We start from the raw sequence: 72,089 nt of genomic DNA on the forward strand, positions 1-72,089 counted from the left end.
CTGCCGATAGCGGTTGAGGGACCAGCACCAGAGGCCGAGGGGTTGTCAGCCGCAACCGTCTTGAGGTTGCCCCTGCCTCGGCCCATCTCGAGAGCCCTCGCACGGAAGGTAGCAATTAGGGAACTTCTTTGCTCATTATATCTGCATCAAGAAAAGAAAGCACGTAAGCCAAAAACCAGAAGACCGACCGAGACAAAAGACAATGCCAACATACTTGAAAGGTCGTCCATCGTTGAGACAACTTGTAAACGGCTAACAACTTTCGTGTAAGGAGCCTTCGAGGGAGATTATCAAAAAGAGAATAAATCTCTTGCCCCTCGGCACTCGGAGCCGAACAGGTCTCCATTCCTTAAACCGAGTAGGATTCCTAGTCCAGTACATAGGAAACCTAGACTGACTAGCTTCATCAAAAAAGAACCTCGTGTCCTCGGGCTCAATAAGAATCTTGAAGAATTTACGTTTGAAATTTTTATATGAGGTGGTGAAAGGGCTAAAAAGAATATTACCCGACCGACTGATAAGGGAATGGCAACTAATGGGTTCTATCGAGTGAGAGGTATAGTAGCTTAGAAAAGTAGAAGGAGTTGGAGACAAACAAAACACATTGCATATGAGATGGAAGGTTTGAAAGGAAGCACAGGTATTTGGGTGGAACTAAGAGGGGGCCACATTAAGCTCCCGAAGGACGTCCATCGTAAAATTATCAAAAGGAAGGATAACGTATAAATCAGAAAAAAGACAAAAGTACAAGAAAAGGATGGGACCCACTGAAGAGACCAACCCACACATATGGTATCGATCCGTCGGCAATGGTCAACGGCTAGAATACCATCGCTGGCATCCGACTTCAAAATAGGATACTTCCCCAAGAAAGAAGAAATGGAAGTCCCATTCAAAAAGACAGAAGTAAACTCAGTCACCTTAGGGTCTACCCAGTCAAGCCCCAAAACGGGGGATGACTGTTCAGGGGGACCCGACCGGTCGGTAGCACCTTCTGGATCACCCCCTTGACGACATTCTCCAGAGGGGGCAATATCTGAATTGCCCCGATCAACAAGGGCTCAATCGTGGAGGAGCCGAGAGAAGAAGATGAGGACAAGGAGAAGAGGAAGAAGAAGATGAAAAAGAAGGCAGGGAGGAAATGACTAATCTTTCGGGACGTAAGGTAAGCAACACATCAAGACAATTGAGGGTTTTGGATGTCAGAGCAAGTAAGAGCAGGAATTTAACACTGTAAGGAACCACTATTTATAGTCTTTAAAGGGCTCAAAAGATGAAACGTCACTTTCATTAATGCATGTCACGTCACGCGTTCGACACCGTCAACATCACGTCAAACCTTGGGAAGTCCAACCATCACAATGATCTCGGACAAAGACTCTTCAAATTAACCAGACAAGTGTACTGGTAGGGTCCGTACAACCGAGTCTGACCTTATGACTCAACACCCGGTCCAAGCCGACCAACACCACAAAGACCATTGCACCTAAGCAAGATTAGGCTAATCAACGTTCAAGAGCTAGGTAATGATGGAGGAGGGCCAAGCACATCCCACCATGAAAGCCAAGACCCAAAGCTAGACCATGATGAGCGTCTAGACTCAAGGAAGGAGCGTCTAGGACGTGAAGAGGGGAGGCTACACATGGAGCATCTAGGGGGAGGCCTAGACCATCGAGGCCCAACTACAAGATCAATGGCTAAGCACATTCACGCCCAATTGAATGAAGCCACGAATGGAAGAGAGAAAGCCTTGTACATGTTACATGGAGGCCCATTAGGGGTGCTTAGTAATTAGAGTAGTGTAGAAAGCATAATTGAGTGAACATTCTAGAATCTCTTTTGTTTTGGCCGGTCATGAGCACATGTGCCATGTGCTTGGTGATTTGCATTTCATTTGGCTTTCATTTCATTAGATATTAGCTTAGCTTCTACGGCCATTTAGCTTATAAATAGGAAGGCCTACACCTTGTATTTCCAAGTTTATTGTGAGTATAGTTATGCTGCCATTTTGTGCCAAGCTTTGCTTCTCCCTAGAACTCTAGGCTCTAAACTTCACATCCTTCACCTCTCCTTGGGCTGGCCGAACCTCCCAATATTCATACTACCATGCACCTTCAAGATCAACATCACTCTTAGGAGGATCTTGCACACACACATCCATAGCTTCCGCACCATCTCTTACATGATTCAAGAAGACCTTCATGAAATTTGCCATCATTTGGTATCATGAGCTTGGGTTCTTCAAGATGAGTTGCTTTTGGTCTTTTCATTTCTAGTTCTTCTTTATTTCATGTTGTTCATCTTATTTCCATAATTTTCTTGCTGTTTTTTGCATTTTAATTTGTTTTGGTGTGCTATTTGGAAGATCCAACCAGTGCACTTTTGTTCAATTGATCTTGAACAATTTCTTGTGCAAATTGTGATAGGATTCCATACACCTTTGAGTTGCTGTTTTCTTTTAGGCTTTTGAGTCTTTATTGCACTTTTAATTTGGTTCATATTATGCTTTTGAGTCTTTAATTTCTGAATCCATATATGTTTTGTCAAGTCATGTTCATCCACAATGTCAACAATTCTTAGTAGTCCTTTATTTGGCTTGATTGTTTCTTGATTTTGGGTATCTTTAATTGCTTTGAATCTGCTGTTCTTTGATCTTTTGGTGCCTTTTTAATTTTAGTTTGAGTTCCTATTTGTGTTTAGATCCTACACAAATTCTATTTCACAAATTCCATTGTGTTTAAATTTTGGTATCTTGCTGTTTTTTGTTTCCAGTTTCCAGAATCCCTTGTTTCACATTTTCTGTGCTGGCTGTTTTGTTCCAGAAAAATATTTTCACTCATAGGAAAATTTTGATGCTCTGGAATATGCAAGTTTGAAGTGTTATAGAAAGGAAAAAAAAAAATTAGTTCAAAAGAATCAACAGAAAAAAAATGATAAATCATTTAAAATCAGTGTGCAAATCTGAGGCGCTACAGCTGGCGTAACTGAACACCAAAATTGCAAAATTTATTAAAAAAAATTGGTGCATGCGTTTTGAGTGATTCCAAAGCCAGATTTTAGCTAAGATCTTGAATATCTTGCATATCAAACTTCAGAATCATATCTTAAGAACACAGCTCAGCATAAATTGGGGAAAAACACGTTTCTGGCCCACAACATTTTCCAGTGGTGCTGTTTTTTTAATTTGGTCATCTAATTCTAGTGCTATTCTTAGGATTCTTTTGTGTGCCTACCTTTATTTTGGTACCTTTTATTTGCTTTCTTAATATTTCTTGGACCTCTTTCTAGTTGTCATAATCTAACTCCTTTTGGTGGTACTGTTTTATTCAATTAAATTGTTTCTTGCTTTTGTTCTTTGACCTCTAATTTGGTGCTGGAATTTATTTCTCCTTTGGTGCTTAATTGAATGGAAACTTGACTTGGGTAAGGTCTAGTCTTTTGATAGGTGCTGGAATTGGAGAATTAAAACCTTCATTCTAAGGGGAAACAAAGCCAAGGCCGAAACAAGCTTTCTTGAAAACACTACAAACACTTGGAGGAGGGCCAACAAGCAAAGACAACAAGGAAGTGCATTTAGCAAAAAGAGGATCAACAAAGGGAGTTTTCTTAATTTCCTTGCAACTTAATTTGTGTTAATTACCTCTTAATTACGATTTAGACGGTGAGTGTGTCTTCAAGGGCTCAAAGTGTCCAAGAAGCCTCACCTAGGGCCGACTAGTATAGAATTCTTAATTAGCAATTGTTAATTGTTTGTAATTGTCTTTTCTTTTGCTTAGTTAGTGACGCTTTGCATGATTATTTTGTTAAGTTTGTGATAAACCGTCTAGCTTTGTTGATTAGTTAGCATACATTGTTTTCTTGCATTGAAAAAAAAGTTTTGATTTCTCAACTTAATTGTGTTCTAAGTAGTTTACTAAGAGGAAGTTTTGTGTGAAGACATTGAGGGATAGTTTTTGGCTAAGGCAAAGGCTTGGTACTTAAGTAGTCCTTTGTGACTCACCTCCCTTACCTGGAAAACTACCTTCTTTGACTTTCCTAAATTTCCTTAAGGTAAAACACTTATATACACAAAAACTTTAGTCTATTGAAAGTGAAGTCAAATCTATAAAATCTCTTTTAAAAGAAGTTTCACAAGCTGTACAAATGATTTCTTTTAGACAATTGGAGAATGAGAATAAAATCAATGAATTGGCTAAAGCCCAAGAGGAGAAATCCCAAAAATCACAAAAATCAAAGAAAACTCATACTCATGCATCTAGGAGTAATGAGTCTCTAGGGGAGGGAAGCCTTAGAATTAATGACTATTACCAACCACCCCCTAGAAGGAATAGGCAAAGGGAGCAAGAGGGGCCAAGGGAAACTAGAGTAGACCTACCTCATTTTCATGGTAAGGAAAATGTAGAAATCTATCTAGATTGGGAGATGAAGGTAGAACAACTCTTTGCTTGCCATAGGGTAAGTGAGGAACGTAAGGTACCCTTAGCCGCCCTTAGCTTCCAAGGGAACGCCATGTATTGGTGGACCTCTCTCGAAAGAGAAAGGCGTCTTCATAGGGAACCTCCCATTACATATTGGAATGACCTTAGGGGAGCCCTAAGACGCCGACACATACCTTCCTACTACCATAGGGAGTTGATGGACAAGCTCCAAAGACTCCAACAAAAAAACATGAGTGTGGAAGAGTATAGACAAAAAATGGAGCTCTACATGATGAGAGCATCCATTAGAGAAGAGGAGGATACCACAATAGCTAGGTTCCTTAGTGGCCTATCACTTGAGATAAGAGATAGAGTGGAGCTCTTACCTTACCAAGACTTGAATGACTTGGTTCAACTTTGCATTAAAGTTGAACAACAAATCTTACGCAAAATGTCAAGTCAAAAGGTGAGCCCTTACTCTAACTTTTATCCCAAGAAAGAGTTTAGAAGGGAGGGTAGTACATCAAAAGAAAAACCAAAAGAACCTACCAAACCTTTTACCAAAGAAACCTCCACCCCACCCATCCGAGCTAGAGATGTTAAGTGTTTCAAGTGCTATGGTAGAGGGCATGTGCAAGCACAATGTCCAAACCAAAGGACTTTGTTTCTTAAAGGTGTAGATGAATACACTAGTGGCGAGGATGAGCCTAGTGAGAGAGAGGAGGGGGGAGAGGATGAGAGGGTAGCTCCACTAGAGGGAGAATTGCTTATGACTAGGAGAACCCTCAACAATCACCCTAGCACATCCATTGAAACACAAAGATAGAACATATTTCATACAAGATGCAATGTTTTAGAAAACATATGCTCTCTCATTGTGGATAGTGGATCTAGTTGCAATTGTTGTAGTGCTAGGATGGTGGAGAAGCTTAGCTACAAGTAGTTCCTCGCCCAAAACCTTATAAACTTCAATGGCTTAATGAAAATGGGGAACTACATGTAGACAAGCAAGTGGAAATCAAGTTTTTCATAGGGAACTACAAAGATAAGGTTTTATGTGATGTAGTACCTATGGAAGCTTGTCATATCTTATTAGGGAGACCATGGCAATTTGATAAGAAAACCTTGCATGATGGTCTCACTAACGAGATTTCCTTCACCCACAAGTATAAAAAGTTTGTAGTTAGTCCTTTACCACATTCTCAAGTGGTAAAAGACCAAATACAAATGAAGCAAAAGAGGATGAGGAAAACAAAAAAAAAGAGCGCTAGAAAAAGAGAAAATCCTTAAGGATAGGAAGGCGTGGGAGAATAGTGTTCCTTCCCACAAGGTTGGTCAACAAGAAAAGCCTCTTGAAAACGTTTTTGAAAATTTGCTTCTTGTTGAACAACCAAGCCTTATCTTTTGTAAAGGAGCACTTACATGCACTGCCACAAGTAGTGAACTTATGAATTTACCTCCTCAAATAGAAAACCTTTAAGTGAATTTGAAGATCTATTCTCTAATGAGGGTCCCATTGGGCTTCCTCCCCTTAGAGGTACAAAACATCAAATTGACTTCATTCCGGGGGCAAGCCTACCAAATAGGCCTGCTTATAGAACCAACCCCGAGGAGACAAAGGAGATAGAATCACAAGTTCAAGACTTGTTGGAGAAGGGTTGGGTTCAAAAGAGCCTAAGCCCTTGTGTTGTACCTGTCTTGTTGGTGCCCAAAAAGGATGGAAAATGGCGCATGTGTTGTGATTGTCGAGCAATCAACAACATCACCATCAAGTATAGGCATCCAATCCCAAGGCTTGACGATATGCTTGATGAATTACATGGGTCAACTCTATTCTCCAAAATTGACCTTAAAAGTGGATATCACCAAATTCGAATCAAGGAGGGTGATGAGTGGAAAACCGCTTTTAAGACCAAATTTGGATTATATGAGTTGTTGGTGATGCCCTTTGGGCTTACTAATGCCCCAAGTACATTCATGAGGCTTATGAATCACACCTTGAGAGATTGTATAGGTAAATATGTAGTAGTTTATTTTGATGATATCTTAGTGTATAGTAAATCCCTAGAAGACCATCTAAGTCACCTTAGGGAAGTTCTTCTAGTGCTTAGGAAAAATATTCTTTTTGCAAATAGGGATAGTGTACCTTTTGTGTAGATAGTGTAGTTTTCTTAGGTTTCATAGTAAACAAAAAGGGGGTGCATGTAGATCCCGAGAAAATCAAAGCCATTCGCGAGTGGCCCACTCCACAAAATGTAAGTGATGTAAGAAGTTTTCATGGGTTAGCTAGCTTCTATAGAAGGTTTGTGCCTAATTTTTCTAGTCTAGCTTCTCCTTTGAGTGAACTTGTTAAAAAAGATGTTGCATTTTGTTGGAATGAAAAGCATGAGCAAGCCTTCCAAAGGCTAAAAGCTCAACTCACCAATGCACCAATTCTATCTCTCCCAAATTTTTCCAAAACTTTTGAGATAGAGTGTGATGCATCGGGGGTAGGCATAGGTGCGGTATTGTTGCAAGGCGGACACCCCATTGCTTATTTTAGTGAAAAACTCCATGGTGCCACCCTCAACTACCCCACCTATGACAAAGAGCTCTATGCTCTTGTGCGAGCCCTAAAGACTTGGGAACACTACCTTGTGTTCAAAGAATTTGTCATCCATAGTGATCACGAGTCTTTAAAATATTTGAAGGGCCAACACAAGCTCAACAAGAGACATGCTAAATGGATGAAATTTCTTGAACAATTTCCTTATGTAATCAAATACAAGAAAGGAAGCACCAATATAGTGGCCGATGCTCTTTCAAGACAGCATACACTCTTTTCAAAATTGGGTGCCCAAATTCTTGGATTTGACCACATAAGAGAGCTTTACCAAGAAGATCAAGAACTCTCATCCATCTATGCCCAATGTCTACATAGAGCGCAAGGAGGTTACTATGTGTCCGAGGGATATCTTTTTAAAGAGGGAAAACTTTGCATTTCCCAAGAACACATAGGAAACTCCTTGTCAAAGAATCACATGAGGGGGGACTCATGGGCCATTTTGGAGTTGATAAGACTCTAGACCTTTTAAAAGCAAAATTTTGTTGGCCACACATGAGGAAAGATGTCCAAAGACATTGTTCTAGATGCATCTCATGTTTAAAAGCAAAGTCTAGAACAATGCCTCATGGACTCTACACCCCTTTGCCGATTGCAAATGCTCCTTGGGAAGACATTAGCATGGATTTCATTTTAGGACTTCCTAGGACTGCAAGAGGCCATGACTCTATCTTTGTGGTAGTGGACCGTTTTAGCAAAATGTCCCATTTTATTCCATGCCACAAGGTAGATGATGCTCAAAATATTTCTAGACTTTTCTTTAGAGAAGTGGTGAGACTTCATGGCCTCCCTAGGAGTATAGTATCCGATAGAGATCCCAAGTTTATCAGTCACTTTTGGAAAACTCTTTGGGGCAAACTTGGAACAAGACTACAATTTTCAACTTCTTGTCATCCTCAAACGGATGGTCAAACCAAAGTAGTCAATAGATCTCTTGGGACTATGCTTAGGGCTATCATGAAGGGCAACCATAAATCTTGGGATGAGTATCTTCCACACATTGAATTTGCTTACAATCGAGTAGTTCACAAGACTACTAATGCTTCTCCTTTTGAAGTAGTATATGGTTTTAATCCTCTCACATCCATGGATTTGATACCTCTTCCTAATCCACAAGATTTTGTGCATAAGGAAGGAGTAATCAAAGCCGACTTTGTAAAGAAAATGCATGAGAAGATTAAACTCCAAATACAACAACAAAATGAGAAGTACACAAAATAGAACAATAAAGGGAAGAAAGAAATATTTTTTTAGGAAGGAGACTTAGTTTGGCTTCACCTTCGCAAAGATAGATTTCCAACTCAAAGGAAGTCCAAACTAAGTCCCCGAGGTGATGGACCCTTTCAAGTCCTCAAGCGATTCAATAACAATGCATATAAATTGGACCTACCTCTTGAATATGGAGTTCATGACACTTTTAATGTAATTGATCTTTCTCCATTTGTAGGTACCAATGACGATGACGAGCTGGATTTGAGGACAAATCCTTTCCAAGGGGGAGGGGATGATGGAGGAGGGCCAAGCACATCCCACCATGAAAGCCAAGACCCAAAGCTAGACCATGATGAGCGTCTAGACTCAAGGAAGGAGCGTCTAGGACGTGAAGAGGGGAGGCTACACATGGAGCGTCTAGGGGGAGGCCTAGACCGTCTAGGCCCAATTACAAGATCAATGGCCAAGCACATTCACGCCTAATTGAATGAAACCACGGATGGAAGAGAGAAAGCCTTGTACATGTTACATGGAGGCCCATTAGGGGTGCTTAGTAATTAGAGTAGTGTAGAAAGCATAATTGAGTGAACATTCTAGAATCTCTTTTGTTTTGGCCGGTCATGAGCACATGTGCCATGTGCTAGGTGATTTGCATTTCATTTGGCTTTCATTTCATTAGATATTAGCTTAGCTTCTACGGCCATTTAGCTTATAAATAGGAAAGCCTACACCTTGTATTTCCAAGTTTATTGTGAGTAAAGTTATGCTGCCATTTTGTGCCAAGCTTTGCTTCTCCCTAGAACTCTAGGCTCTAAACTTCACATCCTTCACCTCTCCTTGGGCTAGCCGAACCTCCCAATATTCATACATACCATGCACCTTCAAGATCAACATCACTCTTAAGAGGATCTTGCACACACACATCCATAGCTTCCGCACCATCTCTTACATGATTCAAGAAGACCTTCATGAAATTTGCCATCATGTAATACACTTCTAAACATGATCCAACTCTATAATCTGATCCAATAAGAAAATGTCCATAATAACTATATAAAAAGGTACAAAATCCAAGAACTAGGTACATCATTATATAATGCTTAGAGTACCAAGTGTCGAATACTCAATTCTAACTTTAGCATCGGAATGCCTTTTTGCAGGTACCATCCAAGTCTGAATTTTGCAGAGACCGAGAGGCAAATTTAGAGGAAGAGAGAAAAAAACTTGATTGGAGAGGAATAGAATTAATGACCAACCGAATGAGAAGGTAGAGGAACAACTTGAATCGTTCTTAGTTCCAACCCTGTTCGAGAACGCTTCCAAATTCCACAATCCACAAGGTTTTTTTATGTAAAATATAAAAAAAAAAAATCAATTTGTGTCGAAGACATTCATGCTTTACAAAATGTGTGGAAACTTTTTTATAAAAATAACTTTTATATTGTAAAAAATAACTTCCTAATTACACAATCCAAAAGTTTTTTTTCCATACAAAAATAACTTTTTGATTGTATAATCTAAAACATTTCTTCATGAAAAAAATACTTTTTTAGTTATACAATTCAAAAATTTTATTCCAAAAAATACTTCCAAATTGCACAATCATAATGGGGATTTCCATATTTATATAGAGGTACTAAAAAGTATGTGGATACAAAAAGAGGTGCAAAACGAAAGTAGGTGAGTGCAAAAGAAAATCCCATCGGGGTTGTTGTAAAGGCATTTCATTGCAATAACACATTATCATGCAATAATCATAATTTGATTTCTCATTTTTAATCTAAATTTTATAACTTCAGAAATGAAAAAATAAAACTAAACCACAAGACAACTAAAATGTTACAGTTTATAAAAAATAAGTAAAATATTCCAGGATCACATTCAAACCCTAACGTAGTTTGCATGGGCAAACAAGATTGCAAGGGTGGGTATCATGAAGTAACTACAAATAATGAATTTTACAAAACTTGTCTATTGACAGCATAAAATTTGGGATTTATGAACAAGGAACAAATAATTTAACAGACAAAACAGCTCTATGAATAACTCAATGGAATCGTACTTCAAGTGAGCTTACGCCATAGTCCTCCCTTGGATGCTGTTAAGCACTTCACTCGCCGGAAAACGAAACCAACCTTTGGAGGTCTTCCGTCAACAAGTGAATTTTCATATATCTCTTTGCAGTCTTGAATCACCTTTTCAACAAAAGTAACATATGTCAATTTACAAAATCAATCATTTCTCCACCCTTCATGAGATCATTTTACTTTATGAAACTTCGATTAATCTGTTTTGGACTCTTAGAAGTTGGAACTAACTGATTCCCCATAAAGATTCTCATATAAATTGAGTCCACTAAGTTGTGGCTAGATTTTACCACACATAGATCCACTAGAATTTAAAGTTCAGACCATGTTAAATTGATAATTTATAGGTTGGGGAATATCTTCAAAGAAGAAATATTCATGCATTAAAATCAGAACATACGAACTCCAGCCGTCAACTTGATTACAAAAGAACAAACAAAACCAAATAAATGCTCCACCTATGTACTTATCTTCGAACATATTTCTTGAGTTAAAATTAAAACAAAACAAACATAAAGTTTTATTTACCTCTTTGGCATCCTTCCGAGGAATGCCTTCTCGTAGATTAACAAGTTTCTCAACAACTTCAGGCTGAAACAGTAAAAAAATATATTATCCACCAGGATAACTCGGTAGAATTCTTCATTAGTTTTGAAATTCGAATCATATAAAGCTTTTAGAAGTTAATTTTCTAAGCAAAAGATAAATTATGTAATAACTTGAAGAACTGATACTTCCATTTGCAAATGCAAATATTGAAATTAGATTAGGCATCATGATTTTACCGGGCAGTCAGGTTGATGTTCAAGTATATTTGTATAGATGAGTGTGAAGGTATCCAGGCTCTCTGCTGAAGCAAGTTCCCTCAAGTCGCTAAGTACACTCACTCTATTTTCAACTTTCTAATCCACCATGAAGGAAATTAGAGTAAGAAACTTGGACTGGGTGTCAAGATAAACATATATGGAACTGGCACAATCTCCACGTTAGAGAGCAACAGTAACAAAAGTTGTAAAAGGAACTCACAGAAACACTGATATGTTCCCTAAAGAAATCCATGATAACCTCCTCATCTAGCCTCATCCGTTCAATAGTTTCTTCCTTAATGTAATTTTTCTGCAATTAAAATATAAATGAGACAATCAAGTCAAATAAATACATAGCTGTTAAAGAAAATCTGCACAATTTTAGTACATAAAAAATCAACAATTGTTTTATTGACAACAGAACCTGTGTTAAAAGATGATCAACATAAACAATCACTGTTTCTTCCAGGCAGGCTTCAACAAATCTCCTAAAAGACCGTTCTTCAATATACCTTGAATATATGGGTAGTTGAAACTTAGTTTTACTCATAAATGAAATATTTAACAATCAAAGTTCAAAGTTCAAAAATATGCAATAGAAGACAGTCGCACTAGCAACTTTATAAACCAACTTCAGATCTTATACACTGAAAATTTATAGCTAATCTGGTATGAATAATTTAAGAACATTGGAATAAGATGTGACAATAAAAAAGAGTAAACAGTTAAAACGAGAGAATAATAAAAACAAGTATTGCCACCAAAAATAATCCCAAAAAAGGAAACTAAATTCCATCAGATGGGAGAATTTAGTATAAGACTTGTCTTTGGCTCTTCTATTCAGAAGTCTTTGTTTTGGCATAAGGCTTGTCTACACTATGGAATATATTTAAATGTGAATTTTACTTTCATTTTTATTGTGTTAACAAACACATGAAAGAGCGTGCAGCACCCTAGTCTAAAACAAGAAGACCTTTTATTGTAAGTGAGAATAGAAAAGCTTGACCCGCAACTGTATTTGGATAATCAAGATTAAACTTACTTAAAGATTACATGAGAACTTAAAAAATGCACATCACTTTGTTCTAATCCAAATCATTCATATAAATCAAATGGTCAACACTTGGTGCTTGTGTCTATTACTCTGAAAATAAATACACCCTCACTTGGGTGCACACGTGTCGTGGTGAGGATTTTCCATCTCATGCTACTATAATATTTTTACATTTCTATCTCCCATGTACAATAAAGGATCAACGTGTTAGACAACCCTGCTAAACCTTAGAAGTTTAGCAGTCTATAAAAACCGCATGTGGATCCTTACTGAAAATATTACTGTTTCTACACAGATACCAGAGACAGTGCCATGGCAGATACGGAAAATTAAACAAGGTAAAATTATAGACAAGACAATATACTCACATTTTTACATCGCCAAAATAATCACCAAATGTTGCAACCAAGTACTCAGTAACCTGCCCCTCACTCCATTCTGATAAATGCAAAGAAATGAACACTAAAGTATTGCACTAAACAAGGTGCTAAAGCATTCAATTGATGATATATAAAAGAAAACATAGTAAATTTAACAATGAGGATATTGTAAAGGATGATTGATAATTGCAGAAAATGTGATGTATATTTTCTGATTTGGGAAAAATACAGAAGAGGTAGAAATAGAATATAAGGGAATAAACCTGTACACTAATCTATCCCTGAAAATCAGGGAAATAATTCTCCCTGTAAGGAAATAAAATTGATCTTATCCACATTAAATCCTATTATAGGCTATACAAATCAGAATTGGATGATTCTGATTGATACGTGCTGATCTCCAATAGATTCTGATTGATATGCAGTGATCTCCAACAATAATAGTACATAAATCCAAATATGCAACTAATTAGCAGCAAGTATCAAGTAAAAGAATTTTAAACTGGTATTATCACAAGCTTTAAACACTTAACAATAATTTGCAACTTATTATATCTTGAAGTTAAAGACAATGTGCATTTCCTATTTAACTATATGAATTTATTGTAGGAGAGTATACAATTCCAAAAACAGGAATACTGCTAAAAGAGAAAAAATCCCTGGTAAAAGCTATAAGCATAAACCAGAAAGACCCAGCTAGTTAATTGTAAAAATTATTTTACCTTTCTGGTATAGCTTCACCAGTAACTCCTGGACACCAGGATCTTCAAATATCACACTGACAGTTTGATGCACAGCTTCCTATCACCAAGAAGAAATTCAATGTATCGGAAGTCAAATTTCTTCCAAGCAAAACATATTCATAAAAATTGCAATTGCAGTGAACTTGTGTCTGATTTTAATATGAAAGTATGTAGTGTAAACTAGCAGAAAAATGAAAAGTGATATGTAAAATTTAGAAATAAAATGTCTGATTTTTCACTTCACGGCTTCAAATCCTAAAAGCAAGCTCTCCTCTTGGAGGCATAAGGTTGTGTACATTTACTCTAATGAAACCCCACTAGTTCAGAGACTCATGCACTGAGTTGCCCCCTTTTATTACGAACCTTTGTCACATTCATTTTCCTCTATGTTAGTTGGTTTTTCCTGTTTTTCTCTTATGTTTAGGAAAAATCATTATTGTTGCTCTTTGTAATCCTTTATCTTAATTAATTTCCCATTTTATCAGATAATAACTATTATAATTATAGAAATAAGGAGTAGATCATATATAATCAGGAATATCTACGTACATTTTATCAGGAACTTTTTTTATTAATTACTGTATCATATCTTTGTTGTTAGAGGATAACAAATCTCCTCTATTTAGTGTATTAATTCTTTTTTCCTAATATAAATTAAACACTTGTGCTGTCTCAGAAACACATAATTTCAACTTAATGTTTCTATCTTCCCTATGGTTTTATAATAATAATCAAAATAATAACCAAATAAATAACCAGTACCCAAATGCACTACAGATCATTGGTCCACGGCATTTTTCACAAACTTAGCATACAGATATTTACAAACTGTAATTACAAGATAAAAAGATTTAAACAAAATACTTGATGAAAAGATTATGGCATATATATAGAATTATCCATATCTGTCATACACAACTCTTGATCATTTCTAAACAACTACACAAATTTGTCATGCACTTGGATAAACTTAAAATTCTGCAACTAAAATTTGTCATGTGGCTTCTATTTTTGTTTTTGTAAGCATGGTCATTGTAGATTAATGGAATCTCCCAAACATACATACAAGGGAATGATTTTTTTCTCAATTGAATTTTTTTTCATATCGCTGTCCTTTGTTTTTGCTCCAATATCAACTGTTAGGGAAGATTCTTTATCCTCCAAACTTCTAGTAATTTCATCTCTTCATCATAATGCAATGATTTATCAAATCATAATTTTTAATATATGCGCAAATGGATGTGATCTACAATAAACCGATGATCAATTCTGTATGTGATTAAGAATCCTCAACTACAAGAATAATGACAAAACTACAACCAATTTAAAACCTTGGTTTATATCATTTTGAATTTCACAAAAATGAGGCACAACTGGTTTCTAATCCACAATCATGCGATCTCATGATTTGTATCACATTGAAATATCTGATATTATTAAAATAATAAGTGTCAAAAAAACTGATACATATAAATATATGCTATAGAGAAAATTTCAGAAAATTCCATGAAGAATAAATGCTTGTAGAAGTCAAAGAAGATGAATGTCAATTAAATGCATCAATATTTCACTGAATAATTTCTTTACAAAAACAACACTCACACACACACGAGAGAAGTATTAGAATAAAAAAATTGTACACTCTTCCATACCTTAGCTACGTCAAGAAAACCCTTACAGGTATCTTCAAAATTAACCTGTAGTGAAACAGAAACACAAATACATAAAGTCAAGAAAATGATTGGGTAATTAATCATAAGTACGACAATCAGGTGAGTTTTAGACAATTTTGAAACAACCCAAAATTTTTGGAACAGAACAGGAAACTGATGGGTTAAGGGAATTTTCATCTTTGGGAATTTTCATCTTTGTGATACCCAAGAGGAAGACAAGCAAACAACATCAATCTAGAATTCTTAAACAGCTAAGTTAGTTGGGCTAACCAGTACCAGTTCTACTACAGGTAATTAACTAAACTAGGTATGCAAAAACATCACTACAAAGATTGCAACCCCAACTAGGTTGACACTCCTAACTATATCAATCATTTGCACAATACCTCAAATTTATTGAAAAAATAAAGAAAATAAAATAAATACAAACCAAGTGGTGGGTCTCCAGTCTCCAAAACAAGGCAATCGCCATTTGTATAACAAGAGTAGAGAAGGAGGACGGACGAAGGTTATTGTTTTTGTTGCATAATCAGGAGAATTATGTTATAATTAAGTGCAGATTCTATTTTATATTTATTAGGACAGATTTGTTAGTGATTTGATTTTATTTGATTTGTACAGCTTTAAACACTCATTATTTCTGGCTTTCATTGCCTATTATTTCTTTCTTTAATTAGGTTGTAAAACAGTCTATAAATAGAGACTGTAATCACATTTGTAAGATATCTCAGAAATATATTTCATCTATTTCTTTCCACTTGGTATCAGAGCTCCTGATCTAGGAGACTCTGCTTCCGCAATTTTTTTTTAGCCTTCATTGCTGTAATCATTTTCCTTGATAGCCTTCATTGCTGTAATCATTTTCCTTGACAGCCTTCATTGCTGCAATTTTTTTTTTGGACAGCCTTCATTGCTGCAACTTTCTATTTTCCTTATCCTTTCTTCATTCACCACCACCACCACCACCTTGCACCATTGACCGTTACTGCCACCGCCATTGACCACCCCCGACCACCACCACTGACCACCACTGCCGTCGCTTGCCGGAAACTGCCACTGCTCGCCGGAAACCGCCACCGGAAAATTTTTCCGGCGGATTTCTTTTTTTTGTGTGTGAACAGGATCAAATTTTGCCAATCTGAAAAACTCAGTTGGTTTTGAACTCTCATGGACTCCCTTAGTAAGCCATCTAGCTATTATTCCTTTACTATGAGTGGTAAGAGTTCTAGTTTTTTATCCTTTAATGCTTCTAGTACTGAAAATATCTGGATTATAGACTCTGGTGCTACTGATCATATGACACCTCATTCCTCTTCTTTTTCATCCTACACTACTTTATCCAGTAAGCCATATATTACTGTTGCTAATGGTTCCACTACCCCCATTAATGGTCGTGGTAACATTCACCTTCAACCTTCATTTCCTTTAAAAAATGTGTTTCATGTTCCCAAACTATCCAATAACCTCTTGTCTATTCAAAAGATTACCCAAGATTTAAATTGTGCAGTGGTATTTTTCCCTTCCCATTGTGTTTTTCAGGATCTTGCCACAGGGAAGACTATTGGAATTGCTAAAGAGCAGGGCGGGTTATATTATTTACAGCATGAAGAAAGTAAAAAGGGTGCTAGACTACAGGCACACACTTCTAATCTTCAGCAAGGTCGTGAATCTTGGTCATCCTCTCAGATATGGCTTCAACACAGACGTCTTGGTCATCCTCCATTTAGTACCCTAAAGTCCTTATTTCCTGTTTTATTTACAAAAGTGTCTGCTGAGTCATTTCATTGTGATGTTTGTCAGTTTGCTAAACACCATAGGACAACTTTTCCTCCCAATGGTAATAAAAGTTCTAAACCTTTTGATCTTATTCATTCAGATGTATGGGGACCTTCACCTATTCCTAATATCTGGGGTGCAAAATGGTTTGTTTCATTTATTGATGATTGTACTCGGGTTACTTGGATATTCCTCATGAAAGATAAGTCTGAAGTTTTTCACTTGTTTGTAAAGTTTTACAGAATGATTCAAACACAATTTGAAAGTCCAATTAAGAGATTGCGTTCTGATAATGGAAGAGAATATGTGAACCAAAACCTTTCCAAGTTCCTTGAGGAAAATGGAGTTGTTCATGAATTAACCTGTGTGGACACTCCTCAACAAAATGGGGTTGCTGAAAGGAAAAATCGTCATCTCCTTGAGGTTACTCGAGCTTTACTTTTCCAAACATCTGTTCCTAGATCTTACTGGGGGGAAGCAGTCCTGACTGCCGCTTATTTGATTAATAGATTACCCTCTCGGGTTCTAGAGGGTGTTACTCCTATTCAGGTTATGACCACATTGTATCCTTCTATTCCCATGTTGAATAGTCTTCAGAATCGTGTCTTTGGTTGTCCTGCTTTTGTCCATGTTCATAGTCCTTATCGGGGTAAGTTAGATCCTCGCGCCATCAAATGTGTCTTCATCGGTTATGCCCCCAACAAAAAGGGGTACAAATGTTATCATCCTCAAAGTCGTAAAGTTTATATTTCCAAAGATGTCACCTTCCATGAAACAGAGTCTTTCTTTCCTAGTTCTCAGCTTCAGGGGGAGAGTATTCAAGAAGTTGAGGACCTTGAGTTGCCACCTTTTCCTTTGTTGCAAGATTTCGTTCTTAGGGAGGATGACAAAGACCCTGCACCAACATCATTACCAGAGAAGAATAATGAAGACAAATATTTTGGAAAACAATATCAGCGAAGGCAACAAGAACCCGTCCTGGTCGAACAGCAACTACAATTGTCTGAACCGGAGGTAAGAACTCATACCAGTGAGACTCTTGAGGACACCTTAAATAATGGTTTTGAACCTAACCTAAATGATTTACCTATTGCCTTGAGAAAAGAAAAAAGATCTTGTGCCAAATATCCTATATCCCAATTTGTGTCTACAGAAAAACTTTCTATGCAGCATCAGAGTTTTCTTTCAGCTATTGATTCTATCAAAATCCCTACATCGGTACAAGAAGCCTTAAAAGATGAGAACTGGATTCGAGCCATGAATGAAGAAATGAGCGCGTTAGAAAGGAATGAGACTTGGGAGATTGTAGAGAGACCAAAAGATAAGAAAGCAGTGGGTTGTAGGTGGATATACACAGTTAAGTATAAGTCTGATGGCACACTGGATCGGTATAAAGCAAGGTTGGTTGCAAAAGGGTACACTCAAACCTATGGGATCGATTATGAGGAGACTTTTGCTCCAGTGGCAAAAATGAATACCGTCAGGATTATTCTCTCCCTGGCAGCACACTTTGGTTGGGCAATGCATCAATTTGATGTTAAAAATGCCTTCTTGCATGGAAGCTTGGAGGAAGAAGTATACATGGAGATTCCACCTGGTTATGGTATTGTTAATGAAGGGAATAAGGCGTGCAGACTTAAGAAGGCCCTATATGGTCTTAAACAATCACCTCGTGCTTGGTTTGGAAGGTTTACTCAAGCTATGGTATCTCTGGGGTACCGACAAAGCCAAGGTGACCATACTCTATTTATAAAACATTCTCAGAATGGTAAACTCACTCTACTTTTGGTCTATGTAGATGATATGATTATTACAGGTGATGATTGAAAAACAAAATTTGAGGGAGAGACTAGCGGCTCAATTTGAAATGAAGGATCTTGGGAAGCTGAAGTACTTCCTTGGGATAGAGGTTGCTTACTCGAGACAGGGCATCTTTATTCCTCAAAGGAAATACATCCTTGATCTTCTCAAAGAGATTGGTAAGTTGGGTTGTAAGCCCACTGGAGTGCCAATAGAGCAAAATCATAGGATTGGGAATGATGAGGAAAACCCAAAAGTGGAGAAGACACAATATCAAAGACTTGTGGGAAAACTCATTTATCTTTCACACACTAGGCCAGATATAGCCTATGCAGTTAGTGTGGTTAGTCAATTTATGCATGATCCAAGAGAAAGACACTTGCAGGCAGTAGATAAAATTATTCAGTACTTAAAAGCCTCTCCAGGAAAAGGATTGCTATTCAAAAAGGGGGAAAACTTATCCATGAAATTATATACTGATGCTGACTATGTAGGATCGATTGTTGATAGGAGATCCACCACAGGCTACTGCATGTTCTTGGGTGGAAATCTGGTGACATGGAGGAGCAAGAAGCAAAATGTAGTTGCAAGATCAAGTGCAGAGGCAGAATTTAGAGCCATGGCTCAAGGGGTGTGTGAACTATTATGGATGAAGATCATACTTGATGACCTAAAAATAAAATATGAAGCTCCTATGGGTTTGGCATGTGATAATAAGTCCGCTATCAGTATTGCACACAATCCGGTTCAACATGATCGAACAAAGCACGTAGAGATAGACCGACACTTTATTAAAGAGAAGTTGGATGATGGTCTTATAGCCACTGAGTACATCCCTTCAAGACTCCAATTGGCAGATATGTTTACTAAGGGACTTCCCACAAAACAATTCGAAGATCTTACTTGCAAGTTGGGAATGATAGATATACATTCACCAACTTGAGGGGGAGTGTTGCATAATCAGGAGAATTATGTTATAATTAAGTGCAGATTCTATTTTATATTTATTAGGACAGATTTGTTAGTGATTTGATTTTATTTGATTTGTACAACTTTAAACACTCATTATTTTTGGCTTTCATTGCCTATTATTTCTTTCTTTAATTAGGTTGTAAAACAGTCTATAAATAGAGATTGTAATCACATTTGTAAGATATCTCAGAAATATATTTCATCTATTTCTTTCCACTGTTTTCAATGTGGCCAACAATTTTGGGCATTCCATGGGCGTATTGAAAGGAAGTTAAGAGTGCTTATGTTGGAGGAGGATGAAGGAGAATCAAAAGAAGAAATATTAGAAAAGGTTGAATTATGGAACCAAAGTTAAATGTTGATCAGGAAGGCACAGTTTCCTTTAAAAACAAAGATGCTACTGTACTAGGAGGTATTATAGGAAGTTTCTTATAAGGCAATTATTAAAGTAATAATTCTGAAATAGTAACCGAGTAGATGATGTGAATGATGAAGTTGTGCAAGACATGGATCAGCAGGTGGGCTAACTAAGGGGAAAACTAGTTATGCAAGCTTAACACACAAGAAACAGAAACAACTATGGAGATAGTTATACAAGCTTAGCCGGTGGTATGCTAATAGGAGAATAGGATATGATGGGGAACAGCTAGCCATTTTTGTGGTGGTTTTGGAAGAAAAATCGTTTTGTCTTAGGAACCTAGGATCTGGGTTTTCCATTTGGAAGAACTTGGACTCATCAAGAATAATATCTTCCTTACACTATTTTGTTCTATATCAATTATTTAAATGGTTTAAAAAAAAATCGGATAACGATGATTTGGCTGCGAGAGGGAGGCTATGCACATTGGTGAGTCACTACCAACTATCCAAGTCATCCAATGCAGCAAGGACTCAAAACATAGAATCCTGAACTTGAGAGCCGATTCTTGAGAAATACGTCATATTTCTGTTACAATTTTGTTAATAATTCAGTGCAGTGTTGTTATGTTCTTTTTTGAGAATGACAAATTGATAAGAAAGAAAACCTCCTCATTCACAACATGCATCAAAGAAAGAATATACATGATCTTTCCCGACAAAATTTAAAGAACTTTAGTTCCCAAAGACTATGTCAATAACCAACAGTTGCAAGTTAATGAAATTAGGAAAAACAACAAAATCCCAGAAGTTCAAACCTGTTCAGCATAAATCTGTGGAAGGGCTTCTATGGTGCTATTACTTAGCTCCATTGCAAGGTCATAGCAACGCAAATTGTTGTTAATCTAAATAAAATGTTGTATTGAATGTCATTTTATAAAATAAATAAAAAATCCTACGCTGAAACAATAAGCCAACACTTGCAAAAAAAATTACACTAACCATAGCGCATAAAGGTTCCAGACCAATTTCAGAAGCTGGCTCTTCAAGTCTCTTCTTTTCAGCTGCTTGAAAATCAATCATTACCTGTAAAAACACATAGTATAACCTAGGATACAAAGCTACTAATATAAGCAGTAAGCACTACATAATATCTTTGAGGACAAGTTCATAGATTTCTGGTGATATCCTCCCAATGATGATATGTTGCACTCAAGTCTCAAATACTAAGTTTCCTCCAGTTTTCCTTTATTTACCTAGAGTTTAGTTTTCAAACAGATAAATGTATAATAAGCATCAGTTACGCTACATCCATATCTTATCTGATATTACCTGAATGGTTGCCAGGGCAATTCTGTATAACATGAGATCAGTGCTATTATCCCGAACAATTTGCACTTGCTCACCAAGTATCCTGAAGAGATCAACAGCAGCAGGAGTATATAACTTCCCATCTTCAGTTTTCTTTGGGGGCTGAGTTCTATCTGCCTCTAAAATATTCAAGTACCATTTCTGAAAATATTAAGAATAAAGCTTAGTCCTTTTGTATGATAAAGAAATTACCCAAGAAACATCTTAGATTACTAAAGCTAAAAAATAAGCAAGATAGTTAGGATTACCCTAGTTGTAGCTTGCATTCTCTCAACATAGGAGTTCATTAGAGGATCCATTGAACCACTCTCAGAACACACTTGGGCTAGAGACTCATCAACTCCAAGCCCAATCAGATTATCTTGATATTCAACCACCCAACCAGTTACCTGTTTCGTAAAAAAAATGTAAGCATATGTATTTTTTTCCCATAAAACATTCAGAGCAATAGAGTATACTTATATATGTATATTGCTGAGTCAGCACATAGTCAGTGTTAGTTAACCAACAATCAGTCTGTTATGCTAGTTGGAATTAATTGGATTATCCAGTTGTCATTCTATTATGACAGCTGGAATTGATTGGGGTTAGGTCTACCTCGTAGCCCAAGCTATTTCTCTATATAAATAACTGAGCTCAATGCTCTCTGTGTGTAATCAATTCATTTTACAATTTAACAAAATTTCACTTTCCTTTTTCACAGTTTCTCTGACTTATTTAAGGTAATCTGAACTTTCAAAGCCCTATCATGGCTACTGATCCTTTTCTCACTCAACCTCTGAATCCAGATCCACTTGTGCTGTACCACCAGATCAGCTTTCTCGGGCAAATTCCAGACAGTACTCCAATCAGTTATGCCTATCATATTACAGAGAAACATGACTAACAATCTTCTTGTATGGAGACAATAGGTTGAACCTGTTCTCAATGCATGTTGCCTTCACCAATTTGTTGTTAGTCCTCAGATCCCTCCACAATTCCTTTATCAAGCAGATTCTGATGTGAATGTTGAAAATCCAGCACTTCTTTGGGAACATCAAGGACCAACAGTTTTTGTGTTGGCTTCAAACTCCACTCTCTGGAGCTGTTCTTTTTTCAGGTCATTTGGTTGTGTCCACTCATGGCAACTATGTGAGGAAATACATAATCATTTTCAGGAAAGACTAAAGCTAAAACTCGTACATCACAATACAAGGCGATAACCCTATTGCTCAATTCTTTTATGTGAATAAAAGCTATTGTTGATTTGACACTTTTAATTGGTGAATCAATTTCTTCTCAAGAACAGCTTGATAAAATTCTTGAGGGCTGTCCTATGAATATGAATCTCTGGTCACTCTGATCAATAGTAAATCAGATATGTTCAACTTTTAAGAGATTGAGTCGATACAGTTAGCTCAAGTGCCTTGAGAAAAACAAGGAAAGCAATAAATATCACATTGACTCTGAATCTCACTTAGACACCTTCAACTCCAGAAACACCTTCAATTTACATAGAACAACACCTCTAATCAATCTTTCCAACCATATGTTACCAACAGTGGAGGACGACGCTCTTATAATTTTCACGGTTGTCATTGTGGCTTCTCTGGTAAAGAGGAGGGCATGACAACAAATCAAAAAGTTTATTATCAGGTTGGTGACGAGTATGTGTTATCATCGTTTTAATCCTGCGTACATTCCAGAATTATTAGAATGTGTGGATCAATATCAGAATTTCTATTAAGAACCTCTTCTCAATTTGTTGCCTACGTGATGTTGCTCTTCAAAATGTTCAATACACCATACCACAGGAACCGATACAAAGTTATCTTCAGGCTTATTTAGCCAATTGAGTACCTCCTAAGCTGTCTAAGAACTAGTATGTGGACTTGGGAGCCACTCATTACATTACTGTGAATCATCAAAACATGGTTAATAAAGTTCCTAAAACTGGCAATGAACATGAATGCCTAGGGCATGGTCGAGGTTTGCCTACTCCCCATTTAATGTCTCATTAAACCTCAAGTTGATAATCAGTTCACCTTCAAGGTGTTATGGGTCAAGATGGTCTCTACGCTTTTCCTCATCTTACTCAGCCCTTCTCCAAATTTTCTCCCACTTTTGTTCATGGCTCTTCTGTGTCTAAAATACATGCTACTAATGTAAATAACACAAATTCCAATGAACTTTTCTTTTGAATAAATACCTAGGTCATCCAAATTCTATTGTCTCATGTAATGTTTCAGTAACGAATAAAACCTTGTAGGAATTTTGTGTTGCATGTTGTATGAGAAAATCTCACTGACTCCCCTCTTCTCCTTATACAACAATTTATTTTGCTCCACTTGAATTATTTTCTAGTTACTTCTCCAGGCTTGCACATGTGCCTTCTTCTGTGGATACTACCAGCATATCACCTTTGTAGATGACTTTAGCCATTAGAGTTGGATTTACTTTATCAAATAGAAATTTAAAACACGCACTATGTTCAAACAATTCAAATCTTTAGTTGCAGTGCAATTTAATAGGCAAATTAAAAGTCATCAAACAGATTGGTAGGTGAATTCGGGCCATTTACCCAATATCTAAATGAACTTGCCATGAGTCATACACTCCTATCGTATGTCCTACACATTACCTAAATGGTGTGGTTCAAGTGTTAGTGTTACCAAATTGTAGAAATAGATCTCACTCTTTTATCAAAAACCTCCAAGCCTCTACCCTATTGGCATCATGTGTTTCACACAACAGTATACCTTACTAATGGACTACCCTGTATTTCTCAAAACCACTCTACCTTATCAAGTCATTCTTCAAAGGCCTCCAGATTATAAGTTAATCAAAGTTTTTGGTTGTGCATGTTTTCCACATATATGAAGCATTGACTACTCAGAAACGTGTTGGACCGGATCAATTTTTGGGAGCACATGTCTCTGATTTTTGTTGAAGAGCTTAGCTAAGTCAGAGAAGCAACACAAGCAAAAAGAATAAGGAGAAGAAATTTGCCACTGCCACTGCCACCACCAACATGGTGTTCAAAGCTGCCACTGCAACTTCCACGAAGAAGCTCTCTAATTACTATTACATCCAGGAAGATCTGCAAGCAACAGTGTTTTCACCGTTCTATCATGCTCCACACTCTAAGATTCTCCTCTCAATTTGACTATTACCACAAGATTACCTCTCCAGAATCTTCTTTTTTTCTCTTTTCCCTAGTGACATACAGTTCATTTAATGTTAATAATAATATCACATAACAACGTAGTGTTTAATACAGATGAATTGGAAGGATAGTAACTTATTTTACCCATATGCCACAAACTTGGAAAGTTTAAGGCTGGCTCTCCTTTATCTAGGACAAATATGACATTCTAAGCAAGTGACAACATGTTATGCATAAATAACAACTCCAGAAAAATACCTTTAATATCTCAATGTTCGTTAATTCATTTGCCCTGTCGCTAAGCAATCTTAGCATCTGAATAAACCTCTCAGTGTAAAGATTTACCATCAGTTGGAATATTTCATATCTGCCAGGATTAAAAAATGAATTAGAACAGATGAAACATGTACATAAAGAAACCTGATGTAAATAGCAGATTATTAGAATAAAAAAATATTCTCAATATTTCCATAGTAATTAGGAAAAAATATCTTCAGTTCAGATTCTTTAGATTCTTCCTATTTATTTCAGCATATTTTTTATTTCCTTTTTAAGTTTTTGGTTACTACAAATAGAGATGATGAGAATGTAATTTGTGTGATTGATATCAATAAAATAATTCTTTACTTTTCAAGTTGGTATTAGAGAGCCCTGTTTCCATTGCCTTGTTAACCACCGTCACCACCACTTTTCGCCATCATCGTTGAGTTTAGTGGTGGGAGAAAAAGGTGTGTCCCACTTGCTGCCACCACAAACAGGGTCATCGGGACCTCTTGAGCACCAAGGGGTGGTGTCTAATTTGAATCTGATTTGGTTCCATTGCCAAACATGGTTCTTTATTTTGTTACAGATCAAAGTGATAAAGGTTACATTGCCAAACAGCTCTTAAATGTGTATTTATTGGTTATCCTCCTAAGAAAAAAGGGTACAAACGTTATTATCCTAAGAGCCATCATGTTTATATCACTATGGATGTCACCTTTCATGAAACAACCCTCTACCAATGGTTTTGTTTGACAGTGCTAGATTAAGTTCTTCAAAGAGAAAAAGAAAAAACCAATGCATCATTTGAAGAACTTGTTATGATATAGTATAGTAATAAGGAATGTGAGGGCTTTAGGCTCAACCAATTAGTTAGTCATTGTGCATGCATCCAATATAAAGGGTACAAGAATTGAACAGTTCAAGTATTAAATATGGTTAGATTAGAATAGAACATGTTAATATCTGTAAGATAGACATTACAGCATATGTATTAATGATTGATCCCCTTTGTACTCTAACACGTAATAAAAAAGTAAACAGGTGCCTCTAAGAGCAACTCCAATGGGAGTTTCCCTTCCCATTCACCCAGTAAAGAGAAATCCAGTCCATAATATTTGTCATTGGAGAGTAACTTTGTGGGACCCATTTAAGTTTTCGGTTTCTCATTCTCTACACAAAAACTGTTTCTTATCTGCATATTGCGGGCCCTTAATATAATACTGTTTTTAAATATTAAAATATTTAACTTTAGGACAAAAGCTTTCCATTTTTATATGCAGGGAAGTGTCACAATTTTGGCACACATTTTTTGTTGGTGTCTCGGAATTTTTTGGCATGAGTTGGCTCACAGTTTTTTTCATTTATTGTAATTTATATTTTCTTAGAGAGACTGGAAAAGAGAAATTTTATTAATTGTCGAACAACACAATGAAATGAATATGACAAGTAGTTATAGTATTTGCACCGTTCAGCAGTTGCACTACTGTAGGAACCTACGTGCTACAGTTTAGCACTGAAATATTACAATGAACAGTTGTACACTAACATACAAGCAAATATCTGGACAGCTCGACAGCGGTATTCTAACAATTCTTACTAACATATTTTTACTTCCATGTATAAATTAGAAAGGAACGTTCAACTTTGCATGTACTTTAAAAGCTGTTATTAATTTTAATTTGTATAACATTTTATGTATATTAAATTTTAAAATTAATTTACATTTAATTAAAATGTGTTGTATTTTTTATTATTTAATAATAAAAATTAAATATTAAATTTACATGTGTATAATTAATGATTTGATTGTATTAATGACTGATTCCCTCTGCACTTCAGTATGTTATTATGGATAATACACACACCTGTAGCTCAGACACAACATTAGTTATCCTTGGACCCATTCTAAGTAACTAGTAAAACATTTTGTACTCCATGTCTCACATTTTCTGTTTTTCCTTTCTTTTCCTATCACATTTTAAAATACTCTTATATTCCACAAAAACCTACTCACCAGAAACACTAATTTGAATTTTTTTTAAACTTTTGATAACATAAAAAGCACATGCCATACATAAACAGGGAGAAATTATAGAACATCAAAAATCTTAAAATGACAGCTTTAATTAGCAGAAAGTTGGTCCAAAAGCTGTGAAGATTGAAAAGGTAGTATATTCAATGTAGAGCAAACCTTGGAGGAAAGCAGGGGGCTACGTAGTCATAGACATCTCCAAGCTCTTCCCCAATCTATATGCCACTCAAGAAAAAGGGTTCCATCAGTAATAGAGAATAATACTGGATCTCACGTACAGAAAGCTGCAAATGATATGATCTTTTGAATAATTACATAACAATTGTACTGTAAATGAGAGATCACCAAAAATATAGAATTCCTTCATAGCATACACCTGTTGGTATAACTGACTTTGGTGCGTCAAAATAATTGACAGAAGGAGTGGGGAAGAGGGTGAGTGAGAAAATTTATTATTAAAATAAAACTATACAATATAATTTTCAACCTAATAATATATCAACTTATACAAATATGAATATAATAAGTGAAACAAGATCCTCGCATTGCACTTGCATGACTAACAGCTTTAAAATAGTTAAGGAGTATACACGACATTTAAAATTTTAAGTGTGGAGAAGATACATCATTTAAAATGGGATATATGGAAGCCCTTCCTCATTCATTTCCAATTAAAATATAAGAAAGTTTACTCAAATGATAGTTTATATATAACTCTTAACAATATGGTTTCATAAAGAATGGTCATTACATTTTGGTAAACTGTTATAATGCTGTCCTTCCAGAACGGAATCCATTCTTTACAGGTGAAGCCAAGTCTCAATCCCAATTGTCCAATCTTTACCAAGCATAAACTTTAAAATACAATGACTAGCTAAAAGTTAGTTATGCAAGTCCATCAAATACCTAACTCAATCACATTGAGATATGAGCATTAATCGATAGTTTTAAATTACTTAATTGATTACAGCTAATTGTTTCTACCACCTAAACAGGATATCCTATCATAAATATCTAATATATTCCAACACTTTTCAAGTAAATGTGTATGCATCATTATGCTAAGCTTATCAAATATATTGTTGAGCCAGGTATCCAAAGGCCTAATTTAAATTGTCCCGAGGTTGATCATTAGAGTATACAAATGTTTTTGCAATCTGCCTAACAGAAAGTTATAAATGTTAATATGTTATAAATGCTTTTACAAGTAAAAAAATCAGAAGCTAAAAATTAGTCAAACATACCACTCGTGCTTCCTCTAAAGCTGCTTTCAAGTCCTCAAACACAAACTGATTCATAAACGAGATTAACAGTGAGTTACATAAAGAGTAGCAAATTTACATTCATAATATTATATTTGTAGCAGGAGAGGGAACATATAGAACAGTAAGATCAAACCTCACTGAGAAGCTTGTTAAACCGTCCTTCTACAGTCATCCTTATTTGCTCATAGCATTTATCCTTGTAGCCTTTCCCCTGAACCTTAAGTTTTTGCTGTGTTAAATTTTTTGAAGAACCCATTGTGCTTGTCGATTTTCTGTAATTAAGTCTCATGGTAAAACATGGGAATAAACAAGAAAGTTCTAAATTGCGTACTAAATCTAGAAAAGTTTTCTCAATATGTTTTATGTGACATTCCAAGAAAGCCGAGAATATTAGAAAAATATAAAATTTAATAAACGTAATCATAAAAATTAAATAAAATTACTGAGTCGTTTATATCAAGAACAATGAACACATTAAAAAGCATTTTAGGCAAATAGTTCAATTCTAAAATAGTTCAATTTAAAAAGTTGAAATTAAAGAAAGAAATAGTGAATCTTCCCATACCTCAACAGGGGAAAAAAGAATAAATACATAAATAAATCAATGAAGTCTCTTCTCAACATGTAACATGTACCAATTTCCTTTTAAAATAAAATATTTTTCTAATAGAGTGTGGGTAAAATTTAAATTACCAGGAAAATAAAGCATTGAAGTAAAAGCTAGAACCCATTATAATGCAATGGGGAGAAATTATGCAACCAACTAAACGTCAAAGACAGACAAGCAATGTCTGGAACAAAAATGAGCTAAGGCAAAGACTCAATGATGAAAAATGTAAAGAGAAAAGAAAACAACATTGTACCAATACAAAAGACCACCCTACCCAACTAAGAACACAGTAACAAAAATAAGAAAAAAGGGAGTCATGGAAAATGAGCAACTAAAAGAGAACCAGAGAAAAAGAAGGGAGGAGAAATTGAAGTGTTAAAAATGGTGATTTTGACCAAATTGATGAATAAGATGAACTAGATATTAAGAACATCAGAATTACATAGCCAGTTACAACTGATTAAATAAACAGAAAATAAAATTAAAAAAAAATATCTCTAAAAACCATGAATTAGATGTACAAACTCAAATCAAAATCTAGTAAGCACCACCAATACTCCAAAATGACTCTTGAACCAACACCAGCCATGTATCCAGTCAGGTATTCTAAGATACAACCCATACATTTAAAGTATTTTTTTAACTTTTTTATAACAACGTGTGTAGGATACCAAGTGGTTAAATAAAGGCTTAAACACATGTGCAGTTTTGGTCATTATAAAATTTAAATTTCAGATTTGGTCTTCTAGTTTTCCAAAATTAAGCAATTTTGATCCACGGTTAATATATCATCAAATCACAGAAAATGTTAAATGTATCTGTTAGAATAATATGTATTAAAGTTTGTTGCTAAACCTTACCATTAATATCTTAAGTGGATAACTAATTGACACAACACTATTATCACTTACAAACATGTAGCAATGGCTAAATTTTGGAAAACAAAAAAGGACTAAATTGGACAAAATGACTAAATTTTGGAAAACTAAAAAGGACTAAATTTGCGATAAAAAAAATTATATGGACCAAAATTACACATTTTATTGAAGTCTTTACTTTATGTTGGTATATGTATCCTTTAATTTATGATTTCAATAATTTAAATTTTATTAATTTAACAGTGTTAAGAATCTTGAACATACGTTAGAACCCTATTAATATTATATTAGTTTTATATTTATGTTCTTAACCTAAAATAAGATAACTGAATATGTTATAATTATGTTTCCTCCCCCATATATTCAATAGCTCTGTTGTAGTCTATAAACACAGAAGATTAATCATATTTCTCTCAACTCAACATGGTATCAAGATCCTAATGAGAATGGAACCCTAATCCGTGTTTTCCTTGTCTTTTCATAGTTGTAAAAATTTTCAGAAACATTTTTTTTATTTAGGCTTATATTTTTCCTACCATGTTTCATTGTTCATAGTTGTTGAAAACTTTCCAATGATCTTTTTCCAACTGGCATTGCCTTGTCGTGCAATGACCAAAGCTACCGCATCCTTTGAGCATTTTTTATCTCTAGGAGTTGTCATGTCCTCTAAATAATTTTGCTTTGCAATAGCTATTAGGCCCTCTAAGAATTGTTTGCTATCTAAAAACCACCATGTTCTCTAAGCATCTTTTTCCACTCTCCAGTGATCACCATATCCTTTGAGCATTTTTGCATTAGGCAATTGTCTTGCCCTTTGACCACCTTTCTCACTAGTAGCCACTACGCTCTCCAAGTAGTTGTTGCTCTCCAACAATTGTTGTGCCCTCCAAACATTATTTTTGCTCTTGGTAGTCATCATGTCCTCTAAGAATTTTTGCTATTCGGAAACCATTGTGCCATCTGACCATTTTTGCTCCACAAGCTATTTTTGCACTCCCGCAATGCCCTTCAAACATTTGTTATTTTTGCTCTCCGACAACCATTGCTCGCCCTTTGTTGGTAACCATTGCACTGTCAGCCTTAGCCAATTGTCGCCACATGCCACCAACTCCTTGGTACATCATCTTCAAACACATGCACCAAACCAATGTGTGATACTTTGTCATAAGTTACTTTGTCAGCTTCAACAATCAACTACCTAACATGTTCACTATGTCTGTCAAGAGATCTTGTGTAGAAGACGTTTGTAACAAGCTTGACTCATGTACATATGCTTTAGCTTGAAGGAGAGTATTAAGGATATGATTTGAAAAGATGAAGCATACTGAAGTTAATTGTCACTTTGTTAGAGAGAAAGTCAAGTCCCAAGAAATATATACTACCGTTGTGGTTAACTTTCCACTACCACCGTTGTCGTTAACTTTCCAACCAACAACCCCACCATTAAGTTATACTCAGATCTTCAAGTTAGACTATGGTGACACTTTCTCTCTGGTCGCCAAGATGGATTTTGTCAAATTATTCGTAGTCATGATTGCTCTTTGACGTTGGCCCCTCTATCAATTGGATGTCAAAAATGTCTTCCTACATAGTGATTTGTTGGAGGAAATTTATATGGATCAATCTCCTGGTTTTCTTGTTCAAGGAGAGTCTTGCAACTAGGTATGTTGTCTCCACAAATCTTTATATATTAAAGAGTCTCTCAAGACATGGATTGGTAGATTCAATGTGGCAGTCCAACAGTTTGGTATGACTCATAGAGAGGTTGACCATTTTGTGTTTTGTTGTAATTCAATTGTAGGGTGTATCTATCTAGTAGTGTACATTGATAACATTGTTCTTATAGGTAGCGATCTCCATGGCATTTTACAAATAAAAAAAAACACATTTATTGTCAAAAGACCTTGGCAAACTTAGATACTTCTTGGGAATTGAGGTAGCATAATCCAAAAGTGAATTGTAATATCTTAGAGAAAATACACATTGGTATTTTAGAGGAGACTGAACCAATGCAATCCATGCCCTTTGACACACCTATGATCCTAAAACTAAACTTTTATCATGTTAGAGAGAGTCACTTTCTGATCCTAAGAGGTACAGGAGACTAATTGGGGAACTGAACCTCATAGTCACTCATCTTGAGATCTCCTTTGCGGTAAGTCATTTCTTAATTCTCTATGTGGAAGACAATGGAATGCAATCATTCATATTCTAAAGTACATAAGAGGATCCCAAAGAAAATGTTTGTTATGGACACAATAATCATACTCAGATAGCCAAGTCCTCCCAGAGATAGGAGATCCACTTCCGAATATTGTGCCTTATAGGTGACAACTTGACTTCTGGGAAAAGCACGAAGAGGAATGTAGTAACAAGAACTAAGGAAGAAGTAGTGTACAGAACTATGGCTTCACCCACTTACGAGCTTATTTGGCTCAAATGGAGAGACTACACAAATGACACATTTGTGATAACCAAATTGCCCTTCATATTACCTCAATTCCAGCATTCCAGAACAGAACTAAACATATTGAGATAGAATGTCCCTTCATTCGTGAAAGTATTTCATATGGATACATTACTACTTAGTTTGTTAACTCCAATGATCACGGCAAATGTCTTCACCAAATCATCGTGGGGTCCTAGAACTAATTATATTTGTAACATGTTTGGTGCATATAATTTATATACACCAGCTTGAGGGGGGAGTGTTAGATGTATTTTAATAAATGGGTCAGGGGGATCTCTATGTAATGCAATGTACATGATATGATATACATATACATATATATATATAATATCTTATTTTGTTATGTTGGAGATTCACAAGGATTCCATCATATGACTCTATCACTTGTCTATACAAATGAAATGATCTTTAATATCTAATAGTCTCGAAATTCTTTCATTGAACAAAAGAAAGATACATAGAGGATAAAAATATTCTGGTGCAAAAGAAACAAGAAAAGAAATCAAACACATCATTTTTAGAAAATTGAATGCATTCCTATATTGTTTAGATGATCTCCCAAAACGGTAAGGTATACAAAGTAAATGCAGTTAAAATATCAAGAAATCATATAACAAGGTGGCTGCAAGGATTGCTGTTTCCTTTGATATAGATTTTCAAGATCACACAACTGATCTGACATAATAGAAATTAATTCAAAATATTACAACATACATGCCGCTCTTACGAGGATTTGCAACTGGTGCAGTGTCACCATCCCCTTCAGCCTCTGCTGCTTCTTCTGCAATCTGTTGATCAAGTATCTCTTGCATTTCGACAACCCTGGAGTGTTGAGAACAAAGGGAAAATAAGATTACATTATTTTTAGAAAGACTAAAATTATCTACAAGCTGATTAGAATTTCCCATCATCCAACCTGTCATTTAGAACTTCCAATCATCCAACCTACTATCTAAAAATGATGAAGGTAATAAATTGACTGGGGAAAAAATAATTGCAATTGACTATCAACAACATACCGTAAAGCTCGAACTAAAGTCTGTGGGCTGCAAAGGAAAAGAAATAATAATTAAAAAAGAGTGTTGCAGATCATACAACAATCAAAAGCATATACTTTATGTTTAACAGCACAACAAATCCAACCATGCAAGGTAAATGGAATATAGAATGTAGCCACCAGATTTTCATTCCTATATTTTGAATTTCTTACCAAGCACAAACAACTGCTCTAACATCTATCCTGCTAAAGAGTATATCAAACAACTAGAGTGGGTTTAGACCAGCATTCCAAGTACATTCAAAAATAGTCATTGACAATGCTTGGACACCAGCATTCTAACTCTGGGTCCACAGAAATGAATTAGGTTTTCAGAACTTATAAGCCAAGGCATTGCTTCTGACTTCACGAATTTTCCCACTTTGGACCTTATTTTGTAATTATAAATATCATCTCTCCAGTCACAAACATATGTTGACATTAGTGTGATTTTGTAACTAAAAGATATTAATAAGAATATTCTTGAAATAATATATTTGAGAAATTAAAATTAAAATAATATTCATTTATCAACAAAATATACTTTGAATATTATATGCATCTCTATAATATATTCTAAAAATGACTATAAATAGTTTCTTAACTGTTTAATAACTATTATATTAGTTTTTCAAAAGTTATGCCACCACCGTGATGAATAGAGTGGTATTTTAAGTTTTTAATGAATTAATTTGAAATAATTAAATTTTGAGAAACTAATTTGGTGATCAAACTTTTAAGAGACTAATATAAGGAAATTTTAAGCAAAACTAGTTTAGCAACAAGATTTTAGAAAGAATAATGTAATGATTGTAATTTTAGAAAATTAACTTGAAAGTTTGTTACAAAAATGATGTTATATTTTTCTTAAAAAAATAATTGAAAGCTAATAAATATTTTAAAGATTTTTTAATAGGCATCTTGAAAATGCTTCTTGACTTGTAGGGCTTTAAGCACTTTATTTCTCTGGCTTTTAGTGCAATCTACTTTATATTTTGCTTAGGTATTATGAGTTCTTATTATTAATGATGATAGTGTATAAAGAGTGAGTAAATTTTCTTTTTCTGGGCATTTACATATATAGCCTTAATGATTTAAAATATAAAAAATAGTGGTCATCCCACTAACTGCTATCTCACTGTCCCACTTTTGAGATCGACAGATTCATGCTGCTACAAAGATAAAAAATTTATTTTAATATATTTTATAGCAAAATCTGACACTTCATGATAGCAGACAAGAAGACCGGTATCACCAAGCCTAAAAATTATAATAGTAAGTAATTAAACAAACAAATGAATCAAATCTGCAAACTAAACTCAATGCAAAATGTAGTAGTTTCAAATATCACAGGTAGCACCAAGTAGAAGTTAAGAGGGATAGCTTCATCCAAACAATAGACCATGTTATTTGATATGCTAATATTCAAAACAGTGCACAAACCTTTCTTTAGAAAGTTTATAAAAATTGGAAACATGTCCCCATAGCGTTTTCTCAAAGGTCTCCCAGGTTCGATCTACATCTTCAAAATATTCTCTGAGATATACACAAGATGTGGAAAAACAGATACTTAGCCTTACAATTATAAAAAGAATTATCAAAACAGAATCATTATCACATCTCAAAATATAAGTAGTCATCTTTCAAATACGTACACTCAAGTTCTAAAAGCATGCAAAACATGTCATGTTCACAATGCAAGCATTTAACCCTTGATTTTCATGAGTTTGTGTATAACAAAACTAGTTAAATCACCAAATTTGATGATTAAGGGCCATTAAAAGGCTCAACTCAACCAATAAAATACATAATGACTTTAGCTACAAGTGGTTTGGTATCTCAAATCAATGATTCAGTGACCCCTACAAGCCCAGCATAAAACAAATTAACTGAAGAAACATGCAGAAAAAGTAGTCTAGTAGATACCTTTATGCACATAGGAAGGGATGACTAATGCAACAAAAGAAACAGAAATTTGACCTATTGATGATAAACTAGATTTTACAGTTTCATAAAAATAACTTTAAAGACTGCACTGCCTTTGCAGTTCAATGAAATGGCATGTCCCCGTAATTGTCTCCAGCATTTTTTAATAGCTATATTTGTATTTGATCAAGATTTATCAACAGTTGTTCTTGGTGCCAAACCAATACGGTAATTTTTAGCAAATCTCACATGGTTAATTCATTCTTACCACATTATATTTTATCATGTGAAGGAAACTCAGTTGGGTTTAAAATCTATTAAGTAGTATTGATATGAACTTGACAATGTAAAGCATATATAAATATGATGCACAAGGTACAAAAGGATGTGCCAAGTTCCAGAAGATAAAAACATTAAGAGATAATCTTCTCAGATAACCTTCTTTTAATAGAATATAAAAAACATCCAGGCTGTAGAATACTCTTTTAAGAACTTCTTAATGCAACATAGTGCATAAACAACACCCCGCCTACATGTTTCTAAATTCCCTCCTACACCATTAATGACCATAGGAATAACAGAGTCTGCATCAGAGGAGCCAGAAAGAACTTCTGATGATGAAGGAGATTTGGATCATACATATAACGGAGCACAAAATATAACACCTATTTTTTTCATTAAGAAAGTCAAATAGATCCTATTATGTGATGATTAATTACTTCATTCAGTTTTTTCAAAACACGAAATTTTCCGACTTTGTTAAGAGAAAACTCAACACTCCAGTACTACAAAATAAAATATTCATAACAGTCACTACCAAAGTCTCTGATTAAAATAAGCCACAAATTAGATGAAAAAAGTATCAATTTAAAGATTGAAATGACCACAATAAGATAATTTAAATGTGCACCACTGACTATGAAAATAAATGGATCATTACATAACAATGAGGGCTTATGCAGATTGAAATTCTCATTCCAAAATCTGTAGCAGCCCCCTCCAGGATTCTTGCTCACCCAGACCATGAATGTGACAGTGCACTAAAAAAGACACACACCTTAGCCTTCCAACCTCTTCCTTGTGAGATGCCGCAGCTGCCAATGCAAACCTTCGCTTTCCATCCAATGCTGTTAACCTCTGCAAAATCCATAAAGTTATAGAGATAAAATTGAAAATAAAGTTTCAAATGCACTTCTTCAGATTTGGAAAAACAATATGCCATTTTATAATAAAACCAATATCTTACACTATGAGTAAGCCCAGCAATACCTCGTAAGTGTTGACAATTTCTTTGTCATCACTCAAAGAATCCCGAGCTTCTGATGCCTCAACAGAGATAGACATCATACCTTCAACATCCTATTAGAAGACCAAGAAATCAGCTAAAATCATAAAGACAGGATATGCACATACTAGTACAGGTGTACAACTGGGTTCCAGCCATTTAATTTAAATGGGGACTACAATCATCAGTTTGTATCAACCATTCTAAAAATGAAAAATTAACTAAACTAAAAATGTTTGATACAATGAAGGCAGCATTTGAGGGAATAACCTCAATACATAACTGCATCTGCTAATTTAACAGTGATTATGCATGGTATAAAGTGAGAGAAACCCATTTTCTGAAAGTTGTAGATAACAATCTCAATACTTCTGCCGAAAACTGGGAGAGGGAAAGCTCTAAGTAACAAACTCTTAACTATGAACCAGTAGAATGAGTATTGGACAATTAGCCCTTTAATCTAGAAAAGCACCTTCAAGGTTGTGTTTAAGTTATTTCTTGCATTGCTAAGTAACTTTATCTGATCATGGTTGTCAATTAATGTTTGGCATTCCTGACATAACCTGATACAACAAGAAATCAGAAAATCACAGTAAGTTCCAAGTGAAAAATATTGGTGGTAAGCTTACTCAAGACCAAACAACCACCCTCTAATTGATGAAAACAGTTTCAGTCTGTATCATTTCTAACATACTTCTCAATAGAGACAAAGTTTTCACGAAGCTCCTTTATTGTCTTTTCGGACAAGGATAGTGATTTTAGTCCTGCCTGTGACTGCTCAACCTGCAGTAATATTTTGGGAAAAGCACATGAAGTTATGAGATTCAGTACCTCAGTTAAGTCAATATCAAGAGCAACAGCATCTTCAAGGAAATACATGTTTATTGTACTAGACAAAATAATGACAAAGCATCAATTGAGATCTCAATTAAATTTCAGTTTCCCAGTTCTGAAATAATTTTCAGTCATGGTGTAAGGAAGTAGTAAGCCTGAAAACTATGTTTAGTGGAGTTTGGCAAGGAGGAAGGGGATGGCAATAGAATTATAAAAACCATTTTTTTTCTCTGAACCTCTTATTCAGTCAAGAGCTTCTGAAGTTAATCTGTGATGGTCTCAAGCTAACATATAGTGAAGGCAAAAATATGCCTTTTTCTTTTACCTGCACCTATTTATTATCTTCATTAGTTCTTTTAACACACCCATTAATTAACATACAAAAAGAAAAAACATCTGAAAACCTGATTCTGGCATCAAAACATAACCTTCTTCATTGAGGCATTTGTATCTATCCCAACCACCTTCATTGCAGACAACCTGTCCTCTGCCCCTTCATTCCCAAACCGACACAGCTTTCCAGCAACTTTACCACCTATGCTACCCTACTAGCATAAGAACTCAACAGCACTAGTACTAGCAGACTCGTTCACCCCTACTCTCTTTGTTCACTATGTTGTTGAGGCAGTCAATTAACCCGGCCAATTGAGGACATTCCTGCTCATAGCAAAGTTGAAGTGGAGCATTTAAGAAGCCTTGTGGATTCTCTAATTAAGTCACGTAATACTTTCTCTCTTAACAATTCTAAGCTCTTATCCTTAATGTTTCTAGACTTTCTAGTACTCTACCTGAAGATCACAACCCATCCTTCATGTTTTCTGACTGCTCTACCTTGCCTTATCTAGCAAACAATACATTACTATTGCCAATAGGTCCTATAACTCACTTTCCAGAAGTGATAACATTTTCCTCCATCCTTCAATACCATTAAATAATGTGTTGCATTGCATGCACCCCATCTCTCCAAAAGTCTTATTTCTATACAAAATCTCTCTCAAGACTTGAAGTGTACAGTGACGTTTTTTTCCTTTTCATTGTGTCTTTCATGATCTTATCAAAAGAAAAACAATTGCAATTGCTAAGGTACAGAGCAGGTTACACTATCGGCAAATGAGAGCAAGTGATGAAGGGTAGTGCCATACAAAATGTGTCACAGTCTTGCCTCCAAACAAGTTGAAAGTCTGCAACATCTCAAACTTGGCTTCAATGAGCAACTTGGACATCCTTCATTAACTGCTCCTAGGTCCACATCTCCTTTCCTATTTACATAAGAGTCTGTTGAGTTGTTTCAATGTGATATTTGTCAATTTGCAAAACATCATTGTGCATCTTTTCCTTGTAGTAGTAAAAAAATTTGTTGAGCCATTTGATCATGTCCATTCAGATGTGTAGCAACCTGTTTCGGTTTCTAATAAATCTAGAATTATTTCTTTGTATGACATGGAAATTTCTAATTTATAATGAAGAATAAATTGAGGTTGAGCAACTTCTTCAAAATTTCATAAGGTTCAAACTCAGTTTGGCAAATCAATAAAACAATTGCACTCCAAAATGGGAGAGAATAGGGGAATCAAAGTTTATTTTAATTGTAGGTAGTTATGACAGAACTAACTACTTGAGCCAAACTAGTGACAGTTGTTGAACTAACTCACAGGACAAATCTAATAACAAAGAGATAGCTGAGATAGGTAATAAGTGTGTTGATTACTTCATTGATCATACCTTTTTAAGATCTTATTTCCACTTAAAATGATTATTCCTCATTTTTTTGTGAATTATGATTGTAATATATCCATATCGCTTAGGATTACAATTAGAGGGGATACCCCTAATTTATCCATATTTTTTGTTGAGAATTAGAAGCTTGGAGCCATAGTTAAAGGAAGTCAAAAAGACTCTCTAAGTGAACATATAACTTACTCAGCAAGTGGCACATGAAGTAAAGAGAAACCAATTGAAGTCACTCAGTGACAATATAGGTCGTTGAGCAAGAAGCCTCATAAAGTACAAAATTTGTAATGTCATTTTCGCTCAGCAAGACATCATGTCTTTGACCAAAAGTTCACTTTATGGACTAAAAACAAAAAGGAAGATTTGGCCACGAGAGAGACACTTTTTATCATTTAGAGAAACATTAGAGACTTCCACCTTCAAGCTTCACAATTCTTGTTCATTTTTTGTGCTCCAAATGTCTTGGAGTAGCTAAAATCCCATTCATCGGAGTTGAATGTAATAAATATTGACTTTATGCAGTTTCCTTTATATTTCAATTCTTTTCTTAACTCTTGTGCTCTTCCTTTATGCTTCATGTACATAGCTTGATCATCTATGCTTTGTTATGTTTCATTGCATTGGAAAATATTTTGGAAGTTGTAGACCTAGGGTTGAACAACAAAGGAATTTCATATAAGACATAGTATTTAATATCTTGGTCATTCTTACAGCCCTTGTTCTTCATGCAAATCTTTTGTGAAAATAACTAAGAGATTAGAATTTCTACACTAAGATTTAGGCTCTTTTCACTAAAGAATTAGGTTTGGGTAAAATAATCATGTGAATGGAAGAGTTATGTTGGAAGTAATTTTGAAAGTTTGGAAATACTAGCGTCAAGTTCATGAAATTCAACCCAACAATATCTTCATATTGTTTTCATTGGTTTTTATATACTTGCAAAGTCTTTTAGAAAAATTATAAAATCTTATTTAGTTAGTTATTCTGATTGCAGGATAGTAGTTAATCTTGTTGCTTAAAATATTGATTTAAAGTTCTTAAGTCTTACTAAATATCCAAATTGCCCCACTAGTACAAATCCATTTGGAGACGACTTGATTTATCAATATACTACTTCAATTGGTACCCTTGCCAAAAGTTAATAATAAGTTGATCTAAATACATCATTCACAAGGAATAATAGATATTCATTTACCAGTTTAAATGGGGGAGTGTTGTAACAAGTGTGTTGCATAATCAGGAGAATTATGTTATAATTAAGTGCATATTCCATTTTATATTTATTAGGACAGATTTGTTAGTGATTTGATTTGTACAGCTTTAAACACCCATTATTTCTTGCTTTCATTACCTATTATTTCTTTCCTTAATTAGGTTGTAAAACAGTCTATAAATAGAGACTGTAATCACATTTGTAAGAGATCTCATAAATATATTTCATCTATTTCTTTCCACTTGGTATCAGAGCTCCTTATCTAGGAGACTCTGCTTCCGCAATTTTTTTTTAGCCTTCATTGCTGTAATCATTTTCCTTGACAGCCTTCATTGTTGTAATCATTTTCCTTGGCAGCCTTCATTGCTGCAATTATTTTTTTTTTTTGGACAGCCTTCATTGATGCAACTTTCTATTTTCCTTATCCTTTCTCCATTGACCACCATCACCACCTTGCACCATTGACCGTTACTGTCACCGCCATTGACCACCGCCGACCACCACCACCGACCACCACTGCCGTCGCTCGCCGGAAACTGCACCGCTCGCCGGAACTGCCACTGCTCGCCGGAAACCGCGCCAGCCGCCGGAAACTACCACCCGAAAATTTTTCCGACCGAATTTTTTTTGTGTGTGAACAGGATCAAATTTTGCCAATCTGAAAAACTCAGTTGGTTTTGAACTCTCATGGACTCCCTTAGTAAGCCATCTAGATATTGTTCCTTTACTATGAGTGGTAAGAGTTCTAGTTTTTTATCCTTTAATGCTTCTTGTACGGAAAATATCTGGATTATAGACTCTGGTGCTACTGATCATATGACACCTCATTCCTCTTCTTTTTCATCCTACACTACTTTATCCGGTAAGCCATATATTACTGTTGCTAATGGTTCCACTACCCCCATTAATGGTCGTGGTAACATTCACCTTCAACCTTCATTTCCTTTAAAAAATGTGCTTCATGTTCCCAAACTATCCAATAACCTCTTGTCTATTCAAAAGATTACCCAAGATTTAAATTGTGTAGTGGTATTTTTCCCTTCCCATTGTGTTTTTCAGGATCTTGCCACGGGGAAGACTATTGGAATTGCTAAAGAGCAGGGCGGGTTATATTATTTACAGCATGAAGAAAGTAAAAAGTGTGCTAGACTACAGGCACACACTTCTAATCTTCAGCAAGGTCGTGAATCTTCGTCATCCTCTCAGATATGGCTTCAACACAGACGTCTTGGTCATCCTCCATTTAGTACCCTAAAGTCCTTATTTCCTGTTTTATTTACAAAAGTGTCTGCTGAGTCATTTCATTGTGATGTTTGTCAGTTTGCTAAACACCATAGGACAACTTTTCCTCCCAATGGTAATAAAAGTTCTAAACCTTTTGATCTTATTCATTCAGATGTATGGGGACCTTCACCTATTCCTAATATCTCGGGTGCAAAATGGTTTGTTTCATTTATTGAAGATTGTACTCGGGTTACTTGGATATTCCTCATGAAAGATAAGTCTGAAGTTTTTCACTTGTTTGTAAAGTTTTACAGAATGATTCAAACACAATTTGAAAGTCCAATTAAGAGATTGCATTCTGATAATAGAAGAGAATATGTGAACCAAAACCTTTCCAAGTTCCTTGAGGAAAATGGAGTTGTTCATGAATTAACATGTGTAGACACTCCTCAACAAAATGGGGTTGCTGAAAGGAAAAATCGTCATCTCCTTGAGGTTACTCGAGCTTTACTATTCCAAACATCTGTTCCTAGATCTTACTGGGGGGAAGCAATCCTGACTGCCACTTATTTGATTAATAGATTACCCTCTCGGGTTCTAGAGGGTGTTACTCCTATTCAGGTTATGACCACATTCTATCCTTTTATTCCCATGTTGAATAGTCTTCAGAATCGTGTCTTTGGTTGTCCTGCTTTTGTCCATGTTCATAGTCCTTATCGGGGTAAGTTAGATCCTCGCGCCATCAAATGTGTCTTCATCGGTTATGCCCCCAACAAAAAGGGGTACAAATGTTATCATCCTCAAAGTCGTAAAGTTTATATTTCCAAAGATGTCACCTTCCATGAAACAGAGTCTTTCTTTCCTAGTTCTCAGCTTCAGGGGGAGAGTATTCAAGAAGCTGAGGACCTTGAGTTGCCACCTTTTCCTTTGTTGCAGGATTTCGTTCTTAGGGAGGATGACAAAGACCCTGCACCAACATCATTACAAGACAAGAATAATGAAGACAAATATTTTGGAAAACAATATCAGCGAAGGCAACAAGAACCCGTCCTGGTCGAATAGCAAATTCAATTGTCTAAACCGGAGGTAAGAACTCATACCAGTGAGACTCTTGAGGACACCTTAAATACTGCTTTTGAACCTAACCTAAATTATTTACCTATTGCCTTGAGAAAAGAAAAAAGATCTTGTGTCAAATATCCTATATCCCAATTTGTGTCTACAGAAAAACTTTCTATGCAGCACCAGAGTTTTCTTTCAGCTATTGATTCTATCAAAATCCCTACATCGGTACAAGAAGCCTTAAAAGATGAGAACTGGATTCGAGCCATGAATGAAGAAATGAGCGCGTTAGAAAGGAATGAGACTTGGGAGATTGTAGAGAGACCAAAAGATAAGAAAGTAGTGGGTTGTAGGTGGATATACACAGTTAAGTATAAGTCTAATGGCACACTGGATCGGTATAAAGCAAGGTTGGTTGCAAAAGGGTACACTCAAACCTATGGGATCGATTATGAGGAGACTTTTGCTCTAGTGGCAAAAATGAATACTGTCAGGATTATTCTCTCCCTGGCAGCACACTTTGGTTGGGCAATGCATCAATTTGATGTTAAAAATGCCTTCTTGCATGGAAGCTTGGAGGAAGAAGTATACATGGAGATTCCACCTGGTTATGGTATTGTTAATGAAGGGAATAAGGCGTGCAGACTTAAGAAGGCCCTATATGGTCTTAAACAATCACCTCGTGCTTGGTTTGGAAGGTTTACTCAAGCTATGGTATCTTTGGGGTACCGACAAAGCCAAGGTGACCATACTATGTTTATAAAACATTCTCAGAATGGTAAACTCACTCTACTTTTGGTCTATGTAGATGATATGATTATTACAGGTGATGATGAGATTGAAAAACAAAATTCGAGGGAGAGACTAGCTGCTCAATTTGAAATGAAGGATCTTGGGAAGCTGAAGTACTTCCTTGGGATAGAGGTTGCTTACTCGAGACAGGGCATCTTTATTTCTCAAAGGAAATACATCCTTGATCTTCTCAAAGAGATTGGTAAGTTGGGTTGTAAGCCCACTGGAGTGCCAATAGAGCAAAATCATAGGATTGGGAATGATGAGGAAAACCCAAAAGTGGAGAAGACACAATATCAAAGACTTGTGGGAAAACTCATTTATCTTTCACACACTAGGCCAGATATAGCCTATGCAGTTAGTGTGGTTAGTCAATTTATGCATGATCCAAGAGAAAGACACTTGCAGGCAGTAGATAAAATTATTCAGTACTTAAAAGCCTCTCTAGGAAAAGGATTGCTATTCAAAAAGGGGGAAAACTTATCCATGAAAGTATATACTGATGCTGACTATGCAGGATCGATTGTTGATAGGAGATCCACCACAGGCTACTGCATGTTCTTGGGTGGAAATCTGGTGACATGGAGGAGCAAGAAGCAAAATGTAGTTGCAAGATCAAGTGCAGAGGCAGAATTTAGAGCCATGGCTCAAGGGGTGTGTGAACTCTTATGGATGAAGATCATACTTGATGACCTAAAAATAAAATATGAAGCTCCTATGGGTTTGGCGTGTGATAATAAGTCCTCTATCAGTATTGCACACAATCCGGTTCAACATGATCGAACAAAGCACGTAGAGATAGACCGACACTTTATTAAAGAGAAGTTGGATGATGGTCTTATAGCCACTGAGTACATCCCTTCAAGACTCCAATTGGCAGATATGTTTACTAAGGGACTTCCCACAAAACAATTTGAAGATCTTACTTGCAAGTTGGGAATGATAGATATACATTCACCAACTTGAGGGGGAGTGTTGCATAATCAGGAGAATTATGTTATAATTAAGTGCATATTCCATTTTATATTTATTAGGACAGATTTGTTAGTGATTTGATTTGTACAGCTTTAAACACCCATTATTTCTTGCTTTCATTACCTATTATTTATTTCCTTAATTAGGTTGTAAAACAGTCTATAAATAGAGACTGTAATCACATTTGTAAGAGATCTCAGAAATATATTTCATCTATTTCTTTCCACTAAGTGCAACTCATTCTCCATATGTTTATTTCTTCTTTCCTTTCTTTGTACATAATTACTTTGACTACTTCCATATTTGCACAGATTAGTCAAGATTTACTTATTTGGTGCAATAGGGTTTGATGTTATGCCCACAAATCCAGCATAGGATTTTATACCAAGGCTGTACAATAGAGGCTTGTTGTAAACTGAAAATCAAAAAATAATATTTCAAATGCTTTTCCATACATTTCAAGTGTTTATATTTACATGCTAATATCTCCCAGCAGCATTGTAATTATCAAATATATGTTATAATTGTAGCAACTTCCTCGTCACATGTTTTGATTACTGTCATAGATTGTTCTTTCACATCAAAATCAACCTCATAAAACCAATTGTATGTGGTGAGGGTTGACCACTACTTATACATTCTATTCAGGCCCTATCTCTAGCTAATGTACTTATACACTGTCATATAATGTAATTAACAATATATGTTATAATTGTAGCAACTTCCTCATCACATGTTTTGATTACATTCATAGAACGTACTTTCAAGTCCAAATCAACCTCAGAAGACCAAATTTGTGAAGTGAGGGTTGTCCTTTATTCTATTCAGGCTCTATCTCAAGTAAATGTGGGAGATGGATTTTTCATAGTACAGCCCCTCACACTCAACTACATGGATACACACTCAACTACATGGATAATATGATGGGTAACCCTTTCTAATGGATCTAGGATAAACTTTGATACCATCTTAGAATGTAGGTTTATGGCTAACTCAATGTAACAAAACTAGCTTGGAAGTTGAGAGCTGTCCCCCACTTACATACTTTTTTCAGTCTCTATCTCAAGCCAGATATGGAACTTGGGTTTTTACCCAGTAAGCTGTAATATAAAAATCTCAATCAAAAACTCTACAGAACAAGTTGGAAACAAAAGGCTTTTCCCACTAATTGGAGTTGGTCAAAGGGATCAAACAACATTGTTCTCTCAAAAACTTATCAGAAAACAAAAGAAGCTAACCCAAACACATTTACCGAGCACGCAGTTTATGACATTGTATGGGGTAAAAGAAACAGTAGTTCAAAGGTTTGCAACTACTAAAAGGTTTCTTTTTTAATAACCTGCATCTAACCTGTTGATATCTAGTTAATTAATAAAGAAGAAAAAAATACCTGTTCAGCAACCATTGTACTAAGTTGTGCATCATTGGCCTGAAAAATAATGCAAAATATACACACTTAGAATTGGTAGCTCCTTAAATTCTGAATAAAAGCTGCAGTACTAACAAATGATGGAGACAGCATACATGATCTAATAACTGTAAATGTTGTTTCAAACAAGACATGATTACAAATAGGCAATATGCTATACATAGGCCGTTGTTATAAAACTCAAACTGGTAATTAACTCGGAAAAGGTACAAAGTTTGAGGAAATGCACCACAGTGAGCCATTAATCAAACAATATAAAATTACACATATTTAAATATTTAATGAAGACCAAAAAAATCTAAAACACAACATTGTCATAATACTTGAAATCTAAATCAATTTAGAACTAAACAAAAGCTATGTCTCAATCATTTAAAAATAAATCTTAAAAAAGGCAGACGAATACTCAAGGCTCCCTCTTAGTGGGACTTGAAGGAGTATATGAGGGAAAAAAAGCTTGAGAGATCTTAAGTTAGATCTCTCTACTAATTCAGATTCATACATATAGATTAGTAGCTTACAACAAAAGCTTACGGAAAGACAGAAAAACATAATAGAGTTTACCCCTAGGAGTCTAGGATACAGATAGATACAACATAAAATAGCTTTTGATCAGAAAATCTATGAATATCAGACATGCCTCTGTAATGGCGAGTCCCTGTGTCAAACATGTATCGAACACTAACACTCATACAACGCATATTGGACACTGTTGAAGTTTCCGATTTAAAAATGATTTTTTTGGGCCTATGATACACCTCCAATACAATGTTACTCATACAACGCATATTGGACACTGTTGAAGTTTCCGATTTAAAAATGATTTTTTTGGGCCTATGATACACCTCCAATACAATGTTAGTGAGGACAGACACGGTGTAAGTTAGAAACTCAAAAACTAATTGCAAGTTTATATTATAATTATAGAAATATATATGTAGCAGATCCTGTATAATCAGGAATTTTTAGATTATATATGTATTATTAGGAACATTTTTATTCTTTGAATTTGTTAATTTGTCCTTAGATGAAGCTTGGTTAGAGTGTTTTTTTCAATGATGATGATCAAGAAGGGAGTGAAATGTCTATGAATTAGATCATCTTTTCACTTTTTGGACATTAGATAAATGGATTAATTCATTTTTGTATTAGGTAACAATTGTTCATATTGTTATATTTGACTAACTTTTTTATAGATGATTTTGAATCTACAAATCTTCATTGTCTTCAAATGTTTATATATATATAATAGAAAAAAAAATCAGAGAAAAAAAATTCTGACATTATCACTTCTAAAGTTTTTGATAACTTAACCAAATTAATTTTTTATTTCATTCAAGAAAAACATAAAGATAGACAGAAGTTCAAAACGATCTTTCATCAATAAACTCAAACCATCCTACCCATCTTTTTTTTTCTCTCTCTCACCTTCCACTCCATTGAAGGGCAGAAGAGTACTATTTTGTGGTGAGTACGGGGTGGTAGTAACCCCCAAGACATACCCATAAATAAAATAAAAAAAAGATGTCCGCTGCTAAAAATTTAATTGCATAGCATCCTCCACTTGAAGTTTACGAGACTCAAGTTCCTACCAATCAAGTGCAAAGTGATTCATCTTCAAACAATCAACAACTACAGCAAAGTCTAAATATCTATTCTATAAAGTTATTCAGATTTCAAAGCACAGGTTAACGTACAATCCATAAATTCCCTTCATAGTATCTCAAGTGTCACATCCTAAACAGTTAAAACCGACCCTATAGCAACCAAATCAAAATCCAGAGAAAGAAATTAAAAAAAATAATAATAATAATAAAATAGAAGTTCCAAGTAGCTCAAACCGAAGCTCGAGAATCACACAACCTAAATAACAAATTCAAACACACACAGCAACAGCAATAGCAGCCAAAAAAATAAAAACAAATATCATACAATAAACTGAATCAAATCGAATAGAACTGAAACCTGTTGGCGCGAAATGTAATCAGCCTTGATGGATGAGATCGATTGAAGCATCTCTGGCAGAGGCAACAGCTTCGCGACTTCGCGAACCGCTGCCTCCTTCGCTTCCACACCGAGATCCTCAGCCATCATCGTGCCTGCAGAAAAAGGAAGAAGAAAAATGAACTCAACGCTAGAATGATGCACATATTTCTGAGTTAAATGAACAAATTCGCCGGTGATTTCCCGAATCGCGTGAGAAATTGACCTGATTTTGGAAAACTGAACACGGATCACGTCGGAGTGCTCGAGATTGCGGTGTTGACGAGGTGCGAATTCAAGAAAGAGAAAGTTCTAGAGAGAGAGAACGCGCGCGCTTGAACGAGCTTCCATAACGAAATGGGAATTGGAAATTGGTTGAGACCACGGAGTGAAGGAAAACAAGTGAGAAGAAGGTTTATGAATCGGAAATTGAATGAGAATTGAAACCACTAATTTTGGTGGAATATTATTTGTTTCAGATTATTTATTTTTTAAAATTAAAAAACATGATGGTAAAGTTTGCGGAAAGTGTTTATTATTGACAGAAGGGCTGTGGAAAAGTTAGTGACGGATGGTCACGTGAGATATATCTAATTTTCGAATAAGTATATAATTATATTTATCTGATCATGTTTACCCATGAAAGTAGTTATATGCTGAATTATTTTAAAAAAATATATATAATAGTTTTATATACATTACGAATTCTCACTTTAGTTTCTATATTATTTTTAATTGTTAATTTTTGTATTCTTAATTTGTAGTGCTTAATTTAATTTATCCTGAATGTGCACGGTTTAAGAGACTAATTCTTATGAACTCTATCCCTTTTTAATTTCTAAAATCATCTTTCGTTTGAAAATAAAACAATATATTTTGAAAAACCAAATCTGGAATAGATTGTTGTGTTCAAAAAATTAAATTTTAAAAAAATTGAAAAAATAAATTTTAGAAAAAAAATACACTTTCAGAAAGAAATTTAAAAAACAAAACTAAAATATATTTCAAAAAATAATTCTGGAATTTAGAAAAATATTTCAAAAATTCAAATCTAAAAACGTATGATAATTCTATAATATATTTTGAGTTGTTATTTTTCTCATTTCACATAAATGTTGGACGCAAGTCATAATTACTCAGGTTGAAGAAGTGATTAACGGTTTAAGATATACCTTCAAAAATCTTTCAGATTAAATAAATTATTTATTTTTGTTATGTAAGTTTTACAATATCACTTAAATTTAAATACTCTATACAAAATTTTATTTTCTATACAACATTTTCTTCATATTGAAGTCGTTAATTAAAATAAGTTCTTAAATTTATGTTATAAGATAATCTTTTATACAAGAGTTTAAAGTCTTATTTTATTTGAGATGATTATATATAAGTTTTACTTTAATAAAATATTCTAAATACTGAAAAAATATTCTTTTAGTCTTTAAGATTCAAATTTTAAAATAATTCTCATGTTCTTTCTAATTTTTCTTTCTCTCAATTTTAAAATTGGTCGATTTTTCATCTTATTGAAGGGAAACCAGTGAAATATATAATAATAAATAAAATAACAAATACAAGTATATTCCACGGGTCAATTACTAGTTTTAAACATTTTATATCAATACTTAAAACATAATTTCTAATAATACTTTTCACCAATAATTTCTAACGAGTATATTTTTTTAAAATAGTGTCGTTCATAAAATATAATTATTTGAGCAATACCTCATTTATTCCGATAGTAAATTTCACAAAGAATTACATATAGATGTCTTATTCATTTAAAGAATTAAAGTAGGTCTAACAAAATTCAACATGTGCAAGGATCCACATGCTAACAAAGAATTAAAAGAAGAAACAATTATATACAAAAGATAGAGTTACTCTAAAAGAATCACTCACCGTTAATATTTTTAAATCTAATAGATCTAATGAGTAATTAATATTAACTATTAAATTTCAAAAAGAAGAATGATGGGATGATGGAGTTACTTAATAAATAATTTCCCCTTTCCACAACTTGCATTATAAATTGGTTGTATGTGGTAAAAAATTATGCAAAATTACTTGTCTTTCTTCTCCATTTCTCCATGACCTATAAACTTGTTTTCTTTTTTGTTAGTTATAATTCATTCTTGCAAGATTGGTTTAAACTTAAAGTTTACTTCGTGATATATTATCAGAGTTTATCCTAAAGAGAGTAAGTTGGGTTCATTTGGGACAAATGCTTCCTACACCCAATATTTTTAATCTGCACCCAACATAAAAAGCAGGAATTGAAAATAATATATCTTGGAAAAATATATCCGAAAGAGGTTATTTAGTTTCGGAAATAAAAATCTGGAAACAAAAATCAAAATTCTATTCCGGACAAAAAAAATCCAGAATTGAAAATAATACATTCTGGAAAAGGAGATCCAGAAGAGAGATTATTATGTTTCAGAAACAAAAATGAAAAACCCATTTCGGATAAGAAAATCCGTAATACAAAAACTTCGTTCAAGAAAAAAAAATTCAGAACACATGTTCCAAAAAAGGGAGTCTGGAAGATATTTTTATATGCACCTCATTTTTTTAAGGACATTTTCATCTTTTCCGTTGGAATCGGGTGCAGTGATGTTGTGCAAGAAGCAATTGCCTTCATTAGATCATCCATTATTGGGTCGTTATTGGACTATCCATTATATAGTCACACACGAATTGGTAGGTCTTGACGTGAAAGGGTGTTATCGACTAGAAATAAAGACATTTCATAGTATATATGATGGAAGAGGCCCAAGCCCATGATAGAAAAAGCCCAAGCCCAAGCCCAAATACAAGTTCAAGCCTCAACTCAAGCCCAACAAATAGAAGATATGGGCAAACTAAGCATCATTGGATGTCTTTCTTTTGTAATTACTTTTGAGTATTTTTTTTAGTAGAACATAAAGGGAGGTGTAGATATAAATATAAGAGGTGCAAATGTATAAAGCTAAGTCACACCTTCCATGTGACACAAAAGAAGGTATAGGTATAGATTTAGGAGGTGCCAAAAATAGAAACCAAGTCACACTTCCCTTGTGACTAGGAATTGGCTCCAAATTCAAATGCTTCTCATTTGAATTTCCCTCCACTTTCTTTTTAATTTCCAGCCCCCTAAACACTATAAATAAGAGGGCTTGGCTCATGTATTTGCAAGATTATTGTGAGTAAAGTTATGCTGCCAACATTGTGTCATGCTTTGCTTCTACCTAGTTTCTAGGCTCTAATCTTCATCTTCCTCACTTACCATAGGGCTGGCCGAACCTCCCTACTTCCATACACATCATGCACCTTCAAGATCACCATAGCTCCTAGGAGGATCTTGCACATCTCAATCCATGGCTTCCACACCATTTTTCACATGATTCCGAGAAGAGCTCCATGAAATTTGCCATCATTTGGTATCATGAGCATAGGTTCTTCAAAGATGAGTAGTTCTTGGTCTTTTCATTTTGAGTTCTTCTTTATTTCATGTTGTTCATCTTGTTTCCATAATTGTCTTGCTGTTTTTTTAATTTTTACTTTGTTTTGGTGTGCTATTTGGAAGATCCAATCGGTGAACTTTGTTCAATTGACCTTGAACAATCCTTGTGCAATTTGTGATAGGATTCCATACACCTTGAGTTGCTGTTTTTTATTTTAGGTATTTGAGTCTTTATTGCACTTTTATTTGGTTCATTTTATGCTCCTCGAGTCTTTTAATTTCTGAATCCATATATGTTTTGTCAAGTCATGTTCATCCACAATGTCATCAATTCATAGTAGTCCTTTGTTTGGCTTGATTGTTTCTTGATTTTGGGTATTTTTTTGCTTACTTTTAAACTGCTGTGATATTGATCTTTTGGTGCCTTTTATTTTTAGTTTGAGTTCATATTTGTGTTTAGATCCTACACAAATTCTATTTCACAAACTCCATTGTGTTTAAATTTTGGTCTCTTGTTGTTTTTGTTTCCAGTTTTTTCCAGAATCCCCTGTTTTACATTCTCTGTGCTGGCTGTTTTGTTCGAGAAAATTATTTTCACTCATAAGAAATTTTTGATTCTCTGGAATATGCAAGATTAGGCTGTTACAGAAAAGACAAAAAAAGAATCAGCTCAAAAGAGTCAATAGAAAAAAAATGATAAATATTTTAAAATCAGTGTGCAAATCTGGGCGCTACAGTTGGCGTAACTGAACACTGAAATTGAAAAAATTATTAAAAACAAATGGCTCATGCGTTTGGAGTGATTCCAAAGCCAGATTTTAGTTAAGATCTTGAATATCTTGCATATCAATTTTCAGAGGCAATTTCCAAAAGGGCAGCTCAGCATAAATTGGGGAAAAACACGTTCTCTGGCCCACAACAATTTTCCAGTGGTGCTGTTTTTTATTTTGTAATCTAATTCTAGTGTTATTCTTAGGATTCTTTTTGTGTGCCTACCTTTATTTGAGTACCTTTATTTGCTTGTCTAATATTCTTGGAACTCTTTCTAGTTGTCACAATCTAACTCCATTTGTGTGATACTGTTTTCTTCAATTAAATTGTTTCTTGCTTTTATTCTTTAACCTCTAAAATTTGGTGTTGGAATTTAATCTCTTTTGGTGCTTAATTGAGTGGTACTGTTTTACACATCCATGGCTTCCGCACCATCTTTCACATGATTCTAAAAAGAGCTTCATGAATTTGCCATCAAGAGGGTAGCACATCAAGAGAAAAACCAAAAGAAACTACCAAACCCTTAGCGAAAGAAACCTCCACCCCACCCATCCGAGCTAGAGATGTTAAGTGCTTTAAGTGCTATGGTAGAGGGCATGTGCAAGCACAATGCCCAAACCAAAGGACTTTGTTTTTAAAGGGTGTAGATGAATACACTAGTGGCGAGGATGAGCCTAGTGAGAGAGAGGAAGGGGTAGCTCCATTAGAGGGAGAGTTGCTAATGATTAGGAGAACCCTCAACAATCACCCTAGCACATCCATGGAAACACAAAGGGAGAACATATTTCATACAAGATGCAATGTTTTAGAAAATATATGTTCCCTCATTGTGGATAGTGGATCTAGTTGTAATTGTTGTAGCACTAGATTGATTGAGAATGGGGAACTAAGTGTAGATATGTTCCAATAATGGTTGATAAGCTTAATCTACAAGTAGTTCCTCACCCAAAACCTTACAAACTACAATGGATTAATGAAAATGGGGAACTAAGTGTAGATAAGCAAGTGGAAATCAAGTTTTCCATAGGGAACTACAAAGACAAAGTTTTATGTGATGTAGTGCCTATGGAAGCTTGCCACATCTTATTAGGGAGACCATGGCAATTTGACAAGAAAACCTTGGATGATGGTCTCACTAACGAGATTTCCTTCACCCACAAGCATAAGAAATTTGTACTTAGTCCTTTACCACACTCTCAAGTGGTGAAAGACCAAATACAAATGAAACATAAGAGGGATGAGGAAAACAAAAAAAAAGAGTGCTAGAAAAAGAGAAAATCCTTAGGGATAGAAAGGCGTGGGAGAAGAGTGTTCCTTCCCACAAGGTTGCTCAACAAGAAAAACCTTTTGAAAATGTTTTGGAAAATTTGCTTCTTGTTGAACAACCAAGCCTAGTCTTTTGTAAAGGAACACTTACATGCACTGCCACAAGTAATGAACTCATGAGTATACCTCCTCAAATAGAAAAACTTTTAAGTGAATTTGAAGATATATTATCTAATGAGGGACCCATTGGACTCCCTCCCATTAGAGGTATAGAACATCAAATTGACTTCATTCCGGGGGCAAGCCTACCAAATAGGCCCGCTTATAGAACAAATCTCGAGGAAACCAAGGAGATAGAGTCACAAGTTCAAGACTTGTTGGAGAAGGGTTGGGTTCAAAAAAGCCTAAGCCCTTGTGTTGTACCTGTCTTGTTGGTACCCAAAAAGGATGGAAAATGGCGCATGTGTTGTGATTGTTGAGCAATCAACAACATCACCATCAAGTATAGGCATCCAATCCCAAGGCTTGATGACATGCTTGATGAACTACATGGGTCAACCATATTCTCTAAAATTGACCTTAAAAGTGGATATCACCAAATTAGAATCAAAGAGGGTGATGAGTGGAAAACCACTTTTAAGACCAAGTTTGGATTATATGAGTGGTTGGTGATGCCCTTTGGGCTCACTAATGCCCCTAGTACATTCATGAGGCTCATGAATCACACATTGAGAGATTGCATAGGAAAATATGTAGTAGTTTATTTTGATGATATCTTAGAGTATAGCAAGACCCTAAAAGACCATCTAAGACACCTTAGGGAAGTTCTTCTAGTGCTTAGGAAAAATAGTCTTTTTGCCAATAGGGATAAGTGCACCTTTAGTGTAGATAGTGTAGTTTTCTTAGGTTTCATAGTTAACCAAAAGGGGGTGCATGTTGACCCCGAGAAAATCAAAGCCATCCGAGAGTGGCCCACTCCACAAAATGTAAGTGATGTAAGGAGTTTTCATGGGTTAGCTAGCTTCTATAGAAGGTTTGTGCCTAATTTTTCAAGCCTAGCTTCTCCTTTGAATGAACTTGTAAAAAAAGATGTTGCATTTTGTTGGAATGATAAGCATGAGCAAGCCTTCCAAAGGCTAAAAGCTCAACTCACCAATGCACCAATTCTATCTCTTCCAAATTTTTCCAAAACTTTTGAGATAGAATGTGATGCATCGGGAGTAGGCATAGGTGCGGTATTGTTGCAAGGTGGACACCCCATTGCATATTTTCGTGAAAAACTCCATGGTGCCACCCTCAACTATCCCACCTATGACAAAGAGCTTTATGCTCTTGTGCGAGCCCTAAAGACTTGGGAACACTACCTTGTGTCCAAAGAATTTGTCATCCATAGTGATCACGAGTCTTTAAAATATTTAAAGGGCCAACACTAGCTCAATAAGAGACATGCTAAATGGATGGAGTTTCTTGAACAATTTTCTTATGTAATCAAATACAAGAAAGGAAGCACCAATATAGTGGCTGATGCTCTTTCAAGGTGGCATACACTCTTTTCAAAATTGGGTGCCCAAATTCTTGGATTTGATCACATAAGAGAGCTTTACCAAGAGGATCAAGAACTCTCATCCATCTATGCCCAATGTCAACATAGAGCACAAGGAGGTTACTATGTGGCCGAGGGATATCTTTTTAAAGAAGGAAAATTGTGCATTCCCCAAGGCACACATAGGAAACTCCTTGTCAAGGAATCACATGAGGGGGGACTCATGGGCCATTTTGGAGTTGATAAGACTCTAGACCTTTTGAAAGAAAATTTTTGTTGGCCACACATGAGAAAAGATGTCCAAAGACATTGTTCTAGATGCATATCATGTTTAAAAGCAAAGTCTAGAACAATGTCTCATGGACTCTACACTCCTTTGCCGATTGCAAATGCTCCTTGGGAAGACATTAGCATGGATTTCATTTTAGGACTCCCTAGGACTGCAAGAGGCCATGATTCTATCTTTGTGGTAGTGGACCGTTTTAGCAAAATGTCCCATTTTATTCCTTGCCACAAAGTAGATGATGCTCAAAATATTTCTAGACTCTTCTTTAGAGAAGTGGTGAGACTTCATGGTCTCCCTAGAAGTATAGTATCCGATAGAGATCCCAAGTTCATAAGCCACTTTTGGAAAACTCTTTGGGGCAAACTTGGAACAAGACTACAATTTTCAACTTCTTGTCATCCTCAAACGGATGGCCAAACTGAAGTAGTCAACCGATCTCTTGGGACTATGCTTAGGGCTATCATGAAGGGAAAACATAAACCTTGGGATGAGTATCTTCCCCACATTGAGTTTGCTTACAATCGAGTAGTCCACAAGACTACTAATGCTTCTCCTTTTGAAGTAGTATATGGATTTAATCCTCTCACACCTATGGATTTGTTACCTCTTCCTAATCCACAAGAATTTGTGCATAAGGAAGGAGTAATCAAAGCCGATTTTGTGAAGAAAATGCATGAGAAGATTAAAATCCAAATACAACAACAAAATGAGAAGTACACAAAATACAACAATAAAGGGAAGAAAGAAATAATTTTTGAGGAAGGAGACTTAGTTTGGCTTCACCTTCGCAAAGATCGATTTCCCACTCAAAGGAAGTCCAAACTAAGTCCCCGAGGTGATGGACCCTTTCAAATCCTCAAGAGAGTCAATAACAATGCATACAAATTGGACCTACCTCTTGAATATGGAGTGCATGATACTTTTAATGTAATTGATCTTTCTCCATTTGTAGGTACCAATGACGACGAGGACGAGCTGGATTTGAGGACAAATCCTTTCCAAGGGGGAGGGGATGATGGAGGAGGGCCAAGCTCACCACACCATGGAAGACAAGATCCAAGCCTAGACCGTCTAGAGCCATGTGGGGAGCGTCTAGACTCAAGTATGGAGCGTCTAGCACAAGATGAGGGGCGGCTACAAAAGGAGCGTCTAGGAGGAAGCCTAGACCGTCTAGGACCTATCACTAGGTCCATGGCCAAGCATCTCCACGCACAATTGGGTCAAGCAACGGATGGGAGGGAGAAGAACTTGTACATGCTACATGGAGGCCTATTAAGGGTGGCTTAGTAGTTAGTGTAGTGTTAGAAAGCATAAACTTGTCTCCTTTTGTTTTTAACCTAGCTAGCTCACGTTTTCTAGAAGATTCTCACTAGGAACGGCCATGTGCTCCATGTGCCATGTGCCTCCACATTTCCATTTCATTTTGCTTGCATTTCATCTTCACTTAGCTTAGCATTTACGGCCTCCTTAGCCTATAAAAGGAGAAGCCCATCACTTGTATTTTGAAGATTAATGAGAGTAATGTTATGTTGCCCATATTATGCCATACATTGTCTTTGCCTAGTTTCTAGGTCCTAATCTTCTCTTCACCATCTACCAAGAGGGCTGGCCGAACCTCCCTTTTTCCATACACTTCATGCACCTTCAAGGTCACCACAACTCCTAGGAGGACCTTGCCCACTTTCACCATAGCTTCCGCACCATTTTCACAAACATCCAAGAAGAGCTCCATGAGAATTCCTTTAGGAGATGGTAACAAATTCAAAAGGGCAAGAGGACTATGTTCACATACAACTTCAAATGGAGAATTATGAGTAATCTTGTGGACTACTCCATTGTATGCATGCTCAAAAGGAAAATGATTCTTATCCCAAGAATTGTGGGTGTTCCTCATGATTTCGTGAAGCATAGAAGAAAGAGCTATGTTTTCAAATTTTGGAGCTCTATCCATCACTATTTTTGAAGATAAATCATGGAGGCTTGTCACTTTTCTTAGGAAGAGTTTATCCACATCCATGAAGAAGGAATCAAAACCTTTTGTTGTCCTAGGAAGCTCTAATATGAAATGTGTTTCTTCCCAAGGATCATTTACAAAAGGTGAAGGAGTATAGAGTTCTTGAGACTTTGCCTTAGGTGTAGTTTGAAAACAAGAATTGTACCTAAAGTAATGTCTTTGAACCTCTTTTCTCATGGGTGACAAAAGTTTTCCTTTTAAAAGCTCTAGAGTTTTATCAACTCTAATTTGGCCCATGAGTTCTCCTTCATGTAGACTTTTTCTCTCATGTGTAAAGATAGTCTCGTTGGTACAACCATTGTTTATGAAAATTTGTACACTTTGCAATGGTTGTCTCAATAAGACATGACAATTTGCTCTAGCCACTACTTCACACAAAACTTTGTTTTTGTAGATGCTTATAGATAACTTGACATTCTCTTGGGGATATCCTAGCACATTTGAGAAATAGTCTTTATCTATGCAAGCTTCTTTTAAAGACTCTTCTTTTTTGCTTATGCTTGCAAGTGTTCCTTTACAAGAGGGAAGGCTAGGTTGTTCAACAAGAAGCATGTTTTCAAGGGTATTTTCAATGTGCTTGTCTTGTTGAATGACCTTGTGGGAAGGAACACTCTTCTCCCATGCCTTTTGTTTCCCAAAAGTTTTCTCTTTTTCTATTTTCTCTTCATCCCTTTTATGTTTCATTTGTATTTGGTCTTTTACCACTTGGGAATGTGGTAAAGGGCTAAGTACAAACTTTTTGTGCTTGTGGATGAAGGAAATCTCGTTAGTTAGACCATCATGCAAGGTTTTCTTATCAAATTGCCATGGTCTACCTAATAAGATGTGGCAAGCTTCCATAGGTACTACGTCACATAAAACTTTGTCTTTGTAGTTACCTACAGAAAACTTGATTTCCACTTGTTTGTCTACACGTAGTTCTCCATTCTCATTGATCCATTGTAAATTGTAAGGTTTTGGATGAGGAACTACTTGTAGATTTAGTTTCTCAATCAATCTAGTGCTACAGCAATTGCAGCATGATCCACCATCCACAATAAGAGAGCATATATTTTCTAAAACATTGCATCTAGTATGAAAAACGTTCTCTCGTTGTGTCTCGATGGATGCACTAGGTTGATTGTGGAGGATTCTTTGAATCATCAATAAGTCCCCCTCCAAAAGATTTATCCTCTCTCCTTCCCCCTTTTCTTGTGTACTAGGTTCATCCTCACCACTAGTGTACTCATCTTTTCCTTTTAAGAACAAAACCCCCTTTTAAGAACATCTTTAAAAATTTCTTAGATATAAAGGCAGAAAGCTCAATTTTAAGTGAAGAATTAACACATTACTAGTTGATATATGACTTGGTGTGATGCTTGAGTTTATAGTATTTGAGCTCGTGGTTGGTTATTTTCTACATTAGAGTGTTTAATAGTGGCATTTTATTCGAGCTCTCAAAGTGACAAACAAATACAATTCTCAAGTGATTGTATCAGATAATACTCATTTTCAAGTAGTTGTCACACATTTTTTGAGTAGTTTCTAATTATTTTTTTAAGAGTTGTCACTCATTTCAAATAGTTACAATTTTAGTGATTGCATTTTTTTTTTACCTCTTTTTAAGTAGTTGTTACTCATTCTCTAGTAGTTGTCACTCATTTTTGAGTGATTGTATCACATAACTCATTTTTTTAGTAGTAATTGTTACTTATATTTTTTAGTAATTTTATCACATAACTCTTTTCAAGTACTAACCATTCATTTTTAAGTTGTAACTTTGATAATGTTTTTTATATAAAGAATTGTTGAAGGCACTAGGTTGAGCCATAAATGTTCAAGGTACAAGGCTGCTAAAGATTCTCAATTTGTGAAGCCATGTTAGAGGTGATTAAGGCGTGAAACCAAACTAAAAATGTTCTAGACATGTATTTGAACCAAAAATGTTGTATGCTTAAGACATGGAGTCATGTCAAAGATTCTTAAGATGTATAGCCAAGTTAAAGATACTCAAGTCGTAGAGCTTAACTAAGAGCATTTAAAGTGAAGTCATACTAAAAATGTTTAAGGTGTGGATTCAAGTTAGAGATGTTCTCATACTTGTAAATAAAGAAATTGTTCAAAGGTTGACAAATAAAGATCAAATGTCCAATGATAAGTAAATTGATAAGTTGTTAGATATAAGTCATTCTTAATCAAATGGTGTGTAAATTTTGCATTTTTTCTTTTAAATAAAGGAAATACAAATACAGGGCAGCATAAATTTGTAATATACTCATATGAATTGGTTCAATCATTTTTTTATACTCAAATCGTGATTAAACTTGAATATTCAAAATTAGTTAGCCATATTTTATAATTTTTATCATCGGTAAATATTATATGTAATAGGTACATATAAACACCAACATATGAAATAATCTAAATTTCTTCCTTAGATTAAGTTTAATATAAAAGAGATTTGTGACTTGTGTATTTAATTTTTTACAATTTTTTTGTCCTACTCGACTTCTTTCGAAGATAACTTATGTGTGATTGCATCCACATAAGTGTTGGAGAAGAGAAAATTACACCAAATGTTTGATCATAGGGTGTGGCTTCGTCCATAGGGTTGTGGATGGCACAATCAGATAGAAAATTGCACTAAAAGTTCAACCACATGAGTGGCATTAAGTTCATGTTAATGTGGGAGACACATTCTTCGACGGTTTCACCAAAGGTTCAACCATTAAGGTGTGTTTGTGTCTACATAGACATAGGAGACACACTCATAAAAAATTGTACCAGGGGATAGACCATAAGGGTATGATTGAGTCCACATCGGTGTGAAAGAAGCGTAAAAAGTTCAGCTACACGAGTGTGATTGCATCCACATGAGTGTAAAAAAAAGCGTTTATACACAAAATTACACTTGATGTTCAACCACAGGGGGTGTAACTACATCTATATGATGTGAAAACACACTCATGTAGAGAATTGTACTAGAGGTTTGATCACAAATATATGGTTACATTCATATGAATGTGAGAAGAGTGATCATGTAAAAAACACTCTTCTAGTTAATATGAAGTTTTGTCTTGATAAATGATTTAGATGAGGGTGAAAGCTCTTTTATTGTGTTGTTGAAAAATGTTCTTCTAGTTAATATAAATTTAATCTTTACCAATGATTTAGAAGTGAGTAAATATATTTTTATTCATGTGGTTGAAAAATGTTTTATTAAGGTCTCATCTTAGGTGGTAAATGTTATTACCAAAATTTGATTATCTCTAGTCGAATACTTAATGAGGTGGAGCCTTTTTTTAGGCCAAATTTGACATCCCTTTGAGGATTAATCTCTTTATGTGAGACATGAGTGAGCAATAATTAAAGTGTAAATTAATGTGAGTTCAAATGATAGTCATCACTTTAAAATAAAGTATATAAGCAATCATAACACAATTTTCTCTTGGAAGAGTTGTTATGATCAATATTAATAGAGATAAGAACCAAGATAATTGAGTGATTAAACTTTTTTATACTATTAACAATTGATTTGTTAATAAAAAATAATTTATATAATCTTTAAATTATATATTGAATAAGAGTAGTTACAACGAGTTAGTTTTTACTCATCTTCATAGAGAATGTAATGTGTATAAGAACTTTCAGGATCAACTTTCCTTTTAAAGAAATAAAATTATCCAATTTAATTTTCAAAGTCAAATTATTTATGCAGTTGCTATCTAAAACCAAAAAAAACACTTACAAATTTAAATTTAAGGGTTTAAGATTTAGGGTTTAAGTATATAATTTATATAAAATATTCAAAAAAAAAATAACTTAAAGAAGATAAGATGTACCGGTATGGGCGAGACCGACGCTTGGTCACCCTGACCGATACCGCTTGACTCCCCGAGACCTGGTCTACTTGACCGAGACCAAGGGGACCTGGCCGAGACCCGATAGATTCGGCCGAGGCGACCGATACCCAAGAGGTTTGGCCGAGACCATACAACCTTGGCCGAGACAAGTGGAATCATCATGGCCGGCCTGACCGGCCGACTCATACTACCGTTAACGCTCAAACTAAGGTAAGTGAAACTAATCCATCATTAAGAATTAGATAATACGATCCTAAGCAAGATCCACTCCGATAAACGGGCCCAACAAGGTAGGTCCATTAGAATAATATAAATAGCACACATTCCAAGGAGAAAGGTAAGTCATTTATTATTGTTCACCTACCAGAATACCATCACCCGCTTTATTGACTTGAGCGTCGGAGTGCCTTCACAGGTACCCCCACCATCTGGTGTTCATCCAAGACCGAGTGTCGAAGGAGAAGCAGGAGGGCGAGAAGAACCCTAGTTCATCACCCAACAACCTGACCGACCGAAGAAAGGAGAAAAAGACTTCAATAGTTCTCTAGGTGACATCTCCCTAATAGGAACATAAGATAAAGACAAATATAAATGTAATATTAAAGGACCTCAAAGAAAAAAAAATAGTGTTATATTAGTATTTCAATTTGAAACTAGATTTTAAAGAAGAATTTAAAAAAAGAAATAATGTTGTAATACTTTTTATGTTTAATGATTAAGGACTACTTTATAGAAGTTAACTAGTTTTAAGACTTATGTTTCAAAATATTTTCTTCAAAAAAATATAAATTATTTTTATATGTAGTGGAGGCAAGGTCTGAAACACTTATAAAGGAGTTAACTATTCACATATGACATCAGAGAATAAATGCAATCAATTTGATTTTTTTTTTTCACACAGTAACCTTAATTTCACAAGTAATTAAAACTATAGTAAAAAATGTTTTTGGTTTCTTTAAGAAAAGTTTTGTTTTAGTCCCTCTAACATTCTTTTGTATTTTTTTTATTCTTTTAATTTGAAATGTATAACTTTTAGTAAATGATTATTTATCAAGGGAAAAAAAGTCATTTAGAAAACGCTTGGAATATTAAAATAATATATTTCAAAATTGAGAAAATAAAAACAGAAAAAAAATGATATACTATTTTCCCTTTATTGTGAAATGTGTTTAGTTCCACATTTTTGTGGAGTGATACTGCTGAAGCTGAATTTATTAAGTAACTTTAACATGATTTTCTATGTAAATTATATCTTGAGATACATTTGGTGAAAAAAAAAATTATGTTAAAGAATCATGTTTGAATCATTTAAATATTTTTAAACGCAGTGTTAGTTAAACTTTCCAAGAATTTCTAATTATTTATTACATTATATTATCTAACAAGGATAAAATATTTTTTTTATCAAAAAATTTTCCACTATAAATCTTCCCCTCTCCCTAAGCTTTTAATACACAAATAAATATATAAATAAACATGATTAAATAGTCCTTTTTGTTTTTATAATTTTTTTCAATTTTATTCCATTATTTTCAAAGTTCTTAATTTGTTTTTTTAAATAGAAAATGAGTCTCTAATCTTAAATTTATAATAATATTATTACATTACAATAAAATGGTATATGACATGAATAACTTAATTAAAATTATAATTATAACGTTATAAATTCTGATAAAACAAATCATATTGACTTTTTTTTAAATAATGAAAAAAAGAAATTGAAATAACTCAAAATAATAAGATAAAACTTAAAAAAACAAAATTACTATGAAACAAAAAATATCCTTATAAGTAGAAAAAGAAGATTAATGAGTTTCATAATACCATCACATCGTAAAGAATCATGAGAGTTATTCTAACTTCTACCAATTATATGTACTTTTTGTTTCATGAGTTGGTGGAGGGAAATGCCATCAAAATGCCAAAGAAAAGGTGGCTTGGAAACTAAAAGCTCATTAGCTATTTCCTGCATTGATGGTCTGGATTTTGGGTGGGGACTCAAACATGCCAATGCTAATGTTACAACCAGCACAATATCTTGCATATCTTTTCTAAAATATGGCAGTGGAATACGTGTGTCCAATATATCTTTCAGCTTTTTGTTCTGAATGGCTGGTTCTGATAAAGAAGAAATCAATTCAGCAGGATGTCTACCCATCATTGTTTCCAAAACCACTACTCCAAAGCTATACACATCACATTTGGTGGTCACACTCAAGGTGTAAGCCAATTCTACATGTACCAAACAAACATTGTAAGTTCTTATTTTGGAAAAAAGGTTATCAAATCAAGATTTGCATTACTGTTTTTTTAATTATGAATCATAGGACTCAGATACACTGAAAAATTACTTCAAATATGTGAAGTGCAAGTGATTTAAACCAGAAATAGAGTTTAGGGTTTAGGGAGAATCAGGTTGGATTATTGTTAGAAGTATGTTAAGAGAGTGTTCTTCTCTCTCGGAGGAGTCTTAGACTCTGGTTCTTTTCCTTGCTTATAGAATCATTGAGCTCACTGAGTTCTCCAATTACTAACACATTATAGTCTCTGATATTCCTTTTTCTATCAGAATGAGTGATAAATAAAGATGGAATAATTAAATACAATAAGTTTACAAGTGTTTTTTCAAATTAGTTTTTAAAATTTAACCTCACATGACTTTTTTTAAGTGAAAAAGTTTGAACATTAATAATATAAAATTACACATATTCATACAAAGTTATTTAAAATTCATGATATGAATAAAGAGATTGAATTTATGGTTCTATAACCATTGTAAAACTTTACCTGGAGCAACATATCCATAAGTACCAGCAGGAAGAGTCTGATTTGATGAATGAAAATCAAGAAGTCTTGCTGTACCAAAGTCTGAGATGAAAGCCTGTAACTCTGAGTTTAACAAAATGTTGTTGCTGCTTATGTCTCGATGAACAATGGATGTGGTACAATCATGGTGCATGTGAGCCAAGCCATAGGCTATCTCTTTTACAACATTTATTCTCTTGCTCCAATTCAGCTCTTGAGCTTCCACATCATAAGACAAGTTACAAAATAAGCTTCCTCTTTCCATATACTCATACACCAAGAACATACACTTATTATGCAAACAGAAGCCATAAAGCTTAATGATGTTACGATGCCGAATTTCTGTCAAGATCTTGGTCTCATTGCAAAAGCTCTTGTAAGAGGATGGATTTTCTGATTCTGCTTTGTGAAGCTTTTTCAGTGCAACAATTTTGCCACTGGGGAGTTGTGCTTTGTACACACTTCCATAAGCACCTGTTCCTATGCAGTACTTTATATCAAAGTCTTCTGTGGCCTTAATTATGTCTTCAAATGCAATCTTACCATCATAGTTCCAAATTGAAAGCATGTCTCCATTCTTTCTTCTTTGGTCTTTTCCAAACTCATTATGGAGGGGACAGAAAACATGAATTCCCCAACAGACAATAACCATTGAAAAAACCATGCCACTGAAGGTAGAGAAGACAAGTATCATTACTAGAGAAATATCAGCATTAGAAATATCAACGTCCAAAGAGCACGAATATTTCATATCCTTATTACCAATTAAAGAGTCTTTTGGAAAACCACAGAAAATGTGATCTGAAACATTAAAGGAATTGTATGACAAATTAAGGTGAGGAACAGAATGAAGGCCCTCAGGTATGTTGCCTGTGAGGTCATTATAACTAAGGTCTAGATATGAAATATTTCCTACTTGAGAAGGAATGCTCCCGTTTAAAGAGTTGTGGCTTAACTGCAGATACCACCAACAATGGTTCAAAACATCATCTGGGATAGGTCCCTCGAGATGGTTGTTGGAAATATCTAAACTTCCAAGTCTTAGGATTTTCCCAATCCCAGGTGGAATGGAACCAGTTATTTGATTCCAAGATAGTTGAACACTAGTTAGTTGTGTCAGTGCAGATATCCCCTCTGGTATAACACCAAAAATCTTATTATGAGAAAGATCCAAAACTTTGAGATGGTCCAAGTGCTCTAAAGTAGAAGGGATTGAGCCATTTAGTGAGTTATTTGAAAGAGTTAACTGCTCCAAACCTCTTAAATTCCCTAGTTCTGAAGGAATGTGGCCTTTAAGTTGGTTTGAGTCAAGGGAGAGTAGGGTCAAATTCTTCAATTGGCCCAAAGTAGAAGGGATCACACCTGTAAGAAAATTGTTAGAAATATTAAGTGTCTGAAGTGGAGTGAGACTTGAAAGAGAACTAGGCATCTCACCTTGAAGACAATTAGAGGACAGATCAAGATGAACAAGCTTTTTAAGAGAACTTATTTCTGAAGGAATATTTCCTTTGAGTCCAGATCCACTAAGATCTAGACGGATTAAATCAGGGAATGCAGCCACATTGAAATACTGAATATGAGCTTCATTTGAAGGAATATAGAAATACTGTTTAGTTGAAATCTCTATAACACTTTGAGCTGCATTGCACACAATACCATTCCAATTACAATATTCTGAGATATTTCTACCTCCCCATCTACTCTGAAGCAAAGCTTCTAGTTCCTCATTAGTGGATGAGGAATTGGAAGTTGCTATAATGTTAGCACTAACACCTTGTAGGAACAAGGCATAAAAGAAGGTAACAAATACAAGATTCACCAATAGTGAACTGCTATATGAGTTTTCCATGCTTAACTCAAATTTGAATGACTTAATTTCTAATGAGAAACTTGATTATAATGCTACTGGCCCTTGGACTAGTTATATGTGTAACACTAGCCTAAGCAATGTCCAAATGTGGAAATTAAGGATTTCATTTTGAACTTTCCTTGCAATTTTCAGTAACATATGAGGACAACGGACATTTAAAGATAGGGTTGACTTTTCAAATTATGGTTGATGATAGAATGAGACATGTAAGGTGACCACAAATAATAAGTGTCACCTAGGACTTAGAAATTCTTCTTAAGAACATCGGAAAAAAATAGAAAAAGAAAAATAAAATTAACTAATCAATTTTTAAATTAAAATTAACTTAATTATGAGTTAAACGTAACATTTTAGATAAACTAATAAAAAACAAATTAAATTGTATAAAAGATACCTTTAATTTATAATTATTTGAGAACATAATGATGTCTATATGTACATTTTATAAAATAAAAAATGATAATTTTAACTTAAAAAATTGATTTTTTTTTCTTAAAGTGTTTACTAAAAATTTTCCATGGTACATAGGAATTTGAATAACTTGTTGAACGCAATGATAATGCTCTTAGTCCCAGATCTATGAACATATGATACAAAGCTGTTGAATGAAACTAAGTCTAAAGACGTGCAAAACACTACTGCACAGTGGAATTCTAAGATTATTGGTTGAAGAGGGTTCACGGTACATATTGAAGAATGTATCACAGAATTCATAACTCTGCTGATATCCCATGCAAAAGTAAAGGTCAAAGAAACCAAATATTGGTTCAAGTTGTCACTATTGAGTTGACAATCAAGTATAAACTTTATAGCTCCTTGGAAATATCATGTTCAATTCTGATCTATAAACAAAAGTTAAGAGAGTAGATTTTACAATAGTACTGCACACTTTTCATACTTTATTATACTATCATTTTCTTTTGTTTTAAAAGACACTCAGAAACTAATTACTATCAATATGTACTCCAAATTATAATATTTAAAATGCATCTGGGATTTCCTTAAGATTATACTACTATTTTCTGTAATTTTAAAAATGAATATTGAAAAAGTAGAATTTAAATGACTATTTTTATATTGGTAATTCAAAATATTTACAAAATAAATAAAAAAACCGCAAAAAGACACAGCAGTGGAGGAGACCAGAAAACTATAACCCAAAATAATCTTTTCCTCCACATAACACTAAAAAATACAAAAGAACTGCAAAATCTTTCCAAAATAAATAAAGAAGCACCTAGAAAAGTTGAATGGAATTCCAGGGTTTTATTTTTTAATGAAGGACAAAAAAATACTAATGAAGGACAAAATGTATTTAAAAATTATTATAGGGTGCTGCAGGAAGAAGGAGCCCAAAGTGTTAGAATTTTCATGACTTTTTAGTGTTTGATTCCATTTTTCATTACTCGATGCTGGCTTTCAATTTTTCAACTGTGAAATGAAGTTTACAATCTAATTATAAGAACATAAAAAAATATTAATACCAGCTAAAATACAATCATTAATGACTTCAAAAATAACAAATGATATGAGCAGGAAATAAACTAGTTTTGAGTCTATACACTATTTTAGAGGAAAAACTATTTGTATCTTCAACCAATCTAGTTCAATTAATTTATATTAAAGGTAGAAAATTATCGATACTTGAAAACAGAAACCATTGTGTAATGTCTTTCTTACACTACATTTTAACAGTTAATTCTTTTAATTGGATGATCAACAATGAAAGATTATTAGATCACGGTTGTACTATCTTAGTGAATGTCTACTAACATCAATCCCATACGCAACTTACGACGTAGAAACAAAAACGGCATTTCGTTAATCAATAATAAAAACAAAATCCATAGTCAAAACTACCACTGGATAAGTGTTTTAACATGAAATGAAAACTCGAAAATCACAAAGAAATAAATTTGTTTATCAAAAAGTACATAGATGGAAGAATTCTATCATATCTTAAAACATTTCACTCTAAGCCACAAGGGTGCTGGCAGTTGTAGATTCACTGCAATTAAGATAAAGGAAGCAAGTATTAGAAATAACAAGGGGAGAGCAAAAATAACTTAACATAGCTACACCTAAAAGCAAGAAAATAAGATATTAAATCATAGAATCAAGGTGAAACACAACAATCCGTAATTGATGACAGTTCTACAGAGACAAGTACAAATTATGGCAGAAAAAATGTTAATTAAAGCAATGATGTTTCAGACGCAAATACAGTGTTCAAACTACCAGGAAGATTCGTTCAAGAATTTAGAGACAACAATCCTTCTAAACAATTCAAGTCGCCATGCATTCAAAACATTCTACAGATAAAATAATTAACAAATTATTTGTTATAGACTTATTTAGAAACACATAGCAAATAGGGTTGGTCAACAAAGAAAAACTGCAATCAACAATATCATTCATTAAAATTAAACATTTTGACAAAAAGTAAAGGAATAATATGCATGGTAGGATTGGAAGTTTTATTGATTAAGTGGACCTTCCCTTGTGTCTAATTATACAAAAAGACTAAAATTAGATCATAAATCAACTATTGTCAAACCCAAAAGCTTGTAACTACAGATTATAGAAGTTGAGGACTTACTATTTCCACACAGGTGGAAGCTTCTTGGTCTTCTTGTAGTAACGGGCAAGGCGGTGAATCCTACTCTCAACCAAAATTAACCTGAATTTAGAATCCTTGTCCTTCCTATTCCTCTCCAAGTGCTTTCTAATGGAGACAGCCTTTTTGATCAGGTGATACAAATCTTCAGGAATTTCAGGAGCAAGACCTAAAAATGACAATGAAATTCTTATTGTAAAATTCCAAATGCTACACAATATCATAACCGTCAATGATGGAAACGGTCATACCATGGGCTTTCAATATACGGAGAATCTTGTTTCCAGTGACACTCTTCACCTGAGCAATTCCATGAGAGTCACGAAGAATAACACCAATTTGAGATGGAGTGAGACCTTTCTTGGCAAACTTGCAGATGTTCTCATCGACCTACGAAATTCAAAATATCAAAAACAAAAGCCACAGAACTCATAACCTAACCCACATTATGATTATCACAGCAACAGACATTCAAAATTACACCAATAAGAACTCTGTAACCATATTAACAAGGGTATTAAAAAAATAGCAGACTAACACCTAAATGATTATGAAGAAGGTTTTAAAAAACAATACACAACCGCAATTAAAGTTGGAGTGTTACAGAAACCCTTGACAAAGTCAAAACAGCGATGTTGATTGCAGCAATATTATTTCAAAATTTCCCAAAAGAAAAATGTTACTACACCAATGTTGTACAAATTTTTGCATTAAAAGTCTTAACAGTGTTTCAAAATAACAAGGTTTCAAAATTTTGTTTCGCAAAATTTTCCAATGACACAGATCACAACAAAACTGCAACCACATCGACAAACTATGAACTTGCACATGCCAAATGCTTGATCTAAAATTACTGCATAGTTTTCCAATTAAAAAAGTAGAATCTTTAAACCTAATTGTATGCATACATGATGAAGTAAAATACACAATAATAATCCACACATTACAAAAACACAAAAAAAAACATTTTTTTCGCTAACAGTTTTCAAGAATCTAAGAAGAAGGATAGCATTAAAACAAATTCGGGCAGAAGAACAAGAAAGAAAGCAAAAGGGGTGTCCATTACTTACATCCTGAGCCGAAATCTTCAACCAGCTAGGTGGTGTCCTCTTGTATGGGAGAGCTGAACTGGAGATACCCTTACTGAAAACAAAAACATTCAACGAATCAACGAATCAACACATTACGACGACAACAACAACAACATTAGACAGAAGGAAAATGAAAATAACTGTTTTCTCCCGATTCTCTAACGTGAAAACGTTAGCATGGGAACATACCCGCGACTGTGCATACGCCCCATGGTGACCGCGTTTGAAGAAGGACGACACTCTCTCTCTGTCTCTCTTTCTGCTGCGCCTGCACCGAACAATAAGAAGGAAGGAGGAGAAACCCTGAGAATATGAAGGTATTGAAAACTAGGGTAAACCTCATTGGACCGGGCCGTCGTTCATTTGGGCTCCGCCCATTTGTTTTACTTTGTCGTGGGTTTTGCATTGAGCCCAAATTAAGGCTTTATTCAGCAAAGTTCAATTTAGGGATAATTAAATGGAAATAATTCATACAAAGAACGGTTCACTTATTTTTTACATAATTATTTTTTGCGAAATTTAAAAAAAAAATGAATTATTTCACAACTTTTAAATATTAATTTATCAATTATTTTAACGGAGTGTTTATAAACTGACAATATAATAAAACAATAATTACACTGTCTTTTAATAATAAATTATTATGTAAAATGAGTATATTGATTTTCATAATAATTATCTTTGAAATTTGTCTTACCTTTATTTTATTTTAAAGAGAGAAAATACACACACAAAATAATTTTTTTTGCTTAATTTTTTGCTATATTTTTAACTTTTGCTCTTGTTCTTATAATTTTTTTAACAAGACCCTTAAGACCGACGTCACTGACTCACATTGATTTAAAACGCTTTGGACCATGAACAGCTGGACCAAAGTCCACTACTGTAACTTCTCCAATGTTTTTTTTTTACAATTTCTTCCTCAACCTCCATAGTTTTCATGCACCTTTATAAATCTTTAATTTCCAAAACTACCCTTCCACAAAAGGTACAAAGTTTATTTTTTTCTCATTTTCCAATTATATAATCCGTAAACATAAATAAATTCTAAAATTCGAAATACAAAATTGTAATCCAAATTTTAAAGCTTTGAATTTTTTTTTTATTTGAAAATACATTTCGAACTTGTATTTCGAAATTTAGAATTCAAAATATATTTTTTGGGTTTGAAAATATATTTCAAACTCTAAAATTTTGAATACAAAAATTATAGGTAAAAATGTCATTTTACATCTTTTATAGAGGTACATGAAGAAAGCATAGAGATGCAGGAATAAATTATCATGTTTTTTTTTAAATGTATTTTGAACATGTCCTGGTTAGATACACACCATTATTGTACCTCAGATTATTTATAAGAATTATAAGAATGAGTTTCTTTTTATTACAATATCATAGTTTAAAATACTCGACTAGGTAGAAGATAGACATTCTTTGTTCAATCAATATGTAGAATATATGAATGAAGTGTGACTGCATAAAATGCTTTGAATGAACCATAATCTTCTTAAATTTTGTCAAGATTGGATGAAATCTCAACACTTATTAGTATTTATATTTAATAACTATAGTATAAAGAAATATAGCGAAACATTAATGAATGGTTCTCCAACTTTTTCAATTTCAATTGGAGAGGTTCCTTGATCGTTTTGAAAACGTTTCCCCAATGTAAGTTGTCTGATATTTGACCCGAGAACATTACATATAAAAAAAATACTAATAGCAAACTTTCTGACTAAATTTCATGTCATCTAAATGATCCACATATATTTCATCTATTGAGTTATGTTAGAAAGTATACATTATAAAATGATCCACATATCATTTTAATTTTGAATGTCATTTATAGCATACTAGTTACTAGGAAACAAAATGTGAATTTGAGAAGTCTATTGTGAGACTATTTAGAGGCATTATACTCTCCATTTGAAAATGCAGTGAAATAAAAATATATTATTTGTTCGCATTCTACACTCTTAAGTAAAAAGATTTGCGTCATGACTAGAAGTTATATCTGTTGACCTAACGGTAAGCGCTAAATCAAACAATTGGTATCTGAGTCAAGGTCAAGCAATTTTTTAGGGGAAAATATTTGCAAGTTACATCAATTGCCTTGTGGTGTAGGACAAGTGGTCGTAATTAAAATCAAGAGTTCAAGTCTAGACAATTATTAAAGACAAAATTGTTACATTATGCATCAATTGTCTCATGAAGTAAGTTAGGTGGGTTAAGTTTCAAATGAACCATGACACTTTAGTTGTTGCGCTATTAAGTAGAAAAAGTCGTTCCCTAACTTTTAAGTTATAGTTTTTAGCTTAAATATAAGTTATAGATTTTAACCTAATGGTAAATGTTCGATCCAACAAGACCATCTATAGAGAGATCTAATTGTAAATTTTTCAATTGTGTCGAAGTAATTCTTTAAAGGATAGTGCATATTTCATGTCCACTTTAGATCATGTGAACCTTATAATAAAATAACTTTATTAGCTTGGATAGACTTTGTGTTCTTAGATCGAAGAGGCGTTGTGTGCTTGCTACTAAACTTAGAAGAAGTTTAGTGAATATCCTCGAGAGACGTTGATGGAAGAGGGCCAAGCACAACTTCACAAGAAAGACAAAAGCCAAGACATGAGCATCCAAAGCCAAACCAAGAGCGTCTAGGGCTAAGGGAGGAGCGTCTAGGCCAAAGGGGAGGAGCGTCTAGCTCAAGGTGGAGAGCGTCTAGGCCAATGAAAGGAGCGTCTAGGACCAAATTGCTAAGCCCATGGCCAAGCGAATCCATGCAGATTTGTTTATGCTACATGAAGGCCCATTAGGGGTAGCTTAGTATTAGTTGTGGTGTAAATAGCATAAAGTTGATTCCATGAGACTTGACCTAGATTTGCTAAAGATTTGGTCACTTTCTAGAAGGATTCTCCACATGGCCATGTGCTCCATGTGATGTAAATTTGAATTTCATTTTGATTAGCATTAGGGTTGCATTATGGTCCTCTTTAGCCTATAAAAAGAGGAGCCTACACCTTGTATTTTCAAGTTTATTGTGAGTAAAGTTATGCTGCCATTTTGTGCCAAGCTTTGCTTCTCCCTAGAACTCTAGGCTCTAAACTTCACATCCTTCACCTCTCCTTGGG

General features: G+C 34.6%; 3 protein-coding genes across 6 annotated transcripts; all 3 read right to left on the bottom strand.

Annotated features, from left to right (window-relative positions):
• Positions 1-10,057: 10,057 nt before the first annotated feature.
• SEC6 lies at positions 10,058-47,961 on the bottom strand. Of its 4 annotated transcripts, XM_068623595.1 has the most exons (27): positions 47,632-47,865; positions 47,388-47,521; positions 45,384-45,422; positions 38,139-38,255; positions 36,857-36,945; positions 36,635-36,725; positions 36,147-36,236; positions 35,935-36,014; positions 34,395-34,487; positions 32,935-32,961; positions 32,630-32,737; positions 28,091-28,229; positions 27,937-27,981; positions 26,852-26,907; positions 24,655-24,763; positions 21,500-21,640; positions 21,213-21,392; positions 20,883-20,966; positions 20,699-20,785; positions 14,955-14,999; positions 13,282-13,360; positions 12,548-12,617; positions 11,550-11,637; positions 11,346-11,435; positions 11,105-11,221; positions 10,848-10,910; positions 10,058-10,427 (listed from the first exon to the last, which is right to left on the bottom strand). In XM_068623595.1, the coding sequence occupies exons 4-27, from the start codon at positions 38,217-38,219 to the stop codon at positions 10,296-10,298; spliced, it is 2,184 nt and encodes a 727-aa protein (XP_068479696.1). In that variant the 5' UTR covers positions 38,220-38,255; positions 45,384-45,422; positions 47,388-47,521; positions 47,632-47,865; the 3' UTR covers positions 10,058-10,295. The 4 variants fall into 4 exon arrangements, 3 of the variants coding, with proteins under 3 accessions (XP_068479696.1, XP_068479695.1, XP_090152323.1); XR_016516168.1 differs by lacking the exon at positions 38,139-38,255 and having other exon boundaries at positions 20,883-20,944; positions 47,632-47,913; XM_068623594.1 differs by lacking the exon at positions 38,139-38,255 and having other exon boundaries at positions 47,632-47,961.
• A 14,442-nt stretch (positions 47,962-62,403) lies between these two features.
• On the bottom strand, positions 62,404-65,237 carry LOC137817173 (uncharacterized). Its single transcript, XM_068620424.2, has 2 exons — positions 63,360-65,237; positions 62,404-62,804 (listed from the first exon to the last, which is right to left on the bottom strand). Exons 1-2 carry the CDS (start codon positions 65,224-65,226, stop codon positions 62,428-62,430), a joined length of 2,244 nt encoding a protein of 747 aa, XP_068476525.1. The 5' UTR covers positions 65,227-65,237; the 3' UTR covers positions 62,404-62,427.
• Positions 65,238-67,046: 1,809 nt separating this feature from the next.
• LOC137819216 (small ribosomal subunit protein uS15) lies at positions 67,047-69,350 on the bottom strand. The gene is made up of 5 exons (XM_068622995.1): positions 69,145-69,350; positions 68,935-69,007; positions 68,116-68,254; positions 67,847-68,033; positions 67,047-67,255 (listed from the first exon to the last, which is right to left on the bottom strand). Exons 1-5 carry the CDS (start codon positions 69,165-69,167, stop codon positions 67,222-67,224), a joined length of 456 nt encoding a protein of 151 aa, XP_068479096.1. The 5' UTR covers positions 69,168-69,350; the 3' UTR covers positions 67,047-67,221.
• Positions 69,351-72,089: the final 2,739 nt, after the last annotated feature.

This window comes from Phaseolus vulgaris, chromosome 10, assembly GCF_051622355.1.
Source record: "Phaseolus vulgaris cultivar YP4 chromosome 10, ASM5162235v1, whole genome shotgun sequence".
In the NCBI taxonomy this organism is placed as follows: Eukaryota; Viridiplantae; Streptophyta; class Magnoliopsida; order Fabales; family Fabaceae; genus Phaseolus; species Phaseolus vulgaris.

Excerpts from the sequence above, each read along its gene's own strand:
- SEC6 (XM_068623594.1), bottom strand. The coding sequence starts at position 47,516 with ATGATGGCTGAGGATCTCGGTGTGGAAGCGAAGGAGGCAGCGGTTCGC. Across the intron at positions 36,015-36,146 it reads AAATTGTCAACACTTACGAG|AGGTTAACAGCATTGGATGG; the intron begins GTATTGCTGGGC and ends TGGATTTTGCAG. Across the intron at positions 20,786-20,882 it reads TGGAACCTTTATGCGCTATG|ATTAACAACAATTTGCGTTG; the intron begins GTTAGTGTAATT and ends CATTTTATTTAG.
- LOC137817173 (XM_068620424.2), bottom strand. The coding sequence starts at position 65,226 with ATGGAAAACTCATATAGCAGTTCACTATTGGTGAATCTTGTATTTGTT. Across the intron at positions 62,805-63,359 it reads TTATGGATATGTTGCTCCAG|AATTGGCTTACACCTTGAGT; the intron begins GTAAAGTTTTAC and ends TGGTACATGTAG.
- LOC137819216 (XM_068622995.1), bottom strand. The coding sequence starts at position 69,167 with ATGGGGCGTATGCACAGTCGCGG. Across the intron at positions 69,008-69,144 it reads GGGCGTATGCACAGTCGCGG|TAAGGGTATCTCCAGTTCAG; the intron begins GTATGTTCCCAT and ends TTTTGTTTTCAG. Across the intron at positions 68,255-68,934 it reads TGAAGATTTCGGCTCAGGAT|GTCGATGAGAACATCTGCAA; the intron begins GTAAGTAATGGA and ends TGAATTTCGTAG.